This window comes from Cheilinus undulatus, linkage group 2 (assembly GCF_018320785.1).
Source record: "Cheilinus undulatus linkage group 2, ASM1832078v1, whole genome shotgun sequence".
NCBI lineage: Eukaryota > Metazoa > Chordata > Actinopteri > Labriformes > Labridae > Cheilinus > Cheilinus undulatus.
Window position 1 is genome coordinate 26,202,913 of NC_054866.1, and position 72,089 is coordinate 26,275,001.

The 72,089-nt window shown below is 38.6% G+C and overlaps 1 protein-coding gene across 1 annotated transcript; it reads left to right on the forward strand.

Annotated features, from left to right (window-relative positions):
- The first annotated feature begins 14,419 nt into the window (after nt 1–14,419).
- On the forward strand, nt 14,420–42,712 carry si:ch211-136a13.1 (HHIP-like protein 1). Its single transcript, XM_041810829.1, has 14 exons — nt 14,420–14,701; nt 26,159–26,423; nt 28,611–28,890; nt 29,021–29,146; nt 30,463–30,606; nt 33,912–34,024; nt 34,378–34,518; nt 34,932–35,006; nt 37,125–37,251; nt 37,723–37,868; nt 38,561–38,642; nt 38,830–38,912; nt 39,046–39,441; nt 42,018–42,712. The coding sequence occupies exons 1-14, from the start codon at nt 14,420–14,422 to the stop codon at nt 42,710–42,712; spliced, it is 2,955 nt and encodes a 984-aa protein (XP_041666763.1).
- Nucleotides 42,713–72,089: the final 29,377 nt, after the last annotated feature.

Below are 72,089 nucleotides of genomic sequence, written 5' to 3' on the forward strand. Positions count from 1 at the left end.
TTTAGAAAAAAAATGACAAATTTACCACTGTTGAATTCAAATGACTGCAACTGTGAAAGGCATATGGACCTAATCCATTGCTCTCTAGACTTTAAAGCCCTGAATTTAGCATCCTGGCTGTCAACACAGAAATAATTCAGAAGTGACTTTATCTTTACAGGTGAGTGGTTTCATTGCAATCTCTTCATTATGATAGAAACTTGTGGCCCAAACTGATCTGAATAATCTTAAAGACTTGAAACTGGACGTCAGTACCTTCATGGGGAAAACTTCAATCAGACTCGGGTTTGTAAACGGTGTAGGCACCCATGTTGGCCACTAGAGGGAGATCAGGTTTAAGGATGTCGACAATAGTTGCAGAGGCTGTTGTTTGTCCACTTCTGACAAGCAGACTTTAAGGAAGAAGAAAAACTAAGAAGCTGCAAGACGAATATGAACAGCTTTAAGCAACAAGCCTTTACAAAGGTGAAGTTAAAGGTTTTTCCTTTTACTTAAATCTGTAAGCTTGGTAATATAGTCAAATTTTGGATTTGAGATTGGTAATAAATGATGGGACCTATAGTTCCAGTACAGCGTCCCAGTACACTACTGGCTCTTCGTATCAGATTTGGAGCCACAACATGTCTTTTTTTAAGATTCTATTTTGGGCATTTTGCCTTAATGTGACAGGGCGGCTGATGAGAGACAGGAGAGAATAAGGGAAGACATGCACTGAGACAGGGAATCGACCCCACAACCAGTGCATTGAGGACTGTAGCATCTGCTTATGGGTGCCTGTTCTACCCACTGAGCAACACCATAACCCCAGGATATGTCTTTATAGCACCAATAATTTTAGGTGATTACTGATGGGAGTAATTCTTCTAGCTCTGATCAACTGGATCCTGACAGTTCAGTAAAGATCAGACATTTAGTAAACTTGACTTGTAGTTTGATGCAAGGATTTAAGACTCACTGCCAAAAAAAAAAGAGTCAAAAGAAAGCTAGAAAACGTCATGAGCAGTTCACGTACCTTGGCATTGTTATCCATCGATCAGATGACTGTAAGGATGAGATAAACTGCAGACTTGGCCTCACGCATGGGGCGATGGCTTCACTGATCAGAAACTTTCGGTCCTTGTCACTTCTGGCTTACAATACAGTTGAGAAGCGTAAGTGGCTGATGGCCAGAGGCACCAACTGGATTCCTTTGTGACAACTTCTCTTTGGCACATCCTTGGGTATCATTGGTAAGACCGTGCGTCTGATGTTGACGTGCCCTGGTGCCCGTGACCTGGTGTGCTTGTCGGGGTCTGATCCAGCTCATTGCACACAGGGTGTCCAGGACCCAGTGGGCTGGTCCAGACTGAGGATGACCTCGTAGTTATGGAGGGGGCAGCTGGGAGGATACCTGGACAGATGACAGATGGTGTTTGGGCTTGGCGCTGGCCAGGAGGATGGCCATCAGGAGGCCAGAGCAGTACAAGGTTAAGGTTGATGTAGCAAAGTGCTAAACCAGCTTATGCTCCATTACCTGATCTGGCTATGTTTGTATTAAATGTACAGGCAGAGCAAGGTCATGGGTCTGTACAAAGGCATTGGTACAAGTCAAAACCCAAAAACAGACAACCAGATTGCTTATGGAAAACCGAAGGGCAGAAATTTAGATGGAGACTTTCTCTGACAAGGAGTGGTATCAATGAAATTACTTCTTTGGATCAGTCCATACATGTATGAGGATCCCTGACTCATTTACATTTCCTGTTTTCTCTTCATGTCTGCTATTTTTTATGTCCTGTGTGTGTGTTTTCTCCTGGAGTGTAGTGTGTCATCAAACGTTGCCACTGATCAAGCCCTCTACAAACATGGTACAAGTGTCTGTTTACCAAGCGTGGCGATGTGTTCAGACTCATCAACAGTTTTTTAAAAGTGTTTCCACAGTTTCTGAAGACTGTCTGTGCTCCCCACCTGTAATACAATCAGGACTATCTGTGAAAGTTAGAGGACAATGAAATGACAATGAGAAGAGAATCACTGCAGCTGGAATAATGCGAGCTTCACATGTGGATCGCATTACTTTTTCATCTTAATAGAGAACTGGCTTTATTGGTGACACTTCTAGATAGGAGTTTAATGGAGCCATCAACTCTCTCTCCAGTTCCAGTAACTTTAAGAGATAGACTGATGGTATTCATTTGTTTGATTTCTGACTAATCATCATGACAAAGAAGTTCAGTCAGCCCTGTCAGGTCCTTTTAGTAATTTATATCCAAGATTGGACAAAGAGGGTCATTAACCCTGAAAATGAGGTGCAAGCACAGTACCTATATCAGCCTTAGCTAAAGCTAACAAAGCAAACGTGAGCCATGGTTTAACTGAATATAACTAAAACGGGTCTGTTTAATTTAGTCCCAAATTAGATATGTATTAATGAAATGTTTCTTAGTCTGTTTGCAATGTGGTTATTTTAATAATGTAACTGTCAGACTTTGTTTATGATTAAAGTTTGGTTAAAAAATATCCAAAACTGGAAATGCACTGTATTGGCAAATTACAGCTCTTTCTTTCTGAGATATACGGCATCTCCATAAACAGTCTGAGAAGGTGGTCGTCAGAGATGTACAGTCTGACGTAAGCTTACATTCAAACTGAGGGGAAATTACTTAAAAGTTTTCTAAACCAAAAAAAAAAAAAAAAAAAAAAAATCCTCAGAGATTTCAAGTATATCCACAATGAAAATCCTGAAAGTGCTTCATAGACTTTATAGTCTCTTTGACCATTTTTTTTTTTGAAACAGCTCCTTTTCAGTCTCACCCGCTGACTGCCTTAAACTATCATAAACACCTTTCTGTAAGACAAACCTGTAACCTGCCTGACTGCCAACATACATGGCTTCAGAAGTTGTCAATGTAAGCAGTGTTGTCCATTTGAGTTACAGAGCTTTTTATTTTGTGGCTATATGTGAGAAACAGTCTGCATTAACAGTAAAAATACAGCCAAGTTCAGACATTAGTAATGCATATGCCAACAAAATCTTTGATATGGGGCACAAACTCCTACAAGAGAGCCACTGACACTTTCCAGAGAACTAAACAGCTCTTCAAAGCAGGGGTTGGCTCTTTATTCACTCTGCAGCTCACTCTGGACAATAAGAAAACAGGTAAACAAGACAAAGCACTCAGCCTCCCTACAGCTCACCTTGGATTCAATGACCTGTGCAACCTACTCATAATCTAAGGACACCAGCTCCTTCATCATGTGGTTTCTGAGCCTGAAGAACAGAGCATGAACACTTGAGATGGAGATTTACTGCCCAAGCTGAAAACTGTTGAAGTTGTTATCCAAAATTATATCAATGCCTTCTGCTGGTACACATATTAAATGCTAATGATGGTTTATTCTTCAAATCTCAGTTCCACAAATGAGGATTTACACAGTATACGGCCTCCCAGAAAATCACGGATGGCCCACAGAGCAAAGCAGTTGGAAGCTCTCCTCACCATATCTCAAGTGGAATCTTAGTGTCACAACTAAGACATAACCTTAGCTTCACATGTGTATCGTTAATTATTGATGGGCTATTGTCTCTTTATGCCTTTATATTTCATTGTAAATGGAGCCTTTCCATATGTCTCTGGTTCCAATAACTTTAATAGATAGACTGATGGAGTCACCCATTTTATTCTGACGGACTAGATCAAAACACAAAAGAAGTTCACTTCAGTTCACTCTTATTTTATCTAAGACAGGATTCTTTACCGACTCTCAGGGACACAGGATTAAAGAATCACTGACAAAGACCAACAGTTTCATACTGTGTCTGTTTCCGGCACTTACAATGTAGAGAAAGCAATATTTGAACAAAGCATTCACATTTTACTGTGACTATGCTTACAACTTACTGTGCTTCATGCTTTCAAATGAAGCATATAGCAAAGGGGATAGAGTCTTAGTGCTTGTCAAAGGTAGCCTGTAAAGGGATCTGTGGGATACCAGTCACCTTACAAACTATGGTAAGTTGATTGACAATAGATTTGAATAGTTTGCTTTTAAATGCTAAAATTTTGAATTACAAATTGGATAAAAGGTACAACTTTATTATTATCTGCATGACATTTATGATATTAGAGTAGCATAGTTAAGTGGTTGTTGTGACCAAAGGCAGAGAGGCTCCAATGGTCTTCTTATCTTAATAATGACCCTGATAAAAAAAAAAAAAGTAATATTTTCAAAACATAACACAGTCGAGAAAATGATTGTGTTTGGCAACTTTCAAGGTTTTAAAAGCATATTATGGCCTTGTTGGCAGACATCTTATCTAGCATAGAAGCTAGGAAAAGAAAGCATTCAGTCAGTTGATGATAAACAGACAAAGAGAGATGAAGTCTGAAGAACAGGACTGTTAAGCTAAATTAATTGATGACATGTTTAACTCCTTTCTGGGAGCAGGACTGCCTGACCCATCATCTTTATCTGTTACATAAAATGAGGTGTTACTCAGAAGCCCATGGCCACATGGAAGATAGAGATAAAAACTAAAAGCTCTGTTTACCATATGTTCAAACAACAATGGTGAACAGACTTCCAGCTCAACTGTATAAACCTTCAAGCCAAAAGAGAAACAGCCAGAGAGAGAAAGGAATTACAGTTCTCTGAAGGAAGTTGGATCTTAGTATTTTGTAAGCAATTTAAAGCTTCTGTGAAACAGACCCTAAATAATCCTAATACTATTATTTGAGCAATAACAGCAAAAAAGTCACCAGATTAAGATAGTTTATTATTCAATGTATTTCTTTTAATCTTATTTTGAAATTGCTACAGCTGGGTTGTCAGATGAAGTGCTTTACAGATTTGTTTTATTTATTTTATTTTTCAGGTTTGGCTTTAACTACAGGGAAACCAAGTGCACAAAGGCCTAGGGCTCAGTTTCCCAAACATTTTTGCTTGTCTACAGGTTTAACTATAATATTAAAATTTGACAAGCACCTTTCTAGTCTTCCATCTACTAAAGTGCTTTTTGAATCACAGGTAAGACTTATCCATTCACACACTGATGACAGAGGATGCTAAAGTGCCCATAACTCATCAACATGTGACTGCAGGTGCCTTAGATTGAACCACCAACCTTCTGGTAAAGAGACGACCTACTTTACCACTTTTTGTTTAGTATAAGGTGGAAATCCAAAGGTACTTTAGCTTCAACAATCTCAACTGAGTCTGAAAGTGAAATATCACTACTAGAGAACCAAAATTGCTACAATAATGATATTATCAATACGATAATAATTTGCATGTACAAATTAAAGTTGCAGGGTATTTATGTGTTGCACTTCCAAACCGTACAATATATTGAGGCTCATTTGAGGAGGAGAAATGCTCCTCTGGGATCTGTGCCCCACCAAATACCTTTCTTTTGGTTTTTCAGTCACACACTCAGACAGTGTTTTTACTGAGCAAGTGTACCACTCAGGCACCAAGATGTCTATATATGGTGTTTAAAGGGCAGAGAGGAATAATGACATAATCTTGGCCTCCTTCAATCAAAGTTGTTCTTGGCAAAGTTGCAGTTAAGTTTTACCTCTGCACTTCACCTTAACAGTCAAAAAGGAGAAGACTTGAAGAAAAAAAATCAAAGAGATAGGTCAGGAGAGGGGCCTTGAAGGAATACTGGGGACAGAAGGAGAGGGAGAGGGGATGAGAAGTGGGAGGAGGGTGCTGCTTGTGTTCCTACAGGACACAGGGCTAGTAGCAATAATATGACCTGAGGAAGGTGACATGATGTTGCACACTCTTGTACAGGTGCAATATATAAGAAGACAAGAACAAGAAACAAGAGAAGAAGAAGAACACCTTAACAGTACCTCCGTCACTGGTGTAAGAGTCTGAAGGTTTTTTTCAAGATAAGTCAGATTTGACAGAGAGATTTAATAACATACAGTATAAATACTCAGTGTAGTGTAGTCAGTATTTTGTTTGTTTGACTCAGCAGCACACACTAGTTTTAGTTGCCATATCTAACATTTAATTAAACAAACTAACTCAGTGCTTTCAAATGCATAAAGTAATACACTATATGGACAAAAGTCTTTGGCTGCTTTGCCATTGCACAGACAGTGACTACAATTACATTGTATTAAAATACATGTACTTTGTCTCACCCAAACTGTTGCCACAAAGTTGGAAACATAGCATTGTCCAAAATGTCTTTGTATGATGAAGAATTAAAATTGCCGTTCACTGAAGATAAGAGATCTAGCCAAAACCCTGAAAAACAGCCCCACACCATTATCCCTTCTCCACCAAACTTCCCAGTTGGCACAATGCAGTCAGGTAGGCAATGTTCTCCTGGCATCTGTCAGACCCAGAATCACCCATCTGAGTCTAAAGCCCAGTTCAGACCAAAGATTCATGACCAGACGGTTTTAGAATGTCACTGGTGAGAGTTGCAACAGGCCATTGAAGCTAGAAGCCATCTGATGTAGCTGCCAGCAATACAGCAAGTCAAGTCGCAGACAGCTGGATTGGGGGGAGGCACGTCACTTGTGCCATAAGCCAGTCAGGGCTTTGAAGCCCAGAGAGATGAAGATATACTGATTAATTTGTTTGAGGAACAGCCTTGTCTTTATGACACAGGCATTAAAAGTTACTCAAACAAATCAAACAATCAGGCAATTTCCAACATCACAACGCTGCTTGGTGGTTGTGGTATTTATTATTTCTTTTCTCTTTAGTTACTGTTTCTGGCAGTTTTTTTTTTTTTTGACTAGCCAAAGCAAGCAGACCTATTGACATAGCTTCAAAACATGTATCAGCTGGGTTTAGGATTGAATTTCATGTACTACAATGTTATATCCTGACTTGTTGAGATGAAACAGAATAATTACGCCAGTAAGACACAATCGCATGAGTTTTCATTTTTCAGTAATTAACCTTCCCAATGGCCTGATTTTGACTACAGCAGATATATCAGGCTTAATTTGATTAGTTAAATCAAACAAGAGCCTGATAAAATTTTAATGTCACTTGTTAATGACCAACATAGGCCCTACCTTTTTTTTAATATCATTTCATTGCAAAAAAAGAAAAAAGTCCACTCTCTGCAGACACAGTTTAATGGCTGCTGCAGGTTCCTGCCTTCTGGGAGTGCTGGGGAGAAGACCACCTACCAGGAATGGATACTGAAAAGACTCAGTTTCCTTAAGCCTCACATTACAAAGCTGTCGAATATGGATCAACAGGTATAGTGGGTGTTTTATTAAAAGAATTTACAAAAGTGTGATCTGTTTAAAAAAGTTTAATATGTAATTAGCTATAAATATAATTAGTTTGTAAACTAGTAATCAAACTATTAAATATGCTTTTTACCTCCACCAAGGAGGTTATGTGATCGGGTGGTTTTGTTCGTTTGTTCGTTTGTTAGCTACTATTATATCATACATATATATATATATTATACTATACTATTATATAGTTAACTACTATAACTCAAAAAGTTGTGAACGGATTTTCATGAATTTTCAGGAAATGTCAGAAATGGCATAAGGAAGAACTGATTAGATTTTGGGAGGGATCTGGATCACCATCTGGATCCAGGAATTTTTAAAAGGATTCTTTACTATTGGGAGATGGGGCTAATGACAGAGGTCTGCACTGTTACCTCTTTACACCAGGAGATGGCAGACATGAGTAACTTCAATCCCAGCAGCATTTTTTGGTGTGTTTCTATTCAAAGTTTTGGAGTTCAGAGAGTTTGGAAGACGCACGCCTGGTCAAGGAGACAAGTCAGAGCATAACAGAGAGAAAGACAGCGAATTGTAGTGAGAATACTCACAATGCTCGAAGGAAAAGAGGAATATTCACCCTCTGCCATGACTTTCAGTCGTCCAGTGACACCATGGGTGAGACTGTCAGTGTATCTGTTGGCATCAGCAGGCAACGCTTCCACCACGACATTCCACACTTAAAGCTTACCTTTAAGTATTCATCCTTCAGCACACTTTACAATGCACTGCAGTTTTCAGGTTTATTACCGTGACAGTGGAGTGACCAGTATGAAAGAGGTAGGCTAGGCTCTTGAAACTGAACTTATAACTAGAACAGCTAACCATTGTCATCAAACTCAAAAAAATGTATATATCATTCAGATGTGAGAGCCTAATTCAAAATAATTTTGCCAAAATGCAAATGTGTCAATACAATGTTTGATTAATTTGATATCAGTGTTATGTTTTTGGTGGATCTGCCGTTTCACCTTTAATGTATGGAAATGCATCTAAGGCAGACCATGTCATCCAAAGTTTGTGAAATAGGCTAGAATTGGATAAGCAACGTCATGTTTGTAGACCATTGCAAGTAGTTTCAAGTTTCAACTCGTCTTATTGCGAATCTTTGTTCTGAATTTGGCTTAAGACACAGTCCAGTGTCAGTGTGCTGTACAGTTTATGTTCTTACAATACTGCCAGTGGAAGTTTAGAAATTTTCATCTATGGAATAGGCAGAGTGTTGGTGACTTATATGCACTGTACGCCTTAGCAGACATTGACCCTGCTTAGTGATATCACATTGTCTGTTGCTTGGTGGCTGAGTTGCTCCTAAACGCTTCCACTTTCTAATAAAACCACTTACAGTTGACTATGGAACATCAAGCAGGGATGAAATTTCACAAATTTTCGTCTTGCAAAGGTGGTGACCATCAAACTACCACGCAAACTAGTCACAGAGCTTTTTTAGAATGACCCATGTAATATCACAAATGTTTGCAAATGTGGACTTCATGGCTAGGAGCTTGATACTATACACCTGTTGCAATTCAATAGTTAACAAGTGTGGTCAAATATTTTTCTCCATTGTCTATGTAGTGTTTATATATATATATATATATATATATATATATATATATATATAAACAGTGTTTAACAAATTTATTAGACCACCTGTCATATTTGTCTCAGAGACCATCCAGCATCATGAAGTGCTTTAATGCGGACTCTTTCATTTTCAGTGAGCTCTCCATGTTTAACCATTTTGAACAGGAATGAGGGATTTCAAACTGAATTCACCCAAATTTGAGCCGGCTCACTGGGCTTCTCTGAGAAGTCAGAAATTAATCAAGCGTAACATTCAACCACTAAAACTCATTTTTCTGTTCAGGAATGCAAGTAAATAACTAGAATTTGACATATCAATCAAGAAATATTAATGTGCTTTACTATTTTTTCAGTTTTTTAGTAAATCAGTAAATTTGAAAATTCATGGATAACAATAATAATTATATTTTAGCATTAAAAATATCATTTTGGTTAAAGAGCTCCTACATATTGGTGTATTAACCATTGCAGAAACATAAAAAATGATTTTGGTAATTACTAATGGTGTTAATTTAGGGCAGCTGTGGCATAAATCTTACTTTGGTTAGGGTTAGGGTGGTCTAATAAATTTGTTAAGCACTGTATATATCTATAAACTCATCACAAAAATAAAAGAGAAGATTTGTCATGTTTTTCATGGGTGCAAAACAAATACTCAGCTCTGCTGCTCATCCCCCAAATGCATGATCCTTACAAATGTGGCACCATTTAAAAGGGAAATAAACAGGCTTTCCGGCTCCATAGCGCCACTTGCCTTTTATATTGACTGTTGACGGGTCTGATCACATATCCTAAAGGTCTGTTTACTCCCTCTCCCATCCCCACCAAGCTCCTGCTTGAAAGTGAAAGTATATGGAGAAAACAAACCGGACGCACTAAAATGATCAACTGGGACTGTAAATAAATGCCAAATTTAAAAAAAGTCAATCAAGATGCTGTCAAAGACTCTGCAGTCCCTATAGGAGACGGTCTGATGCTAGAGTGAAGCAGTGAATGAGCTCTGTAGAGTACCATAATATAAGCTAAAAAGCATTATTACACTGTGGGTCTCTTTTATTTAGGAAGAAAAAACGATTTGAGATTAAATCTGTAGCTCTTCTATGATCTGAAGAATGAAAAGATGGTTACACCTGAAAAGTTCTCCATTGAGACTTCTTTTACTTTGTGTTTGTTCGTGAGTTTTGAAAAGCAGTTTCAAATTTGTGTATATTGACATCATTTCAGTAAATCTACTGGACTGATGATTTTTTACTGTCAGCATTTATTTAACATTTGGGCATTTTTTAGTTTGAAAATAAAAAGATGATAAATAATAGCAGACATTTTTTAAGTAATTACTTGCTTTTTCTCTTGAGTAGGGCAGATGTGTCCACCTTACTCACCTCTGACCAAATCAGAACAGTGAGACACCATTAGATGTGTCTGTGCCACTGCTGAGCTCTCAGAGGAGACTTGACTTCTTCCAGTGATCTGTAGGGTAATTCTGTAACTGTATTTGTTCTCTTTTGTATCATCCTGTTGTGAGTCCTCTTGATGTAAAGGGATATTTGTGTGAGCCTTTATTTCCCTCATGTGAGGCTGAAATTCTCTGCTTTAGTGTGAAGGATTAGGAATGATCTTTAAGTGATTTAAACTTGACTGACCATGTTCTTTATGTCCATGTGTGATGATGAGTTTGGTTGTTCTGTCAAGCTGCTGAGAACAGAGGAATTACCTTCTAGAAGTTTGAAGTTAGACACTACATTGTGGTATTATTCAAAAATCTTACATCAAGGTCATATCTCCATCTGTTGTCCATGTTGGGCTTGAGTTTACCATGTTATGCTCTCAGCAGATTTTTGGAGCATTCAGTATTTTTGTGCTTAGAGAATTATTTTGGACATTATCTTTTGTTGTTTTAGGTTGTTGACATGAACAAACATTAGCATAAAAAAAGCATTTTTGTCCACTTGTGTTGATAAGGGTATTTAAATTTTGAGAAATGGTACTGTAAGGTACATTTAGAACAGATAAAAAAAAGTGTGATTAATTTGCAATCAATCGCAATTTAACTATGAAATTTGTGAGATTAGTTGGGACAGCGTTAATTCCGTCGACTAAAACCAAGATTAGAAATGTTTGTCAAAAGCCTTTTTTCCATTACAAAAACTAGACTAAAACTAACAAAAATACATCTGTGATTACTAAAACTAAAAGTTAAGTTTTTGTCAAGATGACTTAAACTAGACTAAAATGTAATGTAGTTTTCGTCAGACATTCAAAATCTGTGATATTTCTCCACTGTGGATAAACCTGTCAAAAAACAATGCATCGGCTATAGCTCTTCTGGTAGAAAGCATGGACCCCGGGTTTGGCAGGGTGTGTAGAACACACTACCATAATTTGATACCAGATTTAGGCAAGAAAATAAATGTTTGGACTAAAAGTAAATACTAAAATGTGAGGAATTTTCATAAACTAAAAATAAAAAGGATGGAAATGACTAAAATGTGACTTAAACTAAAATGCATTTCATTTAAAGACTAAAACTAAGACTCAAATTAAAAATAGCTGCCAAAATTAACACTGAATCATGATTGTTTATTTACTTTGCTATACAGCACACAATTAATCACCAAAGATACAAAGACAGGAAAAACTTTCTTTTGACTATTTCAGTGAGAATAAGAATTGAAATACACAGAGACTCATTGTGATTGGTTAACTTGATAGCACAGATCTTTGTGTGTGCTTGCGTGTGTGTTTGTCTGTTGTTTCCCGTAAGGGATGAATCACTGACTCAGATGTTTAGTCATTTTAAAGACTGGCACATTTTACAAGCTGACTTGAAACACTGTCTGCAGAATACGGTCTAAGATGTTACATGTCTGATCATGTCAGCAGATCTGATCTCCTCACTGCTCTCCAGACATTTCCACAGTAAACAACCACACAAAACTGTAGGAATATGTTCTAAAATGCAAAACAACAAATCAGCGTCAGCACTCATCTTGATTGCTTGTGCCAAACTCCTGTCTTGTTAAGACACTTTTATATTTTGATCACAGAAAGTTAGAGCCTAAAATTACAAATGATTAAATTGATTGTTATATACTTGTAAACTGAAGTGGCTTTGCTAGGACTGTAACCACTTACACATGACTCGTGGCTAATTAAACACACGGGATCCATTGTAAAGAAGAAAACTGTTGCTGACTGGACTGGATGTCTGAAGCAAACTATAAATAACATCGTCTCCCTTGGCTTTTCAGATGATAGTTGTAGAGATAGCTTATTTCTAAAAGAATCCACTGTGCCATTAACTATATTAATTTCTTAGAACAGTGGTGTATCATAATGTTGCATAACCTGATAGTGTCCTTCATGTATTTACTCTGTGGAGCTACTGGCTGATTGTTTCTATCTGAGAGCGCAGACTGATAAAATATCTGTCAGTCCATCTGTCAGACAGCCAAATGGGAGTCACTCTGATCTGAGAGGTGTCAGGCCAATAATGAGACACAGATGGTAGTGGTATGTCTACACACACACTATTCACACTACACTTACTACACACTGCCTGTCCATTACCATCCAACACACTTGGACTGTGACTTTAATCAAAGTTAAAAGAAAATAACCAGTTTTATTTAAACCTTCACAGTCACTCATAAACTAAAACAATTCTAACATTTAAAATTGAGTTGAAGCACGAAGACTGCTCAATTATGTCCATACTCATAAAGTTTTTGCTGTCACTTTCTCCTCCTGCTTCTCTGATCAGCTGGTCATGAGTTTTAGTTATTAACCAATGAGATTTCTCCACTACCTCTTTCAACCAATAATCATGCTGCAGTCAGAATTTTAAATGCCCACCTTCCTCTGTCAGGTTGGCATCGCAGTTCCTCCCCCACCCCAGCAACCTCCAGTTATGTCACCAGGTCCAGCTCTTCATTGTCCAGCCTTATTGCATCTTGCACCACCAGTGTTTATGCTCCACAGAGGGATTCCTATGCTGCAGTCAGCCTCAATAATGATCCCAACAAAAGATTTGACATCAGGGCTTGAACACTATAAGCATCTTTTTCAGATATCATTTTTCTTTCTGATCTCTTTTGTTCTCCTCCAAAACACTCAAGGAATTATTCGGTGGTCTCTATATTTTTTCATTATATTTGTCTGCTGTTTGGTGCTATTGCATGGCAAGTGGAGTTTAGATGTTTTCTCTTTGTCATGACAGATAGAGCAGAGAAAAGGCTAATATCAAACCATACAAGAGCATACAAATTCCTCAAAACTAGGCCAAAGACCTGAAATGATAAATGTCGTAGTATTTTCAAGACATGCAATTTTGTTTTTAATCAGCATTAGTGTCATACAGTGTTGTTTAAATCACTGATTCTAGCTACTAAATGAATTACAATGGTCCTGCTCCAAAACTTGTTGCCTTAAAATAAGATTAAGAAATGTTAGCTTGTTCTGAATCTTCAAATAAGATTTGGATTTTTGCCTGGAGAGTCCATTGGTCTCTACTTCCAGCACACGTCCTGATTCATCTGACCACACGCACACCCCCACACACACGTATACATAACATCAGGCAAACACACAGCAGAGAGAGGGAGTGTGTCTGGAAGCGGCAGAGACGGAGAGGAGAGGAGGTCTGGGAATGCTGACGAGCGGAGGGTAAACTGAGGGGGGAGGAGAGGTGGAAAGTTGCAACTTCAGGGCAATATGGACCGCATGCTTTGGGAAAGAATGCATGTGTCTTTGTAGGAGAGTGAAAGAGCAAATGAAAAAGGAGTGGGAGGAAAGAAGTGAGGAGGGAGGGATCTAAGCCGAAGCTGCAGCGTGGCTTTGGGTCTGAATGAAAGAACCTCTCTCTCGCTCCCACCCTGTGCTGCGGTCTGTATGTATGGCTGGTGTCTGCTACAGCAAGTGAGCACATGTCCAGAGCAAACACAGCGTCGTGTTGCCACTGACTTCGAGCTGGAAGTAAATATTTTGCAGAAAAGTCTGACTTTAAATTCTCTAATGTCTTTTGGATTTCATGTGTCTTTCTAAGAATCTGGAATACTCCTCAGAATTGGGACTGCCTTTTTTTAAAGAAAAAGCCTCTGGTGAAAACTGACTTTAAAGAAAATGTCATGTGAAGAATATTAAGTTTTAGCAACTTGAAGGTTGAGAAATTGTGCCTCTTTCAGTGACTTGTCTTAAGGAGTTTTTCTGAGTGACAAGGACTGAACCTCTCCACATCAACAGGACTTTGGGACATTAGTTCAGTCTTTCTGTCACAACGTGGACGGCTGCACTTCAGATCTCCTCATCATCAAGAGATCTTGCTGCTCTGGATCCGTTTGACCTTATTTTACCTCGCGCAGGGTAACTTTGTGAATTCCTGACTGCTCTGTTGTTCTCTGCAGGTAGAAGTGATGCTAGGCAGGTGTGTTTGATACACACTATCACACTTCTACACACTCACATATGGCTGCATAGGGGACAGGGACAAACGAGGGAAGCCAAAACTCCATTTAGATTTTAAATCTGCATTGATTTCCTACTTAAGTAGCACTTAAAGTCAGCATCTTCACACCATGACCCCACTGACCTGCAATATCCTCCCTCACCTCCTTCCCCTCATCTTGCTGTTACTCCTCCAAGCCTGGGGAGGGGGCTGTCACCCCCAGTGTTTGGACTACAAGCCTCCGTTTGAGCCCCGACAGCCGCTTGTCTTCTGTAAAGAATATTCCAAGTTTGGATGCTGTGATATGGAGAAAGATGAAGAGATATCTTTCAGATTTTACAACATCATGGCAAACTTCGACCATTCAGGCTACATGACTTGTGGCAAGTATCTGCGTAGCATCCTCTGCCAGGTAAGGAAAACTGAATTATTCTAATTATCATAACATTTGATTATATTGCATAACCCTTTTCTTCCTGAGCATCCTGACATGGAAGAGCATATTGTGTCAACTGCAGATGTAGTAACCTGTACCAATACAGGAGCTCTGGAAATTACCACCTGCTATATAAGGAAATAAGAGACATACAGTCCTCTTTTCTATTAGTGACTGATGCATTGAGGAAAATTTGAATGTCAGTCATGCATGCTGCAAATATGGCTGAAGGTTTATTTGCACCTTCAGCTCAAGAACATGTTGGATACTATTTTAATGAAAAAAAAGTCTTAAGATTGGCACAGTCTTTATATTTGGGGCATTTTTCACCTTTATGGTTAATAATGATCCAACATATTTCTTATGTCACCAAAGGCTCCTGAAAGACCCTAAATTTCATTTTTCTCTCTCACTTCATACAAACCTGTGGTTTGGTTTGTCAGTGAAAGCTGATCCTTACAAAGTGCACCAACCAACACAACATGTGGTTTAATGGCTACGTGGGGGTGCTGACATCTGTTAGACAGCGTTTACTCATGCTTAGAGAGCTAAACCACAGGCTTACTAGTGGACCTGTGTGATTTGATAAGTTAGCCTCTAATTGGACTTTGTTAAGCTAAACAAGCACAATAATGGGGTGCATGAACTGAAGACTAGAGAACACATTGTAACCATTTCATCACAATTTCAGTGATTTTTAAATATTCAGATTCCTCTATTTTTAGTCATTCATTGAACCTTTATTTAGACAGATAATCTCACTGAGATACAAAGGTTTCATTGTCAATAGTGTCTTGTTTGGGTCAGACATCCAAACTAAGCTTCACAATACATTAAGAACACACTCACACTAGGTAATATGTACCTGTGAACACGTTTGATCCACAAAGTCTAGTTTGTTTGACTAAAGTGGGTGTACTGTGCTGAGCTGAAGCACATTGCACACTTCCTTGGCCCTGGCATAGTTTGAAGAGGTGTGCTTCAGCTTGATGGTTAATCCTGCAGAAGCACCAGCAGCTACGCACAGAGTGAACTTGATGTTTAATCAATTTTGACTTTCTTTGACTTTTTCTTGACAATCATTTCAAACAATGATTAAGTGTAAATGTGCTGTATCTATGGAAGAGGATAAGAGCCAGAAGTGAAGGAAAACAAATGCTGTGCACTTTGAGAAAAAAGTCAACATTTTGGAGAGGCTTCTGTTGCAGACCTCTATGTTGGGCTGTTTTGGGCTCATCTGCTGCAACCCCCTACAATAGGGCAACCTCGACCATTGGACGGGAAGTAACATGCTAAGCCTTGTTGGGGTTTTCCTTAGTTTGCAGTGTTATTTTTAATTTCATGCCCCTTACTCTTCCCCTTAACTTTAGTGTTCAGGTACCTAACTCTAACCCCCCTCAGGTTTTCCTTAGTTTGTGATGTTAAATTCGAATTCAGCCCCCTCAGTAAAGTTTTAGATTTTTATTCATTAAATTCTGCTTTTGTGAAAAACAGCCACTTACAGTAACCTCTGACGGTGAGCGGAAGATATACATCATTCAGGTAATGCAAGTCACTTCCCGCCCCACGGCCAAGGTTGCCTCATTGCAGAGGTCTGTAGCTGAAAGCACCACCATAGAGGTCTGCAACCAGTTTGAAATCTGAGAAAATAATATAAATGTTGAGAATAAAGTATAAATTTTGAGAGTAAAGTTGAAATACAATTTTGAGAAAAAGTATACATTTTGAGACCAGAGCCAAAGCGTATTACTTAAAAAAAGAAGATCTTAGACACAATTTATGAGCTAATAGAGAAGGAACGTCTTTGTGGTTAAATCCACATCCTAAGTTTAGTTTCACATGTTCGTTGATACAAGGCACTATGTAGAGGCAGTTAAGATTAAAGTCTTAAATAGGCTTCTATTCACACAGGATTGGTATTACCTGTTGATTTCAATTTTTAAATTACCCTGTGAAAGCAGTGTTTGGTGTGATGCATTTGCGCAGGATAGTCAATTTAATAAATTTAGGGACATTTCTGAAGGGAAGCATGAAAACACATTGATTTTTTATTTCTAAATTCCATGCAAAAATGCCATGTAGTGCCAATTGTGTTTTGCAAGTGCCATTGTCTACAAGTATCCTACACATTCTGTTAATTTGAATAGATGTGTGCCGAAATTCCTTTTTTTGTTTTTTTATTTTTTTACATTTTATAATTAGCAGCATGTTGTCCATTATCAGTCTCCCCTTGCTCTCACATTACGCATCCCTTCTTGTCACCTGTGTATCGCTACAGTTTCACGATCAGAAAGGAAGAGGAAAAGAAGGATAAGCACTTTTTTGTCCCTCCTGTTAATTTATTAGAGAATGAGAATGAGATGTCTCATGCTGAATAATGGCCTTTTCTGTCATTTCTGCAATTGATAAAATATTGGCATAAAAAGTTAGAAAAATTACACTTTGCCACATTTTGTCAGAATGTGATGGCACCACATCGCATTTTTGTATGGAATTTAGAAAGAAAAAATCACTTTGTTTTTCATTGTTGCATTCATGCAGAACCACCATGTCTGCCTTCAGAAATGCCAGTAAATTTGTTTTCATTGGCTTTTTTATTCCTTGAGCAATGTCAGTGCAGAGAGGGGACAATTATACCTCAGGTTGTATGTGGCAACTGGCCCTTGTGTGAATGCGTTCTTACTGTATATCTTATATTGATGTTTCCACACAAATACAAAAATAGCTTTAAATCTCTCATCACATCACCAGAAAAGTGTGTAGTGTGTTGGAAAACTTAATTTCAAGACAATAAAAAGTTTAAAACTTTTAAGTGATTTCAGAATTTCTATAAAGAATTATGATTAACCTCCTTTTTTGTCACATTTTGGAATTCCACTTTTTTCCATTTAAAACTTGTTTAAATTTTGAGTCTTTTACTGCCTTAAACGATCTATTATTGATTTCCTGTTTGGATACAGTACTGCTTCTATTTTGAAAGAAAACAAGAAACTTTAGGTCAAAGATTATGGCATTAACTTAATCATGGAAAAATGAACTTGTTATGGATTAAAGAATAGATAAGGAAACCGTAAAAAGGGAAATGTGTGATACTGTAAGTCAAGATGCCGTTGACTTCTCACTTTAATTAATTTTTTATTTTTTATTTTTGGGCATTTTTGTGCCTTTATTAGATAGGGGAGGACAGCAGATAGAGTTGGAAACAGGGTCAAGAGTGGGGGAGAGACATGCGGTAAAGGGCCTCAGGCCGGATTCGAAACCGGGCCGCCTGCGTACATGGGGAGTGCCTTTAACCACTAGGCCACCTGCTCCCCTAATGACTTTTTTTTAAGGTGAAATGAGACATTAGGGAGCAGTAGTGACTTAATTTACACCTCTGTTGCTGCAGAGAGGCGTTGCAGTGTCTTAACCAAAGTGTGCTGAAAATGATAAAGCATGCCATTGATGCAATTGAAGACATTAATGCACAAAATAGAAACCTTAATCGCATCACTATTAATGCTTTTTTTGCTGACAGCCCTACTTAATTGATCCAAATCCTGTGGAAATCTACATAACTGTAGAAAAAAGCGTTAGTTGTAAATTTAGTTTAAAAGAAACAATCTTAAGTAAAGTCTGAGAAGAACAATAAAATTAACTTAGTTCTCTATATTTCTTTTTTTCTTTTCTTTTTTTTTTTTTAGCATTTCTTTCCTGTGCTAAGTAGACCTGACAAAACTCACTGAAGTTTAGTTTTGATGGGAAAACTGGTTAATGGTTATTTCCTTGAATGCCTGCTTCTATTTCAGTGTCACTGTTTTTAAGTGTATTTACAGACCTTACTAATCTTAGATTCCAAGCAGAACCAAACTCGTCCACAGGCAGCATGAGGCTTGAGGCCAGGCCCACATACTGATTGCTTAATTAGGTGCTGACTTTGCAGCAAAGACACTCACTTTGTGCAGAGTTTAAGTGAGGCGTTGCACCATTTTGTCCTGGCTCGTATGCTTGAGAAAAAATACTTTACTCTGCCGCAGCCAAAACTAACAGGCTTTAGGCAGTTCAGTCTTTGAACTGCAGAACAATTGAAAGGAGTGACTGTAAGACATCATTTCACTTTAATGTATGACCAATCTTATGACTCTGACGAATGTTCTCACTGGTAAAACATAGGTTTCTATGATGCTGGTAATTATAGCCCACTGTGGTTGATTCTGAGCAGAGCAGTCTGTATCGTGAGAATAATGACAGTGCCGTGGTGCATGTACAATTTACAACAGTTTGGTTTGAGCTGATCTAAAATAATGTAGATATATAATGTTAAGAAAGGGATGTTTCTATAAGATAGCATGGAGATCTGCTTTAACTTTCAGGCTCTTTTAGAAACATAGTTTGGAGGATGCTGTGATTTTACGGGTTAACTGTTTATTCTTTGGGTGTTATGTAAAAGTTACTTTTAAAGTAAACAGAAGTGATATGGTTTTAAGCTGATTCCATTTCATTTTGTTTGTCTTAACCAAAGGGATAACCCAAAGGCTGTTGGCTGTGTGTGCGGCTGTCCTTTCTTTAGTGCTTGTTTTTCTTAAAGCCTTTCTTCTTATTGCTTTGTAATTTTCTTTGGAGCCACAAAAAAAAGAGAAACGCTTTGAGCTTTTCAGCTCCCAGGCTGATGGTTTAGAGGCAAAAGATGCCCTGGAGATGCTCAAGTTACTCCAATCCCAGGGTTCCTATCCTGGATAGACCCTAAACTGAGGCCCCTCTGTTCCAGCTGCACTGACCGAGCTTCCTGGCACAGCTGTTAATGAGACATTGAAAGGAGAGACAGAGAGACAGGCTGATGGAGAGACAGACAGAGAGGAAATTGAGCGTGAATAGATGAGTGTCAGGGAGACAGGAGGGAGACTGTCATCATTCTCCAGCTTAACTGACTAAACAAACAACCATTTCCTCCTCTGGCCTGGGGGTAGAGGATGTATCAAGTTTCTGCAGGAGCGAGACTGAGGAGGAAAATTAAGAAGGGGTGAAAAGGTGATATAAAAAAAGAAGAGAAAATAAAGATGTAATGGTCAGAATATCTAAGAAAAAAGTGCTAAACCTGTAAAAAAAATAGTTAGTTCAACTTTATGGTGCAACCAAATTAGACTTACCTTGAAGTTAGACACAATAGAAATACATTAAAAAAAGTTTTTCAAAGTAGATGTACTGATTGAAACTATATCACTATGACAGATCTCTAAGCATGATGTTAAAGACTGAGCTCTGGGAGTGTAAGAAGAGTAAGGGGGCTCTCTGAGTTCTTCAGGGTGATGATTTATAGGTGAGAAGAGGGATTTTAAAGCCATTTATAGATTTATTAGACCACTCTGAAGGTAGCTAAATGTCTACAGCACTCTGAGACTAAGATGAATTTCCCTAAGGAGACATGGTATGGTAAGTTATCATTAGAAACAGCTGATGTTAACTAACAGCAATGAAAATGTATGTAGAATATGTCAATGCACTAGGACAACATTAAACAAAATTATCCCTCTGCATCTCCCTCTTTCTACTTAAACCCAATACAGCTTCTGCAGATGGCTTTTCAACTTAAGTCTGGTTCTTTTCAAGGGTTCTGGCTGGAAAAACAAAGTGTTTATTTGTCACTGCAACTATGCTAAATGTGTTTAGAACTGTGCTCATGGTGGATAATGTTGATTTATAAAATAGTGTGCAGAATCCAGACTTAAAGTGTACATGCAATGGCTTGCACCAAAAATAAGTCAGATTTATAAAATTGCACCCACCACCAACTTCATGGATTTCTTTCATTATAACAACCAATCCACCTTGAAATGTGTGTATGTAGATCTGCCTCCTGCTCCACCCTTAACATGCCTACATTCACCCTTAAACGGGTAGTGCCAAGCCCCTTATGAATAAAAAAATCTTAACAATGAACTGGGAGATCAAAGGATTTTGCTGATGAACCATGACAGCAATTGGAAGGTGCTCCTCTCACAGTGCAAAAAAAAAAAAAAAAAAAAAAAAATTCCACTTACCATTACACATGACGAGTATCATTGCAATTGTTATTTGTTTACAGGCCAATACTTGTTTCTTCGCGTCAGATGTCTCCTCCACTATATTATTAAAGAGAGTTTTAATTGGTCACTACAGGATATAAATAAATAAAAGTTTGATCGATGTACAAATGTATTTATTTATTTACTCTTTTTTTATCTCAGTTCAGCATGAACTATGACAGGTTATATCATTATCATGTGAGAGCCGTCCAGCCTTCATTTACACACTGCTCAGTTATAATTAAAAACATGCAGCGGATAAAGATGTGCTCAGTAACAAAGGGGCAAAGATGAATCTGTGTGGTGTAGACACCATGTGTCTATTTCATCTGTGCGTCACACAGCAAAGTGAAATTCATTCTTACTAAAAATCATACGGTGAAAAGAAGGAAGATCAGTAGACATGAGCAAAAATGAAACGAAGTCTTCTTATGATGTGGAAAGTGGAATAAAGTTTGCATTTTGTCAAATTAATTGTTTCAGATGCACAAATATACCAGCTGGCCTCTGTTTACCGCCTCACCATGTGTGTCATCAATTTTCCTCTGCTTCTTAAACATTTGTGTGTATGGGTCAAAGTTTACTGACAGGTGCGCACATTTTACAGTCAGGTCTGTTTTTTGTATAAATTGCATTTTGAGTGTAAAGTGTCAAATGCATTTAACCTTAAAAAGCAGATGGATATGCCTGTTTCCTTGTTTCTCACTGGCAAAGCCATCTTGCATGGCTCCCCTCTGAACTGTTTGGGCCAGGTTAGAAAGTCACAGGACCGATCAGCAACGAGGGGCAGTACTTTCGGGTGTGGAACAGTCGTGACGTGAGCAAGCAGCAACAAGAGGCTGGTGCCGCTATGGCGGAAGACATTAGCGTGGATGCTGCTAAAGCGGCAGTTTTATCAGAACTGACAACATTTCTTCGTTAAAAGAAGAACAAAAAAAAACAGTGAGTTGTTTTCTTTTCAAAAACAACAAAAGTCGTGTACTGACATGTCTATAGCTGCCATGGCCCATGTTATGCAGTTCTATGTGGAGTTTATTCCTCAGCAGCTGTGCATGTGCAACTCAGTAGCAGCGATGATGTCACGTGTTTTGTTGCCCTGGTTGGCCTGTAAAGATGTGACAGACAGAACATTCATCCAATCACCCTCCAGGTTGTTTTTTCAAAGGCTCTGCTCTTTCCCAAATGCTGTGTATTGAAGGTTTTCACACATCCATCTGGCGTGTCAGGTTAGCGCACAATGACTTCAGTCCTAGTTTTGTGCATACACAACGTTTATGAAGACCCCGACACCTTTGTTAAGTTGCCTGAGTCTAGAGATAAAATTTGTCATGAATTGAAGCCATACAATAAAAACGGATTGAGAGGGTTTCTAAATAACTTGAAGTTATGTACCCTAATTGCTAACTGTTTTTGGCTAAAATTGTCCCTGCAAATTGCCAGCAAGTTCATTTTCATTTCTAGTGGATGTAATCTATCACAGAAAACACACTGTTGAAACTAAAGCCGCAAAACCCTCACCTCCACTAAGTTATCTGAACTTTCGAACGCTATCGTCACCCTGACCATTGTATTTACATAGAGTGTGAATTCTGTTAGAACTTAAACCCAGACGAAGCAGTTTTGAACCAATGAATGGCTACAACCCATGGGTGATCTTCATATACTTAGGCCTGCTTCTAGGTTGGATAGCTGATTTGTTTCATGTTGCTTTTTTGATGAGGAAGATTATCATCTGCATAACTGTGAAAATTAAAGGAGTGTGTCCTCATGAGATTAACTAATGGTAAAATGTATAACACAAAAAAATATATCCAAGAATGGAACCTTGTGGAACTCCATGGCCAACTTTGCTGTGCGTAAAGATGACTTATTTATTGATGATTGAAAAATTTTTATTTATAGAACCAGGATTGTTCTCACAGACATAGAAATCTCAAGGGAGTCGAAGCCTACGGTCACCACAAAAAGCGTCCTGTCAATAACCAAAGCAAAGCCAATACATCAGACGATAAACAGTATGAAGTATTCAAATGCATGCATACTGTGGTGTAATATATATTAACGTGAAGAAACTGATAATGATCTGCTATGTATTGTAAACTGATAATGATCTGATATGTATTATTCAAGCTTACTTAATGCTGTTTGGTATGCCACTCAACTGCCCTTGTAATAGGATTTGATGTTTAAATATGGGAAAATCCCAAGCTGTTTCAGGCTTCTTCAGAGCTGTTTTAAAGCACTTGTTGGAAAAAAGCTGAAGTTTTGTTAAACACTGTTGCTGTGTATCTGCGTGGTAAAGATTGTTACATCAAAAAAGTCGGGTGGGTGAGTTTGCTCTAACAGCTGCAGAAAGTTAACATTTCCAAATATTGTAATTGTTATTTTACAAACTGACCTTTTTTAAGATCTCCCTTCTAATCTTTTATCCATTTTCCCTCTGGGGTCCAGTCCAGTCTCAGATTCATGCATTCACCTCCCATCTGTTTGCCATGACTCTTCTCTCTTTTAAGTTAAAACAGCATGTGGACCTTATTGTACAGCATAGGGAGTCAGAAGGCACACATCCATGTGAAAAAAAGCTTTCACATCCAGCTGAAGTTTAAATTGTGTTCTATTCTGAACTCTAGAGTGTAAACACCAAATTATAGCAGTTTGAAGTGGCTGCATTGTCAGAGAACAGCTGTTAGTAGTTACGTGCATTTACTCTAACCTATCATAGATGGAGCCAAAATAAGAGCGTCTTAGAATAAAATATGGCTTTTTAGATTAAGTGTGTTAAAGAAGTGCCTGAACAATGACTCACACCACCTTTTTCTTATATTCACCTGAATATGGTGCTTAACTTCTGCTGTACATACAGTGACCCACTGTATTTTAAAAACGAAAAACAAAACTTTTAAGAGCGTTATGAATTATTCAGTGATGTTTCCATCTGCTCTGCATCTCATTTAGCTCTAGGAAGTTCCTGCATTGAACTGAACGCAGCTTTTGTTTTTTAACTTTAAAGATGTTTCACAGGAAAGCTCTGATCTCTGCCCGGCAACAGACTTTTACTTTAATGTCGCTTAACAAAGAGTCACAGTAAGACTTTATTTTTCCAGTGAAGGGGTCCACTGAGGTAAAAGTCTGAAGATGTGGAGGCAAAAATCAAACAAAGCTTGACATGTTAATGCATAACCAATGGGATCAAACAAAGTTATATCAAAACAGTACTGAATTAATTTTTCATGGGCCCATGATAAATATTAAGGGTGTCAGGAGTGCTCTGGACATCTTGTAATAACAAGAAATGGAAGGATCAAGGATTACTTGAAAAATATAAATTTCAAACACTTAAACATATTTTAGGATATCTGCAAGGTAAATTATTTTGCTAAGTCAAATTGTAAGAGATAAGTAAATCCAATACAGTTGTTTAATCTGAGGTAATAAATCTTCAGGTATGCACATGCAATCACAAAAACAAGATTCAAGCTTGAATGCAAATAAGAAAAAATTATAAATCAAACACATAACAGCAGCAATACTCCTTGTCAACGAGATCTTCTATAACTCAATTCCAAGGAAAAATACAATGCTAAACCTTACATATTCCCACAATAGTGTAATACAATGTAACGCTACTATTTCATGTTGTAAAAGGCTTAAGGATATGTGAGTGATGTCAAAAAGATGTGATGTTTCAAGGACTTTGTGTATATGTACTCCAGGAAAGGTTAGTCAGCAGAGGAGTATGTCTGCCATGTGTTTGGTTAAGTCTTTTGTTGACTTTATTAAAAGTCAAAAGACAGTCTCTGCCTCCTGTTAGTTCTACATTACACTACAAGTAACACAATCCTTATTTTAATAAGGAGGATTAGTGCTCTCCTTTCTGCTCTTTAATACAAAAAGGGTGACCAAAAAGTTGTGAAATTCTTGCCAAAACATGTCTTACACATGGAAATCCAAAAATATTTGTAGAAGACATTCATTGATGTCACCTCAGATTCAACCATGTGGTTGTAGTTCAAGTCCAAAACATTTTCTGCATTTTGGTTTGAAGTGGAAAAGGAGTACCCCTGCTAGGCAGCCCTGGCCACACTCCTCCCTTTTGCAACATCTTATCTGTGTGAGATACGCAGGTTATTCTGCTGTTGCCTCAATCAGGACAAAAAAAAAAATAAAAAAAAAAAAAAAAAAAAAACCTTATCAAAGCTGGACATTAAAAAATGAACTGAGAGTGGCTTTCTCACAACTGAACCCAAAAGTCTGGAATATCTGTTGCACCAAATAAGCCCACTGATCTCACTGAAATAACCTAAAGACTAGGAGCTTTAATCTTAAGATGTACATTGATTTTCGAGTTGTTCGTCTTTATTTATTTAAAATGATTGTTGTTATTTGATTGTCACTGACAGTGTGTTTGTCCTATGTTTACACATTTCACATGTCAATATTGATGTTGAGGGGTGGGGGGCCTGAAAAATTTTTTATCTGCCAAAGGGGGGCCTGACAGAAAAGGTTTGGGTACCACTGCTCTAAAGGAACCCAAATTCAAGTACAAGGTTATGGTTTTAACACCCCCTCATACTGTTATTTTAAGCATGGAGCTTCTTTGGGATTTCTATTAGCATATTTTGAAAAAAAAAAAAAAAAAAAAAAAAAAAAAGAAAAAAAAAAAAATGGGGGAAAAAAAATGCAAGTTCCCTCATCCATCCATTCATTGTCCATACTGCTTGTCTTGTGTGAGGTCACTGGGGGCCTGGAGCTGATTCCTGCTGTCACGGGGTGAGAGGCCGGGGTACACCCTGGCCTGATTGTCAGTCAGTGATTGCACTGACATAAGAGACAAACAACAAGGCACACTCACACCTACAGGCAATTTAGTCACCAGTTAACCTGACATTTATGTTTTTGATCTGTGGGAGGAAGCTGGAGGAAGCCCATGCACGCACAGAGACTATTTTGCCTTATTTTTCACATTTTTAGAGAGCTACAAAGAAAACAAGGGCCTGTGATGTTTTTTTCAGAGATTTTATGCCTAAATAATTGATCTTTTCATGCCTTCGTTTCTATTTCCTGGTGATGATCAGTTTGGCTGATCTGGCACAGAGTAAAAGAGCACCAGTCGACCACACGTTGGTTAGGGTGTCGTGTTTTTCTGTTCCTGCAGCTTGTCATACTGGGTGTGGACAGTGTGGTTGTGACTTAATAACTGACTGGACCTTCCTGGGATCCATTTATACCAGGCTGCACTCAGACAGCCTGTATATAACCCAGGCCTGACCAGTCATAGTGAGGCGGTGAGGTGAAATAAGTACACAAATCCTAAACATATCTGATTCATTCACATCCTTCACTCTTCATATCATCCATTTGTTTTTGTTTTTTTTTTTCTTTTTTTTTGCAGGAGTGCTCCCCATATTCGGCCCATCTCTACGATGCTGAAGATGCAAACACACCTATGCGAATGCTGCCTGGACTGTGTTCAGATTACTGCTATGATTACTGGAACCAGTGCCGCTACACGCTTAGTCTTCTCCTGGAGGACTTTGGACAGCCGCAGCAGTTTGCAAACTTGACTGCAACCTTAGAAGAAGACAGCAGGAGGTTCTGTGAATTTCTGGAGCTGAAGGACAAACAGTACTGCTATCCTAATGTACTGACTAATGCAGGTGAGGTGTAGAGAAACACCATACAGTAAAAACGAAATAAACAGAGCAAATGTAATGATAAATTTAAACCTATTTTATTTCATGACAGTGTATAAAAAAACCAACAGGAACACACAGATTGTCAAAGACAGAAAATAGGACACACTTAACTCACACTTAGAAGAAAGTCTAAATATAATTTATGAGCAGACTTCGCCACTCCTTAGTAGTCTGAACAGTTGATTGGCTGTGTGTTGACACCACCATTTTTGGCTGGTTTATTTTGCATTAAAGCCATTTAAAAAACAAATTTAGCCCCTGGTTTATTTCACAGTCACATGTGTGCTAGCGCATGTGAATGACCTTCGCCTGCAGATGCAAAATTCTTATCCTGCTGTGCAGATGCCTGGCAATTCAATGAAATTTTTTGAATCAATTACATTTTTCTTCTAAGTTCAGCAATAATTCAATTTCCTTTGCCAACAGAATAGATGTTTTCTTCACCCTTTTCTTACATATGATGGAGAAGAATAAGGCCTGGGTTTTGCAAATTAATAACTTTCCTGATTAAGTAGTATTAATAGTCGTTTTATTCAATCATGCTAAAAAATACAGAAATTTCCCAGTATATACAGTTTAAACAAAGATAACAGTCATGGATTAAGTTCTATGACAGACCAGGAAAGGGAAGAAGCAAACAGCTTATGAGCATATCCCTGATAGTTAAAACTGTTAAATTCAAAATTAGAATAATGCATTATCAAAGTTTTAAACTGACCAATGGGAACAAGTGTTCACAGTTTTGATGTTTGTTGTAAAATGTTCATGTGAACGCAGCAGAGAAGTGTTTGCTCCTGAAACTTCAAGAATCAGTAAGTTTCTAGATCACGCTGAGTTTTGATTATAAGACTAATTTAATAAGGACTGATGGCATTTTGCCTATTGAGGCTTTATAGATAAATAACGAAATGACTCGACATCAACAGCGTGAATCCTGACACTGACAAAAAGGAGCGCATTTGCTCTTATCTTTGTACCATCATTCACTAGAAGGACTTTAAATGAGCCCTGACTTTTTCTCCCTCCAGGAATTTATGTGTACATACAGATATTTTCTTGACATTTTATCACATTCAAACCTCAAGTACTATTTGAAAGAGAGCTGGTCTATATTGTCCTTGTAGCGCCACATTATGCAATAATGTAATGAATTTTCAATTCATTATGTAATAATGTCGCATTTTGTAAGCCACTAAGCAGTTAGGGTTAGGGTAAGGTAGTAGGGTACACGTTGGAGTCCACCTTAAGTCCTAGAGTTAAGGTTAGGTGTTTGGTCTAGAGCCCTGAAGGAGGGTTAGGTTTAGGCATAAGGCACTAAGCGGTTAGAGTTAGGGCAAGATAGTTGGGTAGGGCATACCTTGGAGCCCACACTAAGTCTTATGGTTAGGGTTATAACATAATGCGGCGTTATAATGTGGCTCCACAGTCCTCTTAAAACATTGGGAAGAACCCTTAATTGCTTCTCGTTTGTTTATTCTTCTTGTCAGGGAAAATACTGCAGGCATCACATAGGGCACTTATTATTCACTCTTTTTGACCTGTTAACTTTCTGCCAGTCGCAGAAAAAGTGGTGACATCAGCATATGAGAGCGGTCAGGATCACACTTGTTGTGTGGCAAGGCAGTGGGTCTGAGATGGGTCTAGATTTAAAAGTCACATATTATGCAAAACACACTTTTTTCGGGCTTTTCTAATAAAAATATGTGCCCCTGGCCTGTCCACAATCCCCCCAAGAATCAGAAAAACCCTGCTGATGGTTTGTTACCTCTGCCAAGGAGGTTATGTGATCGGCAGGGTTTGTTAGTTTGTTAGCAACATAACTCAAAAAGCCGTGGACGGATTTTCATGAAATTTTCAGGAAATATCGGAAATGGCATAAGGAAGAACTGAATAGATTTTGGGAGTGATCTGGATCACTGCCTGGATCCAGGAATTTTTTAAAGGATCCTGTACTTTTGGGAGATAGGGCTAATGGTGGAGGTCTGCGCTTTCCGAGTGCTTTTCTAGTTGTAACTGCATTTCAGTTTTTTACTGCCTATCTTTGGTTAAGTGGATTCATGAGTACTAATCTCTGACACTCATTAATATTTTTATTTGCTTATAATGATGCCTCAATAGTGTGTTTTTTTCTCCTATTCCTGTCCACAGAACTCAATGCCAACCTTGGCTTTGTGCGCGAGGATCCTGCAGGATGCCTGGAGTTATGTTTGCAGGAGGTAGCCAATGGTCTCCGTAACCCTGTGGCCATGATTCACGCAGATGATGGAACTCATCGCTTCTTTGTGGCAGAGCAGCTGGGTTATGTTTGGGTGTATTTGGCTAATGGCTCCAGGATCGACCGGCCTTTCCTCAATCTCACCCGTGCCGTTCTCACATCCCCATGGACTGGAGATGAGAGGGGGTTCCTCTGCATTGCCCTGCACCCGAGGTAACAACTTTCTCATATATAGCAGGTATCTGTCAGGATATGATAAGTCATTCACAGCAACTTTAAACACAATTGTAAGTGTTGAAGGCCACTGTGTTAATTCTACCATATGTTTTGGTTCTTTTCACAGGTTCATCGTGGTCAGAAAGGCTTATGTGTACTACTCTGTGTCTGTGAAAAAAGAAGAAAGGATAAGAATCAGTGAGTTTACATTGCTACCACATGATGACAACCAACTGGACCACTCCTCTGAGAGGTGAGGCAGGAGGACCAAGCAGTGACATTTGACAATGATCCTGATACTATCATTGGCTACCTAATGTTTTCTTTGATAATGAAAAAATCCTTGCCCTCCACTCCCCAAATAGTTACATCATTGATCCAGACTCAACCAAAATGCATAAAACTGTCTGTGTTCGGTAGACATTGATCCTGGTGGCTGTGTAAGTGGAAGCATCTCCACCACGGCAGATATACAAACATACTATATGGATAGAAGTATTCCGCAGCCTGACCATTACACCAAGAAGGACTTTAAGGGCATTCAATTTTGAAGGATTTCCACTGGACTTTGGAGTGTTTTGGAGGGGGGGGTTTGGGCCCATTCATTCTGTAGAGCGTTTAGAGCTGACGTTGGACAAGAAGGCCTGCCTCACAATCTCCATTCTAGTTCATCCCCAAGGTGCTTGATGGGGTTGAGGTCAGGGCTTTGTGTGGGCCAGTCAAGTTTTCCAACACCAAACTCATCAAACTTTGTCATTTTGGAATAGAAATAGGCCTCCCCGATCTGTTGCCCCAAAGTTGGAAGCATAGCATTGTCAAAAAAGTCATTAAAATTACTCTTCACTGGAGATCAGAGGCTTAGCCCAAACCCTGAAAAACAGCACTACACCATTATTCCTCCTCCACCAAACTTCACAGTTGGCACAATGCAGCCAGGCAGGTAACATTCTCCCAGCATCTGCCAAACCCAGACTCGCCCATCTGATAAACAGAGAAGCAGGATTTGTAACTCCAAAGAACATGTTTTCATTGCTCCACAGTCCAGTATTTACACTTCTCCATCTAATGCTTTGCACTGGACTTGGTGATGTGAGGCTTGCATGCAGCTGCTCAGCCATGGGAACCCAGTAAAAGTTCAGGACTCTCAAGCTATGGAACCAGCAGAGTGTTGGCAATTTTTACCTACCATGCACCTTGACAGTTGTTTACCCTGCTCTTTAATTTTATGTGGTCTTCTGCTTCATGGCTGAGTTACTGTTGTTCCTAAATGCTTCCTTTTTAATAATGTATCAGTTGACTGTGGAATATCCAACAGGGATGAAATTTCACAAACCGTCTTATTACAAAGGTGGCATCTATCACAGTACTGAGCTTGAAGTCACTAAGCTCTTTAGAACAACCCATTTTGTATCACAGATGTTTGCAAATAGAGACTGTGTGGCTAGGTGATTGATTTTATACACCTGAAAACTATGAATAATGATCCAAACACCACACCTGAGTCCTCAGGTTCTACATTCACAAGGTTTTGATTTCGTTTAGTCATAAACTTCTTGTCTGTTTTCATAGAACCATTCTTGAAGTGGCTGAGCCGGCATCCAATCATAATGGAGGACAGCTTCTTTTTGGACATGATGGATACCTGTACATCTTCATTGGTGATGGTGGTCGAGCTGGGGACCCATTTGGAAAGTTTGGAAACTCACAGAACAAGTAAGTATGACTCAACATATTTCTGACTTGAAAGATGGGCATAAGTATGCTTTTGATTGTGTTTTTTGAAAGTCAAAACAATTCCCACTGTAGAACGCTGTTATTGTTTTTGCACGTTTCCATACCACAACGCACAACTTGAGAATATACAGCACATCTCTGACGCAAATCTGGGAGTAAAGTGAGTCATAATTGTTTGAAAATTCCCCTGCTCTGCAAATCTTCAGCCTGGTATGTAATTTAAAATAAGTGTTTGATTAAAGAGGTTGTTGAATTGAAATGAAAAATGTGCCTATCATATTAAATTAGACAGGATACCTTGTCTTTGAAATGTAGGCTACATTAACACTAAGCCTAGTTAGAACCTGCTAGTTCTGGCGTAAAATGAGCTCTAGTTAATTAGGTTACAGTTTGATTAATTCAGATAAAAATGAATAAAATTAAGGAGGAGACACAGCTCAAAACCATAAAAATGTCAGTTTTGCTTGATCCCTACTAATAAACTGCAGCTCTTTAGAGATTCACCCTGCCCTGGGAATCTTCTCTTATTATACAAATTATCTTTTAAAGGTACAAATTAGTAATCTGACAGCACAAATTATCATAAATTATTTGTCTTTGAGACCTGTCAGGCCCTGTAGAGCACTTTCTAAAGATTAACTTGCTGTGTTCACTGAGGAGATCTCAGTTAGGTCTACATATTTTGAAATGAGGATTGTTGAACACTATTTGAAGGAGCCGTTTAGTTAAATTAACAGAAATTATGTAAGATTATTGCAGGAGCAGATTAAATGGACTGTCTCTGAATAGGGTGGACAGGAGTTTCCAATAATAGACTATTCATGTATATTTGAAGTAATTGTGCAGAAATGTCACATGCATGCATGTAAAGTATCAAGCAGTGTGCACTCATGTGCTATAGACATGCATCTTTTCCACTTTATAGCTGGATTTAGCCACAGAGGACCTGCTCCTCTCGCTTTGGAGGAATTTCAAATTTAAGAATAAATCTTGTAGTATTAAGTGGGGAGTAATTACATTTAGAAGTTAAGGAGAAGCAGGAGGATGTGATTGTGCCAAGAGCAGTGTATGCAGTTTTTAAAAGTGAGTTTTTATTAGAGGGACTTCAGGGCATTATTTGCCTTTTCACCATGTTAAGGGCATTACTCACCTCTCAAATCACATGACCTACATTATTACTAATATGAGTCATTCCATAGATAGGCCTGATGTTTCTTAAGGCAATGTTTTGTCTACATGAAACCACTCTATGTGCTCAAAGTCTGTGCAAAGCAATTAAAAAATGTGTTGAAAGTTTGTTGTACAAGAAAAGACTGGTATGAGTAACCAGGTAAAACTCAGCAACAAAATCCCTGAGTGTAAAATATTAAGTATCAAAATCATGAAAATTTGAGCAGTAATCTCTGCTCTTAATGCTCTGGGCATGTCTGTTTGATGTGCTGTAACCTTGCCTGCTAGCAGGAAAACTGTACTTGCAGAATGAAGGCACAGTAAGCTAGTCCTTTTATATTGTTGTGGTGCTTGGGGCTGGTGGGATTCTGCTTGAGAACCCAGGTTCATCATTGAACCCCAATTTCATCCTAAGAAATACTGAAACTAAATGGGGTGAACCTTTCAGCTTTTTACAACTCCAGTTCCTGTGTTAAGAGACCAAATTTCTTTTTTTTTCTTCATTAAAGACCTTAATAAGTGTATTTGCCAGTATATGTTTTGTTTTTTACTGTATGGAGGTCAATCAGACAAGGTGCTATAACACTGCAAAACTCCAAACACTGCACATCACCACTAACGTACCATCCCCACTATGAAGCATGGTGGTGGCAGCATCATGCTGTGTAGATGCCTGAAAGTCTTAGAAAAGTAGATGGTAAAATGAGTGTAGCAAATACAGGAAAACCCTGGAGGACAATCTTGTTCAGTCTGCCAGAGAACTAGAGCTTGGAAGATGATTTATTTTCTAGCAAGACAATGACCAGAAGCATACAGTGAAAGCTGCACAGAAATGGTAGAGACAACAAGGTGAATGTTCTGGAGTGGCCGAGTCAAAGCCCAGACTTCAATGCAAAAGAGAATTTTGACTGGACTTGAAAAGGGCTGACACCCAATTCCTGTGACAGAGTTTGAGCAGTCTTGAAAAAAGAATGGAGCAATATTGCAGTGTTCAGATGTGCAAGCCTGACTGAGACCTTTCCACTCAGACTCAGTGCTGTGAGTGCAGCCAAAGGTGCATCTACTAAACACTGAGTTGAAGGGGATGAATATGTGCGCAGTCACTTATTTTTTACTCTGTATATTTTTGTTTCTGAACTTTGTAGAAATCTGTTTTCACTTTGATATTAAAGAGGTTTTTTAAATATGTTTTTCTCAAAAAAGGCAAAATTATGTTAACTATGATTGATTTATAAAATTAATAAAAGACTAAAACAGCCAAGGGGTTGGATACTTTTTATCTGTGCTGTAAATGTTAAATATGGCCAAACATAAAAATGTAATTTATGTCAATACTACACATTATTCTCATTGCACACTCTTTATAACATTCACAGGAGGTCATACACAATATTTATAGTATAAATTTTGGACTTGATAAATATTCAGTATTTGGGAAGAACTTAAATAAATGCCAAACATTGTTTAAATTTAAAAATTGAATTTTAACAAAATGTTCTTTTCTGAATTTCACAGAGCCTAAATAGAAAATGTACTGTCCCTATTGGTCTAGAAAAACAAAGCTGCTGACAACTAGTGTTCAGACAGCATGAGTCTGGCTCTTTAGTTTCCTCTGAGGGGTTTTGTTGACTTGCTGTATTAGCCGTTCTGGGAATGAGGGAGGAAACACCCCGCCAAGTCTAATATTGACAGTACACACAGTGGCCCGCCACACACTGGTATGTGGAGAAGAGAGTGAAAGGTGGGACTGGAAAGAGTGGAGAAGGGGCTTATAATAAAGAGAGAGTAGACTGACGAGAGGGAGGGGAAATTTAAAAAAAGAGAGGGGGAGAATTTAGGAAAGGATGAAGTAGCAGGTAGGAAGGAAAATAGAACAGGATGATAGTACCTAGTAGTAGTATTATAAATAATCTAATATCTGAAAAGAGGTAGGCTGCACCTTAAACCTATCATACCTACTTTTACTTCTACCACTGAGTTGGGAAATTAAAAATACCTTGTGTTGTGAGTGCCGGGCCTGTTCCTTTAAGGAGTTTGGAAAGGCAACACATAAGGTGGAAAACACAAAATGAAAGAAGTAATTGATCTGTCTCTCCTTTTTCCCTGGTGAATAGATCAACGCTGCTTGGCAAGGTGCTACGTATTGATGTTGAAGACAATGATCTTAGTGCCCCGTACAGTATTCCCCCAGACAACCCATTTGTGGAGGAGAAGGACAGCAAACCAGGTAAAATTTTCTATCATTGTCAAACATATGTTTTAGTTTTGTAATATTTATTTATATATATATATATATATATATATATATATATATATATATATATATATATATATATATATATATTATATTTATATCGATATTTAGCATTAATTACACTCTTGTAAGTATTAATGTGGACTACGTTTTACATTTTAAAAAGTAAAACCTCACAAACTACTGCAGTAGGACAATCCTCTATTTCTGCAGAGACTATGCACACAAATGTTGTGCATTGATTCCAGAAATATGGTTTTGGTTTCTGTATACAGTGAAGCACGTGCTCTGTCAGGATGTAATTGTCTTCCCTCCATTCTTTGCAGAGATTTATGCCTATGGAGTTCGCAACATGTGGCGCTGCTCCATTGACCGTGGTGACCCTGTGACAGACCAGGGCCGAGGCAGGATGCTCTGTGGTGACGTAGGCCAGAATAAATACGAAGAAGTAGACATCATATATAAAGGTAGGAGGATTTGAGTTTGACTTACATAATTAATAATTTACTTCTTGGCATGAATTATATATTGTTAAATAATCAAACTGAGATTTTTTTCAAAAATCCAAACAAAGTTGTTTGAAATGAGCTGTTATTGTCGTCTTAGCCTCATGTCATACACAGTAAAGACCACACAGGCACTGAGTCACACACTATGGTTTAATCTCGGTTTTCCCCTTTACAATTAAGTTAAAAGGCATCTGGTTATCCCCAAAAAGACATGAAATAAACATCTAATTAAAGCTGGTGGTGCAAATTCCACGTGTGTGTTTGTTTCCTGAGTATTATTCTGCTGATTCAGTTTGTTTACAGCATTTTCTGTCAATTGTGAATTGTACTACTTTCTCTGAGAAGTTGATTTTTTCTGTTCATGTTTGTAGGCGGTAACTATGGATGGAGAGCCAAAGAAGGCTTCAGCTGCTACGACCGCAAACTATGTCAAAACTCTTCACTAGGTGAGGACACAATCTCTGCAGTTTTTTTTTTTTTTCACTTAAAGTCCATCGGCTTAGTTAAAGTACATTACAGATAAAGACTAGTTAAGCACTCGGAGAGCACAGACCTCCACCATTAGCCCTATCTCCCAATAGTGAAAAATCCTTTAAAAAAATTCCTGAAACCAGACAGTGATCTGGATCACTCCCAAAATCTAATCAGTTCTTCCTGATGCCATTTCTGACATTTCCTGAAAATGTCATCAAAATCCGTCCATAACTTTTTGAGTTATGTTACTAACAAAGAAACAAACTAACAAACCCTGCCAATCACATAACCTCCTTGGCAGAGGTAATAAACATGATAAGATGATATATTTTTCACTTTCCCCACTAAGACCGGCAGTTAGAAGAAGAGTTCAGTAATTCAGTTACTGTTTGCTATGATGAGTGACATGATGGCTCTTCACAGTTGAAGGCAAAGGTTTGGTGCATACCCTACTCATTAACTCACCCTCCTTTATGTTAACAGATTGACCAGGGATCTAACTTTAAAATGAAAATGCACATCATGTCAGTTCTTCTTTAAACATGTTTTTTCAAACTATAGTTAGTCCTCATCATGCTGAACTACACTGCCTACGAAAAGTATTCTTGGATGTTCTACTCTTTATTTTTTGAAAAAACTGACCTCTTTAATGTCAAAGTGAAACAGATATCTTCAAAATAATGTCAATTTAATAAAACTATGTTATGTTAAATGAAAACCACATGAATATTCAACCCCTTCAACTCAGTATTTAGTTGAGTCACCTTTGGCTAAAATCACAGCACTGAGTCTGTATAGATAGGTCTGAATCAGGCTTCTGCAGTTGTACTCCATTCTTCTCTGCAAAACCACTCAGTTTGCGTGGGGATCAATTGTGAACTGCCCTTTTCAATTTAAGCCACAAATTTCTCAATATTTGGGTCTGGGATTTGACGATCCCAATTTCACCAATTGTGAGACTACTAGAACCAGTGGTTGGACCTCTGTTGAATTACATAGTTTTGTTTAATTGACATTACTTTGTAGAAATCTGTTTTCACTTTGACTTTAAAGATTTTTTTGTTGTATTCTTTTGGTCAAAAATGCCAAATTATATTGATCAAGCTTGATTGATAATGTCAATATCAGGGTAAAACAGCCATAGGGGTGAATGCTTTTTGTATAGGAACTGTATCTTTGTTGGCCAACCAAGTTACTAGCACACAGGCGCTGTTCACACACAGTTTTTGGGGTTTTTCCACAAGTTTTTGTGTTGTTGTTCAAAATAAGCCCAGTGTTGTATAAATGTTATGCTATAGAGAAACTACAAAGCGACTAACAGACTTCAATATCACCACTAAGATACTGGCACTCACCTCTAAAAAGTCTTTGTTCTTTGTGTAACCTGATCAAGTTAGTGGTCATGGCTGTGTAAATTGTGAATCTAACATTGTTTTTCTAGCAGATGAGTTTAATGTTTGGCCTGTAATGTACCCAAAAAATTTTACAGTCCTAGTTAGCCACTTGTTAGAAACTGCCTTTTGTAAAACATGAAAATGCTTCAAAGTTCACAAGTGTACTGCTTCTGGATATATTCTGGATTAAAAAATGTTTTTTACAATGGAACCAGAAGTGCTAAAGCCCTAATTTTGGGGTCTTAGTACATTTTAGAAGGGTACTACCGTAATCACATTTGCTGAAACCACAAGTGTTTCTTCAAACTGAACAAGAATCTACAGATGGCAAGTTTTAGTTTGCAGAAGAGGAAGCTATCAATAAGACTTCTGCTCCACATGAGCCATTTCTCAGCACCTATTGCACAAGATATTTTGGTTTCACATTTGTACCATTTGAGGAGGTGGAGACGTGCATCTTTATCTGCAGCCAATGAATAGCTTTAATATAAGTCTATTAGTGGTAAAGGTTGTGAAAGACTTTAACCGATAAATAATTGTTTTTAATATGTATATTTGATTGTTTGTTTTATGGTCAGATCCATGCTTTCATATAAATTTCTTATGCAGCTGTCTTATTCCTCACTCTGTGTCTTTAGAGGACATTATGTCCCCACATCAATGACTTTTGGCTAATGTAATTTCTTATATGTTTAGATGACATCTTGCCCATCTTTGCCTACCCACACAAGCTGGGCAAATCAGTGACAGGAGGATACATATACAGAGGCTGTCAGATGCCCAACCTCAATGGACTCTACATCTTTGGGGATTTTATGAGTGGGTATGTGTTTCTGTTTCAACAAATAATTTAACCAAACTCTTGCCCATCACTGCAGATGTAGGGTCCAGTCTTTGTGATGATTAGAATAATCACATAAAACCCTTCACATAAAGAGTTAGGAGTACAGGCTCAAAAGAAAGTTATGTATAAAGATGAAATTTGTAGGATAGTTTCATGTGTCCTCATTTGGTTTATGCTAGTGTACTTTCTCTTCTGATGGTTGAAAATAAACAAATAGGAAAGGATATGCTATTTTGGTACCATTCCAGGGTTAGATAATTGCTCTACAGTTATTGTGACTGGAGTAAAACTTTAAATGAAGGAATGTGACAAATTACATTGCAGTGTTCATTATAGCTATGAAATAATAATTACAGAACTGTATTATAGTTAGAATGCATGTAAGTGAAAGTATTCCCAGGCATAGATCAATCACGTGAGTGTACTGTATGTGCTGCTGTTTCTGTCCAGGCGTCTAATGTCTCTCAAGGAGAATTTAACCACAGGTGAATGGCAGTACAATGAGATCTGCATGGGAAGAGACCAGACCTGCAGGTTCCCCAAACTCATCAACAGCCACTATAAATATATCATCTCTTTTGCTGAAGATGAAGCAGGTAACAACTTTATATTAATGATATGCTTTTATAGATTTGATTCAAGCAAGAAATAACCATCAGCAAATCCCCCACAAAGGTACTATAGTCTTTAAAGTAAAACATAAGATGAATGGTCAGCATACTTTTGCATGAAATATGATTATTAAAAGTAAAAGTAATTTGGGATAAATGCTCTGTTGATGTGTTTTATTCTTGTGAACTAGTTGGTAGTTTAAAATTACTGTTTAACTGTTTCCATTTCAAAGGAATTTACAGGACTGACGACAGATTTATGTTTGACCATAAATCTGGTCCGAATTAAAGGGACTGCTGATTTAACAGGGAGAGTGTTGCACACATGCTGCTCTGGCCTTAAATAATCTCTTCCATCTCTCTGAAAGTCTCTTGGAGCAGATTTAAGTTGAAAAGTTCAAGTGAATCCTGTCTCTTTATAAACACCTTTTGTAACTTGTTATGTGTGCTCTCTCTCCTTTCCTGTTTTGCTTTATTTCGGCCTCAACTCTGTACTTTTTACCCCCTCTCCCATCCATAGTTTTAAATAATGGCCTCTGACGTCTTTTGTTCCCTCTTTGACTTGGCAAAACTCTTTTCCTCATTTTATCCATGACAATCAGTGTCTTTCTTTGTCTTTACTCTAGAAATACTGCTGCCTGCTTCAATCTCCTTTCTTTTTCTACCCATCTTTATAGGTGAACTTTACTTCTTAGCAACTGGAAACCCAAGTGCCACAGCCAGAGCAGGATTCATCTATAAGATAGTGGACCCTTCAAGGTAACTCACTCAGTCAAGAATATCATGCACATGTCTGACCGATCTTTTTATTTTTTTCTACCAATTCACTCATTCAGCTTTAGTAAGACTAGAATAGATGATACTAGAGGAAAATGTTTTTCAAGATGTTATAGATCCTTGAAAAAGATAATGTATTATGTTCTTTTTAATAATCACAACCATGAAGGCGAGCACCACCAGGAAAGTGCAACATCAAGCCAGCACCTGTCAAAATTAAAGGGAAACTCATTCACTTCTACCCAAAAGAAGGTAAGACAAATCCTAAAGTGATTCTCTCAGTAGGGGGTTTCAGTTATAGCCATCCACTTCTGACCAAATATTCACAGAGCATCCTCTGTTCAGTTTAACAAACTGTCTTATTTCTTCCTTTTCTTTTTTGCAGAATATGTAATCAACAAGAAACCAACAACCACACCTGTACCCAAACCAACCACAACAACAAAAGCGCCAAAGAGAAAATCAACATCCTTTAAAGTTATAAAAGTGCCAATGCCAACAAGAAAAACAACACAAAAAACATCACTGCCACCAACAACAACAGCAGCAGCAACAACAAGAAAACCCCCACCAACATCAGCACCAACAGCAGAAACAAGAAAAACAACAATACAGACAACAAGAAAACCAACAACCAGAAAAACACCACCAGCAACAACAATACCAACTATTAAAGCAACAACAATACAAACAACTTCAGCAACTACAATTAATCCAACAGCTGTACCAACAACTGTCCAGAGGGCCATGGCAACAACCCCCGCCAGAACTACACCCACTGGTAGGCCCACTGGTGCACCTGTTTACCCAGCCAGCACCACCCACTACCAAAACACTCAGTCAACTATGTACATAACCATTATGTCCACTTTTACTCAGTCCATCAAACCCACCAAACCTGGGCGCACTTTTGTGCGGGGAGAAGCCACCAGCATCAAACCTGGTTTCTTCTTCTGCTTTTTATTTTTGCTTTATAGTTTAACATGCTAAAAGTTAGCTTTCAGAACCACTTTGCTTTAAACAAAACAAAAACAAAGAAAAAGAAAATCTAACTAAAGTACCACTGAATTAGTGCAGGTGTCATTCAAGCCTTAAATATCAGATAAACACAGTCTTATTACTCAATATGAACACAGAAATAACACCATAAATAATCAAATAATTTAAATTGTTTGGCAGCTAAATCAATGTGAGTTTTCAGTAAACATGGACATTTGGACTACATGAGGGAGGAACATAAAAGTGGAAACTTTTTAAACTTCTTTCCCCTGTATGTAACTGCAGAAATACCAAGCACTTATGTTTTAACACACTTCTTTTTTGCACAGGGAACATAGTAAGAAATGATTAAAAATTTGAGCTTGTTGTTGAACAGACTTAAATTATCACTGATTCCTCTTTATTAGCTAAAAATCAAACAAGATCACCATAAAGCATAAAAACCAATCATTTCAAATATATAATTGTGTTTAAAATTCTCTGGGGGCAGTGTGAGACAAAGTGGTGGAGCACCAGCATGTTGAAAGATGCTGCTTCCCATGAACTGTGTGATTTAAACCTGGCTCAGGCTACATGAATTCAGCCAGATTGTGGCCCCACTGCATCGCCGTAGCTTATCGTCAAACATCAGGGCTGAGTATGAGCATCAGGAATGACAACACCCTTTTAGTGTGACATAATCAACACTGTGTCCAGGACCATGACTTGACAAAACTAGCATGTCCGAATTTTGCTTGCATCATTGTCTAGTTTGAAACCCTGATCTGAAGTCAGACAGAGTTTATTAATCCCAAGGGAAACTCTGATGTTACATCCACACCTAACTGTCCTAACTGAAGGGTAGATAGTCCATATTGTCCTCCTCTATCTACATCATGATGAGTCCATAATTGGTATCCAAAATCAAATCCATATTTTTTTCCCTTTTGGTTGCTTCCTTCTTTTCTGAGCACTGGAAAAGATGAGTTGACACTCTTTGACCCGCCTCCCTGGCAACCTGTGAACTCACACAAAGTCGCAGAGACAGTGGTGACAACAGCATATGATGAGTGGTCAGGATCACACTTGTTGTCCAGCCAGGCTGTCAGCCAATATGGGACAAGATTTTCGTTGCATAGTTTTACATGATGCCATGTCAAAGACAAAAAATAATCATGTAGTTTGAACTGGCCTTTTAACAGCTGAAAAGACCAAACAGTTAAAAAAAAAAAAAAACTGTCTTTGCACTTTATTTGTAACAGCTCTGCAAAACAAAAGTTAATTTTACAAATTAAAATCACACATAGATTGTACTGTTCCAGTCAACTGTGGTTAAGTTATGAGATATCTTTACTGTAGCCTTTCAGTGTCTCTACTTTAGCTTCTTTGCTGATCACTGATAGAAGGCAAATAAAGAAGGTTACCTGTTAGATTTATGTAAATAATCAAGATGATCTTTTTGCAAAGCTTGAATCAAACTCAGGTACAGTAAGATTGCTGAAGTGTTGTCTATTGAAAAAAAAATGCTGCCTGCATTTGTGTTCTTCTTTGGCTGCTACAGGATTCTATAGCAGGGTAAATGGTGCTTCTTTATGTGGGGTATTTGCACTACTTTGATTTAAATTAGGCACTTTGGTGTTATTTATTTAAATAAATTGTTCTGCATCAGCTCCAGTTTGGACCTTCATCTTTGTGTCTCTGTGTTTATGTCTTTCCTCTGCTTGTTTGTAAGACTATCGAAGCATGTTTGATCTATAGGGAGCAAAATCAGAGTTCTTTAGTGGTTAGAAAACATGTATTAACTACTAGTTCAAGAGCTCTGCCATTTTAGGAAGTGCACAAATTTGCTCTATCTCATTTTTTGAGTGTTGCTACTCTTTAAGCTGTCTCTGACATATCACGCAACAACAATAAGCTAGTTAATATGATTAGAGTATGTTAACACAGTTAGCATAAGCTTAGCATAAAGACTAGCCTGGCACTGTCCACAGAAAAAAATCAAATCCTGTAAGCAGGGAAAAAACACTCATTTGTTTGTTTGTTGTTTTACCAAGGTTGACTAATTTATGGACACTTCAAGACTTTGGCTTTTTAGTGTCTAACTGTATGCTGGTGGGTGGATTTTGTTACTTTTTGAACAACTAAAGCTAGCCTTTTCACCTGTTCACTGTGTTTGTGCTGTGTTAAGCTAACATAGTGCTGATCATACACTAAAGATATAGCAGTGGTATAAATCTTCATCCTGAATGCTAGTCCTGAATGCTTGCTAGTAAAGTGATCGATTTCAACAATTATATCTAAGGAGTAAAATCTATATTTTAGACACATTATGAAGCAACATATATTCAAATAAAGAGGGTGATTCTGTCTCTCCCTCAGGTTATCGCACAACCATCATGACTGCAGCCTTCGCAAAGATTGCTAAAACACAGATCCTCACCACGCCTCCAACGAGGAGACATGGGAACCCCCTACAATACCTTCAAAGTACCACCTCCATACCTTTAACCACACTACAACCCACTCCTCCTGCCACACCACGGCTGCCATACTGGAACCCAAAACCCACAATGTCAAGCCTCAAACCCCAGAGACCACCACTCAACATGACACTGCTTAAGTCTCAGGAGGACAGGCTAAGGCTTGGAGAGAAGCTGAAAGCCACTGGCAAGGATAACCAGGTATTTAAAAGGCCTCGACAGAGAGACAGAGGTCGCGGTTACAGAAGAGGGAGAGGAAGAAAGCTACGAGCTGGCTCTGTGCGACTGGTGAGCGCTGAGGGTTTATCAGATCGAGGCAGAGTCGAGATCTTCATCCGTGGAGAGTGGGGGACAGTCTGTGACGACCTTTTCAACAGCAAAGCTGGTACTGTGGTGTGCAGACAGCTTGGCTTTACGACTGCACTGGCAGTGATGAAGAGGGCTGCTCTGGGGGAGGCTGACAGGAGGGTCAGGATTCTGTTGGACGATGTGGAGTGTGAAGGCGGTGAGGAATCGCTGCTAGATTGCAAGAGGTCAACAGTTGGGAAGCACAACTGCACACATGGGGAGGATGTAGGGGTGATCTGCGGTTAACAAGAGAGGTGAAAAATAGAACTATAGAAAGCAAAGGACAGCAGGATAATTCAAGAAAGGACTAAATGAAAAGAGAGCATAGGAAGACATTTTTGTGGAAGGTTTGGAGGTTATTAAAGAGAATATATTTTTCAAAGCATTATCATTGGTGATGCCAGTTTGCCAAACATCAAGTGTATTTTATCTCATTTTCCTTTTTTACATGTTTCTGTTTTTGGCTCTCCCATTGCTTGTGCTAATGAATGTCCATGTTTAGCAAATACTTTCATATTTAAGTCCCTAGAGAGGGGTCTGGCTGCAGACTGTACATCTCTGACCTACACTCTCACAGACCATTCATCTGAGACTCCATTTATCTCAGAAAGAAAATGCCATAATTTGCTGATACATTGTATTTCCAATTTATTAGAAATATGTTTAGTTTAACAAAGTCTGGCAAAGGCTGAAGTTTCATTCAGGTTTTACTCATCTCATTAGGTGTCTGTTGTCCTGTAGTCAAGGCAAGCCATGACAAGGCACTTTGAATTGCTATGTTGGTGCTGTATAAAATTGCCTTGCCATGGCTTGCCTTGACTATAGGACAACAGACACCAAATGAGATGAGTAAAACCTGAATGAAACTTCAGCCTCTAGTATGAAGCATGCATTGGTTTAATTTGCATGATTGCAACATGGCAACTTCCTGAAAGGACTTGTTAACTAAATGTTATAATTGTTGTGGTTTAAGAAGAAAGTGAATTGAATTGAAAGTGAAAGTGAGTGACTTCAGGAGATGTTCAAGCATCAAAGATTCAAGACAAACCTAAAAAACATTAAAAAAAACTTGTATCTAGATATCCTCAAACTGACGTGGCAGAGGACAAGCTACCTGCTCAGCCAATAGCAAGCTTTATTGCAGCCTTTGCCCCAGTCACTTACATTGGACATGTAACTTGTTTTACAGGAGAAAAGGACTAAAAACTTTATTACTTGCATTTAATTTTTATTAAAGCTGGCTTATAGGCTGTTGCAATCACAGGAAAAGCCTGTGAAGTCATGAAGGAACTGGCAAACTCCTCTGTAAAAGCCTTTGTCTATCAGACAACATAGGAATGTTTCCTTGAAGCTGCTGCACCTTGCAGGAATTTATCACAAGGAAACACGGATCAATGTGCATTGTCTTACTTTTGTTTGACAGAACAAAACGCATTCAGCTGTCTCCATAGTGTGTTCATGCAGCAGTTTAGATAGCAACAGCTGACTGACAGTCAACATGGACTGAGTGAATCTTCTAGAAACTTGTTCTGGCTGTTTTGTTCTACTAATTTCAAGGTCCAAAGAAAAAACATTACCTGTTGAGAAAGACAGTATATATTTCTATTTTTCTATTGCATCATAGGAATATCAGCAGGTTTGCTTTCTAAAGTAGATTTTTTAAGTTGCATTTTAAATTGTTTACTGAATGTCATTTTAAGTTTAAAGACAACCTAATGTTTGAAAAAAAAATGCTGGGCATTCGATACAATGAATGTAAAAAAATATGTTATCAGTGTTACATATGGAGATTTAAGGGCACAGAGTGCTTGCAAAATGTATAAAGCCTCACTGCAAATGACTCCGTTTGTTATTCTTTGTCTTGTCTTTTCTATGTTTGCTGTTGTGATGGAGAGCAAGTAGATTCAAACTCTTTATTCTGAAGCTGAAACAATTCATCACTGGAGATGTCACTGGTTTTACTGCGATTTACAAAATCAGGCAATTTAGATCTTACTTTTCTCATATTGAGACAAAATTTAAACAGGAAATCCTACAACAAGGTGCAAAAGTATGAGCCTACTCAGAATTGCTCATCTAAACAGCACACAAATGGACATAGGAGAGAGAGACTTAAAGGGCAGTATTCAACTCTGTAATTCTCTATTTGGAGAACAAATCTTCTAGGCATTTAAAGTATTCAGCAACAACATGACATGTTAAACTAGATTGGTTTGGGGGTCAATGGGTCAAATTGAACTGTTGTCTAATGATTGTAGTGTTTAGACAAGAGAAAAAAAGACATATATTGTTTAAAGTACTGCAGAGTTACAGTTATTACAGTCCATGGAAGCCATGTGGAAGCCACCCTTGCAATTTGTTAATAATATATCACATGTGATGAAAATGATACACAGAGGACTTTTTGGGCTCAATAAACTTTTGGCCTGCCTCAATTCCTCTAATCCTCTTTATTGTTCCATGTGCAGAATTCAGTCATCATAAAAGTACAGTTGGAAAACATCCACTTCTTAATCTGGATCCAATATTTGTTCAGATGGCTGTGTGGAGAGACACAGAAGAAAAAAAAAAAATCTAAATAATCATCATTCACTCTGGAGGGGATGTTTTAGGTCTGTTTAGATCTGCAGTACATCTTTTTGCACCAAATAAACACAGAATACACAAAACGAGATTTCATACTCGTGGAAAAATGGAAAAATAAATGCAAGCTATGAATGCATTTATCAGACGTGCTGCATAAAAATGACGTGGGTATGCCTTACAGTTCATTACACAACAATAAACCTAACAAGGTGTAACACATTGCTCAGTCAGACTGACATGAATGAATGAACGTCAGGGTTATGCATGTTTGTGTGAACATCATGACTGTAGGTGATTTTGTTAGTATGTTTGAATGCATATCTTTATATACAGTATTTAGTGTGAGAGTTAATCTGATTGAGCTAAATAAATTTAAGGAAGTCAGGGAAAGAATAAGTCGGCACAGTGCTTGTTGTCTTTAATAGCTCCTATAGATTTTCAAGTCAAATATGTCAACATTAAGTTATTGCAGTTAAAATGCAGTATTGTATCCACTGATAAATGTTGCTGTACATAAAGCCTTTATCTGTTTGCATATTTCCTCTGATTTTCATTTTTCAAGAAACACTTTCTACAATTACAAGTGCTGTAGCTTCATGAAAACAAACTTTTGTTCGTTTTCAGTCAGATTGCAGACATTGTACTAATCTCTAGGATTGGTGCAGGACATCAGTGTGATTATTGTATCACATATAAAGAGGATGCTGCCATCTACTGTACAGGATGGTGCAACGTTATTACTCCATGAAGAATTTATAAACTAGATTTCACAGATTTCTATTGATTAAAGGTACCACAAAGAGAAAATGATGGCTGATTAAAACAATGTGTCACACACTGGGATCCCAAAATAATTTGTCAACTTAAATTGACATTTATCATTTAAATACACAAAACACACTTATCAAGAACTTTAATAGGCAATATGGCATTAAATTGTATCTCTAAAGTGACAAGTTTGCATATTTTGTTTGGTTACTGACAGCAGACGTTAGACAACCTGATTGTGCTCACATTTAACTACCTGTTCACAGCTGTTTGCAGTGTTTTGTAATGTGTCAGCACAAACCAGACAGGGAATATTTGCCAAGATGATAACTGTCCAACCTAGCAAGCTGACTGATAACATAGTTCAACATAAGACATGTTGATTTTTAGCATCATATGTACACCCAGACTCACACAACCATGTACAGAGCACAATGCACAGTTTAATATAAATGATATCATTGAAAACGAGGAAAGGCTTGATTCAAAATTTTATCTTTTCATTTAGAACTTACAGCATCTAAAATTTCAACAGAGTTCAAACAATGTACTAAACATATCCTCAGGGTTAAACCTCAGATAAAACTAGACAACATAGCAATGTAATAAACCTCAATTTGTTCACATACATAAATAGAATCCACTATAATACCACCGAGGGGTAGTTTAACATCTTGCATTAAACATACATTTAGGGCCATCGGCTACCGGGTTGATTGTACTTAGTATGTGTGTCTCTGCTATATGGGCAAAAGTACATCTTCAGTGACAACCAATCAGAACAGCAATCAGAATTCACACTTGTCCACCTCTTGTCCAGACAACAGCTCATATATAATTTTCTTCAGGTTGGTGTCTATGTACGCTATGCAGAAAAAGCTGCTGCCAATACAAATGAATGGAGGTCAATTAGCCATAAGCTAGGATGCTAGCAGTGTCTCCTTAACAGCTTTTGTTGCCCATTTTTACATAAAGATGTTTTATAAAGGAAACAATGAATTTAGTTAATAAACCTTGTAGGGTACTAGTAATATTGAGAGGACAACTCAAATCGTCACAAAAATTAAAGAACAGTGTTGTTGTGCTGTTGAACAACAGACACTGAATCCCATTTTTCCAAATCTGACCTTGTTGTATAGACATAAAAAGCAAAATAAATAAATACAAGGGACCAAAGCAAAGCCTTTTGATGCTAAGAGACTTGCTCTGATGACTAAGCTGAGCCAAATGATTAGGGTCTCTAAACAGTCTGAATTGCCATTGCTATGAGCAAAACTGTGCAGATGTACAGTACCATTAAAAAGGATTTGCCCCTATACTGACTTCTTTTTTTTTTTTTTTTTGCATATTTTTCACTTCAGTGTTTCAGATCTACAAAAGATTTTAACATTCGACAAGGACAACCCAAGTCAATACAAAATGAAGTTTTAAAATTGTTATTTTATTTTTAAGGGGAAAACCCATCCAAAGCTACCTGGCCCTATGTAAAATAAGCATATGGGATAACTGGTTATGAATCTTTCACATCACTTTGGAGGAATTTTGGCCCACTCCCCTTTGCAGAATTGTTTTAATTCAGCCACACTGGGAAGTTTTCAAGCATGAAAGACCTGTTTAAGGTCATGGCACAGGTCAAGTCTTGAGGATGATCAAGATGTTTTTTTTGTAGTGTTGTAGTACTTGAGAATGATCTTGGTCTTGAGACCAGTCTCAAGACCACATTTTGAATGCCTTGGTCTTGTCTTGGACTCAAGTATTTTTCTTGGTCTCAGACTGGCTGGACTCAGGATTTTCCAACAAGACCGGTCTGGACCAGCAATGATCTGCTATTCTTTGACTTCATTAGTGTGAAAATAAGGAGAAGCACAAATAGCTACACCCGCAAAAACTTGGACATCAATCCATCTTATTTCTTGTCAGAAATACCTCTGAACACTTACTTTAGGCTTCAGTCCCCTGACAAATCTAGATAACATCTCATTTCCAGATGAATAAAATAATTCCAGACTTGTCAGTGGCTTTAAAATACATACAAGGATTTATTTTTTACAAAAAGTTGAACAACTTTGTTAAGATTTCAGATTTTTGCATGTTGTTCTTTTAAAGAGTTGAAGACCCCTTGTTTCTATCTTCAAATTTATTAAAAAGAAAACTAAAATTAAAGAGAGAATGCTCTTTAACTGTTCAACCTTGTCAACTTGTTGGGCAAGTCTTGGTCTCAGATAGTGTGGTCTTGCGTACAACACTATTTTTTGGCAAGAGCGAGATGAGCCTTTGGGTTCTTTTTAAGAATTACGGCTCTCCTACAGTACCTCTGGGGCCCACCAGTACGCCCCTGTTCATACTTTGAGAAGCACTGATATATCACATTTCATGCACAACTCTATGTGCTTACACAGGGAGAGAGAAAAATGATGTGCTTACACAATTACAGGAATAAAATATTTTTAAAAATGGTAGAAAAACTAAATGAAAGGGGAATACAATAATTAAAACATAATAAGAAGTTGGGAATATCTGTTAGCTACATTAGAAAAATCATTTTGTCACAGAACATCCTGCAGTCCCAAATATAACCACCAGTTAGAGCTATAACCCTGTGAAATTTCTAGCAGCTGCTGCTGACCTGGATTTATGGATGTAACACACGTGTATGTCTGTGTCTGCAATCATGCGCAATCATTTTAACAATTTGGGCATGTTTATGAGAAATCTCAGTATACTGTTAAAGAAATGATCCTCTGGTTATAAATTCGGATGTCCTCAGCTTTGTAATCAAAGTGTTCATGCAGAATCCTATGTTTACAACCATACTGACTGAAATTCAATGCATTTATACAGAAGACACATAATACTCCATGTCAGAGCAAAGAGACAGAAAAGCAGAGATTATGCTGTAAATGACTGTGTGAACTGGCATTACTGACATCTAAAAGATCAACATCTGACTGAGAAAATAAACACCATGAACTGGATCAGAAGAACAGATTTAATTCACTTTACCATTGATCTGTAGAAAACTCCTGCCAAATAAATGCCATGTTATACAGCCCTTACATTTGCTTGATATAATGAATTTGCATGGAAACAAATGTTATTGATAGTGAAAACGTTAACGTGAAACAACAGATTCCCAGACTATGCCAAACAAACTGCAGTTTTCAAATGGAGTTTAATTTTGAATTGGTTAAAAATGTTTGAGGGAGCTCTGAGTTCATTCAATCTCAAGGCAGAAAGAAAAACAAGGGGGAGAAAAGAGTGGGAGGACTGAACCAGATATACTGAATTAAGCAGCCTTTGGTTCCACAATGGTTTTTGTAAAGATGCACGCATACAAAAACATTAGCGTTTACATGGTACACCAACCTAAGCAAGCACACACAATCGCAGAGACACACAAACACTTCCCTCTGGTGTCTTGACTTGTGTTCCTAATTTAGCCCTCCTTCGCTCACTCTGTCTCTTTGTTCCTGTGTTAATCATGGTCTGTTCTTCTCTTTTATCACTGGGCTGGGTTTTTAAAGATGAAGGGAGAAGAGAGAGAGAAGGAAAATACGGAAGGCACCAGAAGAAGAGTGCAGTAAAGGTCTGCCCTGTGTAATGATGCAGCAAACTTTAGGATGAGCAAAAATAAGTATGTTTATGCTGCTTCTCTGCCTTTTTGTGTTAGCGTGCATGTGTTTGAGTGTCTGCATGCTGCCAGAAACGCCTGTGTCAGGATTTCCTCATTATCTGTCTGCCGGCTCTTTCTGTTCTATTTTTCAAACTGTCTGCATCTTTTCTAAGTAGGACATCAAATCACATCACAAAAAACTGAATCCTGCACCATCTCTAATGTATTAACTAGGATTAACTACTGCAATTATTCTGCTGTTTGTTCTGTTGTTCGTTATGCACTCTATCTAAATGAGATATCTTACTTCATACTAATAGGCTGGTCAATAGCATCTTCATGCTAATCCTGTATCATGCAACATGTAGATACTTTGTCATGTTAAAAACATCTTCATATGTGTTTGTTTTTTATTATTAATTTTCCAATAATTACATAATTTACATCATATATGGTTAATCAGTATTCCTGGCTACCATTACACGATGAAGATGAAAGAACACTCCAAGCACCTAAGAGAAAAGATTATATAAAAGTATAAGTTGGGATGGATACAAAAACAAATAAATAAATAAAAAAAATAACCCAAGGCATTGAACATCCACTGGAGTTCAGTTAAATCCATCATCAAGAAATGAAAGGAATATGGCACGTGTAATCTGCCTAGCTCAGGCTGTCCTCACAAACTGAGTGACCGGGGCAAGAATGAGACTAGTTAGAGAGGCTACCAAGACACCTATGACTACTCTGAGGGGAGTTACAAGCTTCAGTGCTCAGTTGCACTTCTTGGCAGCTGACTGGTTCAATAAGACCCTTTGACTCTGCGTTGTGTGTAGAGGGATGGACAGGAGGCTAATTTGTCTTTTAATGCTGCCACTTAATATCTGGACTCAAACAGAGTAAGTAATGGTCAGTCATACAGTTGGCTTGTATTGGTGGCCACATGCAGCACACTACAAAAGGATAGCACGTGAATGTAACACAATGCTAACTCACTGGCTGATATATGTACAGTGTTGTTAAAAGGATACTTTAGCATACAGGAATGAACAGTAAGCCACTCGGGGTGTTTCTCATTAACTTTCCCATAAATTACAGAGTGCATAAACATGAATACAAATGTTAATAGATGCATTTTGAACACAGTGCTGTGCTTTACCATTCACCTCGGGTATGCCTCTCATAAACTGGCAAAGCTTTACGGCTGCCCACTGACTGTATACACTACGCCTGAGTGAGGGCGCCCTAGAGCCATAAGTAACAAAGGAGCTAGAACCTCACAACATGCAAGTGGAATAAGACAAAATAAACTATGTTACACAAGATGGGATGGGAGAATTATTTCTTAGCAAGACGGTGATCTGAAGCATACAGTGAAAGCGTCACAGAAATAGTTTAAAGATAACAATGTAATGTTCTCAAGTGGAAGAGTCAAAGCCCAAACCTCAATTCAAGAGAGAATTGCAGATCAGCTATTCAGTATGGTTGATAAGCAGGTCAAAATAAATAAATAAAATCTATAATATAAATAATAAATAATATCTAAGGTGACAAGGCATCTAATGACAATGGGTTACATGTTAAAACTGTACAATCTCTGATTAACATGGGTGAATTTTTGTAGAAAGACTACAAAAAATGTCAATGCCATTAGTATTTATCTCAGATTCAATAAAGTGACCGTTGAAAATTAACTTCATTCCTATTCGGTTAAATACTAATTGCTTGGAACATTTCAAGAAGTCAACATATCCAACACTTCAACAGTTCATTGGACATAATCTGAAAGTTGGGGGCTGAACCATGAGAATTTCTCACATAAAAAATAAGCTAAAGGTTTATCTGGTGCTAAAGTCAAACAAGATTAAGTCAATAATCCTGGGTACGTGGATATTGTTTTAAAATAGGCTGCAGCCCTTACTTTTTCAAATAGATTTACATAGTGCTCTTTTCATAGGTTACCTGTAGTAAAAATGAGTAAATGAATCATTACAATATGGAGAATCAACTGATCTAAAGCTTCGTATTATCAAAACTTTGACATGAATTCAGTTTCACATTCATCACTAAAGAACCAGACTGATGTTTGCCTTCAGGCTCTGCTTCATGTTCTTGAAATCAGGTCCACGGAAATGTCAGGAAACCTGTTTTGTGGCCACACATAAATATCCACAGTCCAGGAAACAGTATTGATCTCTGTCAAGTTCAAATATCCCTAATTTAAGCTGATATTTGCCTGTTTTTCTCCCAGTTTCACTTACTCATAGGGCAGACAGCTGTATTTTTCAGCCCTGCTGAACAGTCGCGCTGAAAGTGACATCAGCGCAGACCCTTTATTGTGTATGTAGCTGGTGGGACAGTAGGGGTCAGTTATTTGGGCCCCTTTCCAACATGGAAATGCAAATAATTGCATACTGCTCTACCAAACTGAACTGACCAATTCAGTGGAAATAACCTTTGACCAACTACCCTTGTACTGGGATGATTTCCTCACCAAACTTAACCCTCAGGCATCACTTTAATTTATGACCCTTTAAAGCCATTAAGGACAAAATGTCCACTTCCAAAAAACAGCTATAAAAATTTAACAGATTAATATTTCTTCCTGCTTTTTTGCATAAATCTCTTAAACAACTTCAGCTGTGCTCAAAACTACCAAACATTTAACCATTTTGAGGATTTCAACCCTGTAAATGCCAGTTTGATTATTTAAAGTCAATGTGTTTATGAAAAAAAGAGAAAAAATGTGATATCTTCCTCAAACCAAATGCTAGATGGTTGGGGCATTATTTCTAAATTCAGCATGGACATGTCAATGATAACCCAAAATACTGACTTTGATGAATTATATTTCAGGATTTTAACCCTTTAAATGCCAGTTTGATTACAGGATGGTAATAATGGTGGTAATAATTTTTCTAAAAAACAAAACAAAACAAAACAAACAAACAAAAAAACAAAACAAAACACAAAACATTAATTATTTTCCAGATAACTAATGTTGGGGGAGTGAGGGGTATTTTTAAAAATCAGTCCTGGGTATGTCCAACATTAGCCAAAATATTGACTTTGATGCGTTATTAGTTGTTGTGTAGCATCCGATTTAAAATTCATGACCCTTTCCAGTAGTTGTTGGACAAAAACGTGCCATTGACTCCCATTCAAACCACATTTTTTGATCTCATAGCCATCGCATGATATAATCATGCATTCTGTAATGTTATGGTTTCACTATTGAGAAAAATAGTAAAATTGGTCATTTTTAATGTTCATCACTAAAATCAGCCATTTCCCCATTATAGGCCTATACATGAAAACCCTGTCATTTCATCAGTTTTTGTGCTTGTGTTATTGAGCTTATTAGGCTATTCTAAGATAGTATAGTGTTTGTATGTGTGCACATGTGTCTTCATGAGTACTTGTGTTTGTGCATGTGTGTTTGGGTGTGTGTGTGTGTGTGTTCTTTCATGTGTCTTTGAATTAGACAGATCAACAGCTTGACCTCAACCTTACCCAGGTCACACTTGCACTTCAAAGAGTTGACTGTGGAGAAAACCAAAACAATGCTTAGTGAGTTTATGCACCTGCTTGGATTCCCATCAGAAACTATGTGTGGCTTGGCTATCTGGTCATTTCATTCCTTCTACACCAACAAGCAAGATGAAGAGCAGGGTTGCCAGGTCCACAGTTTGTAAAAAGTAGCCCAATACCCATGGAATTGGGCTACTTTTTACATTCTGCCCTAGGTAGATTTTTTTGTCTATGGGTTGAGCGAACCCATTTTTGATAACTTGTGTTATTGTATTTAATATCCAAAGCAGAATTAACTACTTTATTTACCCTCAGACACAACTAAATTGACCAGCAGAGAAGCCAGATAACATAGAATGTGGCACACAACCAAAGATCCACTGTACTACACTGGCACATAGAAATACACCCCACACAAACAAGCAGTACACCTACATGCACACGAGCAACAGATGTGGTGGAACAGAGGTTTATGTTGAATTTGTGTTTTGCTTTTCTGCTCATACAGGGAGCAAAGCCCAAGAAAACAACTACACCTTAGAAACAAGACCCCCAAAAAGTGCAACCCTGGACTGCCAAGAGGCCTTTGAAAGTTATGTTACAAACATTACAAGCCTAACATCACTCAGGATAGGTGAAGTTTGCAACACTGACTGGCCCTTCCTCCCTATAAGATGTGTAGCCTACTTTTGTTATATTTGAGGCCACTGGAAAATGAATAACTGAGAAGTAAATGGTAAAATTATCACTCGTTAGCTGTTTGGTTGTGTCCAACTAATATGCATTTATGTTTGGAGGCACAGCAAAATGTATTTGTAAATTTGATCATCATGCAGACATCCCCCTGCATAGCTAGAGACCAAAATGGGAGCAAAAAGAGAGTCATTGTTGTATCCACAAATAAGTCAACTTGAGAGGTGATAATATGTTAATGTGCAGCTCACAATTCAGCAATAAAAATCAACATTTATACATTTAAGAGAATAGCTTGAGCAGAAAAGCAGATGGCCTTCTGCTATTGCTAACTGGGAAGGATTTTTAGTGAAAAGCATTCAAGCAGACTGGACATAAAGACTTTTAGAGAGATAAGACAGGTGAAGTTCAAACATAACTGCAGTGGCAGTCAGTTAAGCCAGGAAGGATTAGAAAAACAGACATTGAGTCAGCAGTCAAGCAGAATTTCATCCACGGATAACATAAAATAAGGCAGCGATAGGCAGCATGGTAAGATGTTTTCCTCTGTCCCATTTACAGGAGCCTGTGAAATACAAAGTGCCGTTATGTTGACTTGATGTGATGTATTTGACACTGAAGTGCATTTGGCATTCAGCCCCTAAATAGATGAATGATGCAACAGACACCAGAGGGAGAGATTTTACTGTAGGGGACGTGAGACAGATATTCTGTAGGCATCGCCATGACAGTTTATATATCTGTGCAGACTTATCTTCTTGACAGTCAGCATAACATGTAATCTACAAAGGAGGCAACAGTGGGCTTTCAAAAGATGCTACAAGTGACAGTGCAGCTGCCTCTCTAACACCTCCTCTTTATGTGTGAAAAAGAAATCTGTCGAGAACATCTCTAGGAGCTAAGTAAAAAGCAGAATTATGTAACCCCTATTTGTTAAAGTTAAATGGTCATCAGCCCAGCATAATTCCTTACAGAACAACAAATGAAACTATCCAATATACAAGAAAGTAGTCCAGCATGCAGGACAAAGAGACAAAACTCCGATGACTGTAACACATCACCTTTTTTTATAAGCTGATGAATTATTTGTTTCTCGGAATTAATTTATCATGTCCAAACTGATGTTCATCGCACCACAACATCTATGCCTGCAGAAGAAAACTCACAGATTTTGGTACATATCATGACGAACATCCTGTTGACCTGCCACGTTATCCAGTCCATACAAGTTTGTTAAAGGGTAGGGGCTAATACACACACCCCTGCCTCACCCCAGAATCAACTAGGAAGGAAGAGGTCAGAGATTAAGCCACTGCACTTCAGAGGTTACTCACTGAGTCCACCGCCTTTTGAAAGTTATCACAGATGTCTTAAAGAGTTGAACCATCTTCCTATCAAATTGGCAAGATACTGAATTGCTTGTCATCGCCAGTGAATAAAAGGTCCTTGTTTTGGTAGAACATTGAGGATTTTCTATAAAAATCTGTGCTTGATGGGGTCAGCACATAGACTGTAGAAAGAATCGGACAAAGCTCGTGTGACATAAACCGTCTGCTTACAATAGGTGGACTCAAACAGCTCTCGAAGCCAATCCACAGTGGCTTCCATACTAAAATCGCGGTCTCAACCGAACTTTGGATTAACCTAACGCCCGCTCACAAAGCTCGACTTCCTGTCAACTAGCTAGACTTCTGGTTGCCAAAAATGTAGCTTCTGCCTGTTGAGCTATCTGTCAATCAAATGAGATGCACTAATCAGTCCGCAGTGAGGTTTTCCCTAAATATAATCTAAACTACTGTGGTACAAAAAAATTCACCCCCTGTACAGTGAGAGGACATGAAGACATTAGCTAATGAGACATGTTTGCTCTTTTGAACCAGAATGTAAACCAGTTTATTTCTACGGTAAAAACAAGCTTTTTAACAGGTGTTCAAACGGTACTTCTGGTGTTCCTGCAGCCAGCTTCAAGTGGACACTTGCTGTATTGCAATTTTTTGCACTTCGTCATTGGCTTCATTTTTCAGGAGCGGGGGTTTCCGCATAGTTCAGCACAGGAGGAAGAATACACAAATAGCCCATATGTGTCACTTCCTGTGGCCAGTAGGGGGCACTTTCATGTTTTTTGCAAATAGTAATTCTTAGTCTGATGCTGTTGTCTTGCCAGAAACTGTAGAAGAACACAGAAAAATATATACTGGAGTTACAGTATGTTGAACTCATTTGGCACTACAAAAAACCTTATTAAGAATTTGAGATGAAACAGGTGTCGCCATGATGCATATGCATGGCAAAGATCAAAGGTCTAGCTTGAAACTAGAGATGGGAATGAATGTTTTAATGCTATCTGTGACAAAAGAGGAATCAGATACATGAATGTATTAAAGTTGAATTTAGGATCATCCCTGTGATGTCTGGTGATGGCTGACAAAAGTCCAACTTTGGCCCTTGTCATGGCTCTGTCCTATAACAAACACTCACTCTTCACACAACTTTAGGTCTACATCTTGTTTCAAGCTCGGTGCCTGGGGCCCTAATAAAATGAAATAAGACAAAACAAAGTAAAATATAATAAAATGATATAAAATTACGCCTTGTATCATTCCCTCATCTTATCACTTATCCCTAAAATTCATTCTAAACTCCATAACTGCTCTAGTTTTACCAGGAAGTTGACTTAAGTTTAACAGCAGCTGTAATCAAAGCAACAAATAAAAATAAATGACACAGGTTAGCTGCCTATCCAAATGTAGCTTATTCGCAGTAACACCACTAGAGGAATTATTCCTTAAACAATCCCTGGAAATTGCAAAAAAAAAAAAAAAAAAAACACCTTATTTTAAAATTTGTTCTTCCTGATGTGATTCACCATGATTTTAATAGACATATGTGTGACTCGGGAGGCTGAAAATGTGAACAAATGTCACTTATCTGGGTATAAGGCCTTTAATGGGCAGAACTTTTAGCTCAGTTTAGGGAGCACTAGTGAGCCAGTTCCCATCATCCAAGTTGGCCGATGAAATGTTTAATTTTTTCCACCAGGCCTGATGCATGTGCCAGGTTTCAAGGGTCTTCAGATATGTTAAGGCCTTCAAATTTGAAAAATCCTCACAAAACAGAACAATCATAATCCAAAGGATTTTAGTAGAGTGCTCTTTGGTGCATAAACTCCAAAAAACCTTACATGCATTGAGACAAAACTGGCTGGTTAAAAACTGCTGGGCTGTTGTGGGAAATTGGGAGCAAGTGAGGCAAGGTCAATTCACCCGAGCGTAGGGTAAAAATGGTCACTGCAGAGCAGATAAAGGAAGAAAATTCAAAGGACATCTGTTGGACGGATAGATACTGAAAATAAATGCATCAGAACTCTGCAGCCTTGTCCAAGGTCAGCACAGAGTGGGCTGTACCTGTTTGCTACTTTTGTTTCATAAAGGCACAAAAAAAGGTTAAGGCAAGGAAAATCATCACAGCAGTTATCTACTGTTGTACCTGCTGTTGATTTTTGGTTTTATATGGAGTTCATGGGTGGTCCATTTCTGTGTGACCCATTCTTTGTTACATTAACAGTTGATTATTTTCCCACTGAGTCTGAAGTAGAGGCTGAGGTGAGTGTTTGTATGTCTAGGACCAGGTGTGGGTGTTGAAAGCCTTTAGAAAGAGAAGAGGATCTGTGAACAGAGAAGCAGAGTGTGATATTAATCAAAACAGCTGTATGAAAATGCTGGGTTGGATTAGATCAAAGAAGTTCAAAGACATGCTGCTCACGTGCAAATAAAGACTGGATGAGTTTTGGGGATAAGAAGATGCAAAGCAATGCAGACACAGCTCTCATCTGCCTATTCACTTCAATGTCATGAGCAACCACTTGGCAGAATCAATATCTTGTGGCAGCTGAAAGATGCGCCCTGTACTGCATATATTTAAGACAGAATCAATTTTAAATGTGATGGTGTGAAACATCCCATACTGGTAGTTATTTGAATGAATATTGAGTGCAGTCTATTTGTTGAACTTACCACACGGGGTGATGAAAAAGATTTACAGGTTTCATCTTGGACTGTCGGTGTCCTGAGAGGGTTTGCTTTATTGACACTCACAAGTATAGCCTTGGGCCTCTGCCTGCTTTTTATTGATATGACAGTTTTTATTTCTCTGCACCTGTAATGACCATGACCTGAGGCATTATGTGAGTATGTCGGCAGTCTGTCCCCTTTTTGTGAAAGTAATATCTCAGGAACACCTAAGGGAGATTTCTTCAGATTGTCTAGAAATGTCCTCTGGGACTCAAATATGGAGTGATGGGATTTTTGTGGTTTATGGTCAGAGATCAAGGTCACTTTGACTTATCGTTGGTGCATGGATGTGTGGATGCAATATCTTTAAAATAGCTTTAGAATATTTACTTGAATTTGGCTGAATGTTCATTTAGAACAAAAGAATTGTCTGGATTTTTTGAGTTCATAGGTCAAAATTTAAGGTCAAATATCAGCTTTGACAAAGATGAAAGTGGAAGATAATTGTGATCAAGAATTATTCCATTTTGATGAAGATTTATTATCTTTCTGTCTACTTTTACTCCTCCATTTAATATTTCTCTCAAATTTCACTGTAATCACATCACATCAGTGTAGTTTAAAGCTCATGTGTTTAACTTTTTAATTTGGGACTTTGTTCCTTTACATGTTTAAGTAGTGGTTACTGATGACAAATCTTCTTTTAGTAAAATGTCACTCACTGCAAATCTTTGCTGAGGAAAATCTAAATAAAAGCTAATTCTGCTTTGTACTGTAAATCACTTTGTTTGACACCTAACCCCCAGCAGTATTTATTAGAATTAAAAAATGCTGCTGATGGACGTTTTTTGCTTTTGAAGGTCAGATGAGGGCATCATTATTAATTCCAGTCACTTTCATAACAAACTAAAAAAGCCTCCCATGAGCATTAACTTTCATTAAACAATGAAATACACTTTTTTCCTTTCAAATCCTATATACGCAAGTTAATTAAAAGTTGAAAAGGATGGATGTAAACAGAAACTTGACTGGTTCACTGGGGCATTCAACCACAGGGCAGTGGAGTCAGCTATCAGCTGCCACACTAAGTGCTGAGAGACGAAAAGGCAAATAGACAGAAAACCCCTCTCCATACTGTCAGTGTTTGGCCTTTAAAGCTAAAATAGAAGAGATTTCTGCATGATCCTCCACTGAACAGCTGTGCAACCTTAATTAGCCACTAGAGCCCTTTTCAAACATGTACTCCTGGAAATGCCAGGACAGCAGCTCCTGGTGTCGTCCTGAGTTGCTCTTTAGAGCATGGTGTGTGACACATCTCAGAGTCTCTGATTGGAGACTGCAGAGGGTCCAAGACTATAAAAGCTTGCTTGACCCCCTCCTCTGTGGCCACACCACTTCCTGCACAAGAGCAGACCAGCTGTCTTCTTCTATTGCTTTGTGCTCCCAGCTTCAACTAAAAGTCTGGCACAGTCAGTTACCGGCTGTTAAGTACAAAGAGTTGTCTTTACTTCCTTTGACTCCATCTGAACAGGAGAGCTGCAGAAAGCCCACCAGTATCCTTAGGACACATCACTCTTCTCTCACCTCAGAAGAATGATACAAGACCTGCTTGTCCTAAAAGCAGAATCTTGATGCCACTAGTGTTTTAACTTTCCGTGGAAGAAACCTTACTGGACGGTTTCAGTTCATTCCTGGTCATCAGACTCTGATCACACAAATCATGATCATGAATAAGAGTTTTTTTTGGGGCAGAAATAGCTGAAGGAAGTATTTCATGTGCATTTGTTGAAAGCCGCATTTGTTGTCTTATTGTCTCTGCTTACATGTTGTTGATTTACTTTGCTGTGCACATTTATATCCCCAAAACATGTCTGTGAAGTTTGTTGCTGAAAAAACACTCCAGTATTGGATTTTTGCATGACAAAAAATCCCTCTGTTTCAGCCCTTCTCAGAACTTGCCGTTTCTGTGTCTGTTGTTAATGAGCTGTCTGACTCCACCCCTGACCACACCCCTCTCAGGAAATGGATATCACTCCTGATGTCACAGACACTTTTATCCAAAGTTAAGGGCCTGACTAGGATTTGAACAATCAGTCTCCCAGATGAATGTCAGCAGGGGAACCCACTGAGCCATCCAGCATCTCAGCTGGAGGAGGACGAGGAAGATCAGGAGAGGAGGGTAGAACTTTCATCCACACGGGGAGGACCAACCAAACCTGGAGCGGGTGCTAACTCCCCACATGAGGTCATGAGGGGAAAATCTGAGAATGGCTTTTTTTCAGCACACATTTTCTGAAAGGTGGAGAATGAGAAGGTATATGGGAATGGATTTTTCTGGTACTTGAGGGGATTGTGGACAGGCCAGAGGCACATATTTTTGTTAGAAAAGCCTGAAAAAGGGATTTTTGCATAATATGCCCCCTTTAACCTACAGAAATACTAATGACTGCCATCAGAATGAAAGTCTAGCTGCTAGATTTCTGTGTGGTGAGGTTACCATGTGTTTGTAGCTGAGAGCTAAAGTTTCTATTTCCATCTTTTGTTCTTAGGCCACCATCTTTGTAACAACGTGTAGCCATACGTGATCTGGCCATATTGTGGTCTTTGTTCTACTCAGCTATTTTAAGAACACAAGACATCCACTCTCTTTTTTCATTCTCACTCACACATTTGCCACCCTTTGCTTTGTAAATAGATTGTTTGTTGTAGTTTACTTTTATAATAGTTATTTGTCACAGTGTTGTTGATCCTGATAGATGCTGACCAAACTGACTTACCATATGACATGGAAGTATGTCATCAACAACATATCTTGCTGTTACTCTGTTTAGTCATAGTTTACAGATCCTAGAGCTAACAGTGATTTGAAATCAAGCCTTGTATTTTTGGATATTGTATGTATATTTTGAGTTGATCCAACTTGGTCTGCCAAGGAGAGTATGTGGGTCACCAGTGTTTGCAGTGCAGGGCTCTCTGAAAACTACATAGTTAAGTGAAATTATTTATAATTTTTTATTATTTATTTGCTTTCCTTGGTGCTTTGTAAGATTAGAAATACTTGAGCAGTGGGCAAATTTTTCCCTCCTGGTCATAGTATACAACTGTTATATTTTTATTCTCAAAAAAGGGAAAATGATGCTGGTATTTCCAAACAGAAAGCCCAGGGCTTGATAGTCTTCAGCAACTAAATGTGTTCAATGCACTTAATATTGTTTCTCCAATGATGTTAGCATAACCTCACCTAATTGAAAGTCAGTTAAACTTAATTAACTAAATTAAACTTTTCTCTTCATTCAACTTTCCATGAATATGCTTTGATACAGCCTTTAAGAACAGCCTTCCCTTTTAGCAGTGATCGTCTGTGTGATTGTCTTCCGGACATTTTTCAAGTCAGCAGTTTTCCCCATGATTGTTAACCTTGCAAAACAGATGGATACATTCGTTTCCGTTGCAAAGCTCCCCTCTTAACCGTTTGGGCTCGGTTAGACAGTGACAGGAGTGACGTAAGCAAGCAGCAACAAGAGGCCAGGGCAATTATGGTGGAAGACATTAGCGTGGATGCTGCTAAAGTGCCAGTTTTATCTTTACAACATTTCTTCGTTTAAAGAAGAACAAAGAACAGCAGTGAGTTGTTTTCTTTGCAAAAACGACAAAAGTCGAGTACTGTCATGTCTACAGTTGTCATGGTTGACGTTGTGCAGTTCTGTATGGAAATTACTCCTTTGGTAAGGGTGCAGCTTGGTAGCGGCCCATAAAGATGTGACAGACAGAACGTTCATCCAATCACCCTCTGTGTTTCTTGAAATGCTCTGCCCTTTCCCAATCGCTGTCTATGAGGGGTTTTCCAGATGTATGTGTGAAACAAATCCATCTGGTGTGTCAGGTTACATAATTGTGGTTGTGTGGACTGAACCAGAGTGAGAGAATAAAGGCTCAGGAAACCTTTATAAATTAGACTTTTCCACAATATTCTAATACAATTTTGAGATGGTGGACTTTTGTGGGCTGTAAGGTATAATCATCAAAATGAACTTTTAAAAACCTCAAATAATAGCCAGAAAATCCTTAGTTTTTGAAACTGAGATGCTTATTTAACCTTCTACTAAAATCCAAAAAAGTAAAATTGACATAAAATTTTGAATATATGTTTTGTACCACATTTGATACATTAGGCATGTTTTTTGCAACTGATAAGCCACTGGAGAAAATTTGTATAATTTACCTTATTGTATACAAAAAGTTTTCAAGGAAATTACTGATCATGTCGATTAGACAGAGGTCTCATAAAATTGTGTATTAAATATGATACAATAGGCTTTAAAGGGTTAAAAATAAGTCTTGAAATATTTCACTTTGTAATAATGATTCTAGAAGTTCCACTTCTTGAATTAAATTATGGAAAAATTAGAAATTTTTAAGGTCCCTGTAAAGTGAAATCCAAACTTTGTGTTTTAACACACTAGATATGTGGGAATATGGTTGCTGTAAACATGTGAAAATGGGTGATGGGTGATGGGGAATCCCTCCATCCCCCATACTACAATGATATAAAGTTATCGAACAGTTCATCTCAATACAGTCTGTTGTTAGTTGATGTCACTGCCTTCAAATGCAAGTTAACAGCCAGTTACATGCTGTGTTTTTTTTCATTGTGAGGTAAATTTACCGAATCTGTGTCGCATTGGCCCTAAAGTACAATAACTGAGAAATTTGTACCAGAAAACAGTAAATTAATCCCCAACTTCTGTCTCTCTGCCCTACCACACAGCGGGCTGCACTTTGATCAGAAGAATTTTTTAAAATTTGAGAGAATCATATTTCTCTTGAGTGGGTGTGGCTTCAGCTCGTTCAACCAACATGCCCACACCACCCTAAAGCAGATTGTACTGCCTCATTTCTCATGATTTTGAAGGTTAATTTTATAAACATAGAGACGTTTTTCATGACTTATATTTGGACTGGTGGTTCATAACACAGTGACCTGTCAAAAAACCTAAAATAATGGTTTTGAATTATGACTTTACAGGGACTTTAATGATATTCTGCGTTTTTCAGATGCACCGAATGACCTGTCTTCAACCCTTAAATGCTTAAAAATATATGTCAGGATAAAATAAACTGCAATGATAAACTGAGGGTGGTGTTGTGCAGATGATCTGCTATGCCATTGTTCAGTGGAAGTTATTTCTCAGATATTTGCCACTTAACACTACTTTAAGATTACTTAAGATTAATTTATAAAGTTTAGTGTGTATTTTATAGTTATTAAAGTTTTATACTTATTTATTAAGTGACAAATAAATATCAAGCCTACTGTTGATTATTTCCGACAACTGTGGCAGTGGATCATTGCTAACTCAACTGAATAAGTTGTAGCCTCCCTCTTTGCCACGTTTATTAGAAAATTTATTGTGACAATACAGCTTCCTAGTATGAATAGTCCTGCCTCCTTTCCTACAGCTGAGTTAAGTTTTTGATGTAGTACTTTGTTTTATTTAAAAGAACCATAATATCACAAGCTAAAGTAATTGCAGTGTAAATATGCTATATATGACTTTCAGCTCTGCCCACAGTAAAAAACTTAAGAACATAGATAATTTGATATTAGAGGTTATCATGACTGCAGCCTGTTTTGCTCATGCAGTGTTATAGATAGTGGCATGTTCCTGGATTATCTAATGGATTAGGAATCTCCCCATCATAGTTAAGCTTACTAGGGGCCCCCAAACAACTTCTTGCATAGGGACCGGACAAAGCTAGAAAAGACCCTGCCAACAGTGGATGTTACTTCAAGCACAACCAATGAATAAGTTCAGTGAAATCAAACTGGACTAACATAATTCATTTCTCCTCCCAAACAGTCACACTCACATACACAAAACCCACATATTCACACAGACACACACCCTCCCCATCTGGCTGTCAGCACAGATGGTGGCACTGGGTGATGCTAGAGGCCAAAAGGACAGCTCTTACCAGCTACACACTCAAACACACATGATAAAAATACAAACACACAAAGGACTATACAATAGACTTCGAAACAGTTAACACATGTTTGTGCAAATCTTCAATATGTGGTGACTATGCAACCCACTCCTGCTCTGCTTTTCTTTCTCTCTCTGGTCACACAAACATAACAGAGCTGATGTTTCTTTTATCTGTGCAATGACTCGGTCACTGTTTGTCAAACTGAATTTCCATTTCAAATGAGAAGCTTCCTCTTTCTATAGTATGCTCTCAATTCTGTGCGTGTACGTGTGCATGGTGACAACCGTGTGAACATGAACAACATATATTCTCTGTTCAATCTTTCATTGATTTGCAGCAGTGGTCCACCTCTGCAGAAAGGAGAAATAAAACAAGAATTCTGATGCTTTCAGTGTTACTGTGCATGACTGCCATGTGCATGGTGCTCAGGTATGCATGCATAACAAAAACTTTGCTGTAGGTTTGTTTTTCAGCTGAATGTGTTTTTGTTTCTGACAGCCAGATGGAGAAAGAAGGAGATTGTGTATGTGTATGTGTGTGGGTTTTCCACATGTGCTTGAGAAAATATGAATGTAATGCTTGTGTATTATTCATGTGGCAGGGTTATGAATGGTGTTCACATGTCCTGAGAGCTTTTAACACTACATGAGCCAGGCTCCTCTGTTCTGGAAGCTTCTTTTAGGGAGGGAAGGGTGGGATAAAAAAAAAGCAAGCACAGGAGGGAGTAAAAGAGAGAGACAGAGGTAGAGATGTGGTGATGAAAAATGGGGGGAGGCTAAGACAGAGGTTTAGGATGAAATGGAGGGAGAGAGTGGAAGACAGAAGGACAAATATAGAGAGAAGAGGCGATGGAGAGGGAGGGAGGAAAATGAGGGAAACACTAAGGGAGAGACAGAGAGAGGAGGGGGGGAGGAGGGAGGGAAGAGGGATGCTGCATTTTAGTGATAGCACAGACAGAGGCTGCAGGAGCACACAGAGGGATGGAGAAAATGGATAAAGAGGTAGAAATTAGAGAGAGGATTCACAGACAGGTAAAATATCCACACTATAAATATTTTAGAGATATCAGAGACAAGGAGAGGCCTTGTCTTCCATGACAGCTACATCAAAGATTTCCTGGATGTCGACCTATCCTTCCATAAATCCAGGAATATGTCCATCCGTCTCCCACCCTCCATCCGTCCATCCATTCAGCCTCTTTTCATTCCTCTCCTTGATGCGACAAGCTCCTCCTCTCACTTCACTACATATCCATCGCACAATCATCTATCCATTCCACCCACACAGGCTTTTTCCCTCACAACCTCCCCCATCTTCATCCTTCTCCTCCACTCTCCATATCTCCTCTCCTGTCACTTCTACAGATCCTGAGGGCATCTTATTTTTTTATTCATCTCCTCTATGCCTCTCAGAGAGTCTCTCTACTGCCCTTTTATGTTTAAAAGCAGCATTTGTCTGTTTCTTGTCATTTTTTTTACAGGTTGAGACAAATGAGCACTTAAAGAAGCAGTAAAGAGGAGCAGGAACCTTCTACTGCCAGATGAGGAGAGAAGAAACCACCTGTAAAGCAAGAAAGGGAAAGTGTGACTGTTTGGGTCTATCCACAGGTCCTTCATCTGAATGTCTCAGCAGAATGCAGAGGCATCTTTTCGGCACCAGAGATGAAAACAAACACGCTCTGATGTGATGTTAAAGAGTCATAAAACTAGAGGAACGTTAGCAAGCTCCTGGAAGAGAAAAAAGGAGGAGGAGAGAGAGAGTGGTATGACTCAGAGCAGAGCAGCGAGAAGAGTGTCTGTTCTGCATGCAAGAGGAGAGGTAGAGGAACAATGAGAGAGACGAAGGGTGGGGGGAATTGAGAGGATTCAAGAAAAATTCAGAGGGAGGAGAGGAGAAGCAGCAGCCGCACTGAGAGAGGGTTTTGCTCAAGACGATGGAGAGGTTTGCTGTAGGCTGGACAGTGCATGGGAAACAGTGAAGGACATAAGGACAGAGTTAATGAAAAACCACTTGAGGAGCTGCAGGGAAGGAAGTCCTGAGTGACTGTCTCGCCACAGGGATTACATATGAGAAATGGAGCTTTGACAAGCAGAAAATTATAGCAAAAAAAATGGAGGTTAAACAGAGCAGAACTTTGAGGTGAAAAATCAGGAAATATCACAGTGGAGAACCTAAAAAAAGACAGCAGGAGAAAAAAGAACATGTCACCCGACGCACAACGACAGGGACGTGGAAACTTTAACTGTGACAGCAACACAGCAAGACATTCCTGTTAAATATTGATGCTGACAGACCACTCTGGAAAGAGCCCGCTACTTGCAGCACAGAGGGGGGTGGGAGGGACTGAGGCAAGATTTTTTTTTTTTAATTCTAAGGGATTTTTTTTTCTGCAAAGGAAAAGACAAGCTGTCTGATGACAGCAGAGTGTGGTCAAGTTGAAACGTTGCAACAAATTAAGAGGAGACCAACAAATTAGGCGAGACGCTGCCTGCCTCCTGGAGGTTTTGCTCTTTTGAGCCAGCTGTGCGGTTTCTCTGGAAAAGTGAAGTGCAGAGGGAATCTCTGGACATTTTGTGCAGTATGGAGTTTGCTGTCATCACATGAAGACTGATTGTTTTATTCAGAAGACTTGGATGAACAATTCTGATATCTGTTTGAGATTGATTTGTTGCACATGCTTATGTGTTTTAGCCAAATGAAACAAGACACACATCTGTAATCCTGGACTTATTAAGAGTGTTCCAGCTATCTCTAAAAATGGGAGTTTGCCAGTTGGGGATTACTGTCATGGCATGAGGAATCAACGAGAAGGATGCTTCAAATGGGAAGAGGATGTGTACTTCAGCTTTGGTCTCAGTGACCCTTTAATCCACTATGGCTGATTTTCTAACTTAATGCCACCTTCTGCCAGTCTGATTTAAATCATAAATTCTTCCCAACAATACCGCAGGAGGACAGATCGCAACGGGGTCCATTCAGCTGCAGAAAGACCAGCTGCGTGTTTGTGTGTGTGGCAGCATGGGGGTGTGAGGTCTGTCGAGGAGCTCGTCTGCGTTTGCTTGTGTAGCTCTAGAGGTGTCTGAGTGGGTTTGCCAAGCTCTGAGCCCAGCTGTGTCTGAGTGTGTTTTCAAAGCGTCGCCTGCAGCTGCGTGAGCGTCTGTGTGTGTTTGTCTACGTGTGCGTGTTGCCTGGATTCTGCCCACCAGCGACAGAGCTGGACCTGAACAGCAGCGGTGAGAGGGGGGACAGGGAGGGGGAGGAGGAGAAGGAGGAGAAGAGGAGGGAGGTGAAAGGAAGAAGCAGGACAGAGGAGAAGAAGAAAAATCTGACAACATGCTGGGATAAAGAGAAGAAAGACCTGAGCTTCTGGCTGCCCCCCTGGTGCAATGTGTGGTGAGTACACGTTTGTGCATGTGGTTGATCTGTCAGTATGTGCGTAGACTGGATTCAAGCTTCATGTTCCCTCAGGATGTTCTCCAAGATCAGAGGTGAAATGTCAATGAGAGAACTCAGAGTTCAGGAGAATGAAGATAGAGCACATTCTGATGAGAGCTCCAATGGGTCTCATTAAGATTTTACCCACTGATCCTCACTGTGTTATACACGTCACATGGTACAGTGCCCACTGAGTCACATGACTTCCAGCTTGGTACATGTATGCAACTAAATTAAGCCCATAAAATGAGGGATGTTCAGTTAAATGCACACAATTTCCTCTTATACATTGACTTGCGGTGCTTGAAACATTTTGCCCTGCCAATTCGACCAACATGACTACTTTGTGACCTCATAGTGGTACTTATTACTGATGTTGGGCCAAAATCTTGCCTGTCCATTTTAATGTTTTTTTTTTTTTTTTCAAATCAGTGCTATTAGTCACCCTTCACATCTTCCAGTGGGTGGTAATAGATCTTGTCTGCTAGCCTGTCTCACAGTGCAACGTAGGACCAACATTTTAGAGCGACGACCAAGATATTGCCACGATTGGTCATCTTTCACTGGGGACAGCCCAAAATCACACGGTGTATGTCGGACTTCAGACCAAAGACATAAGACCATTAACATTTTTTCCCATTCCATTCAAAGCTGATTGGAGCTTGGCCAAGAAGGTGTATGTGAACCAGGGGGCTAGTGCTCACTGATATTATTTAATAACATCTGAGAAGCCTGTGCTTCCAGAGGCCCAGCCATTTCAGGGCTAGCATCTTACAAAAACCCAGCCTTCTAGCTTGTATAGACCTCTCCGTCTGATCTGTAATGAGATGGTCTTATCTAATCCACATATCCCCATTTCTGTCACTAGCTCCCCCTGCCCTTATAGCAGGTTCAGACTGGGCTCATGAAATGCTCAGCTTGGCCATGACATGACTAATTTTCAATTCATTTCCATGTTAACAAGCCCGGGCTTTCAGACTGCCTGCATTAGTGCAGTGTCTCATGTGCCTGATAGGCGAGAATCTAGAGAATTGAGGTCTCGATCATGTTTTCCATGTGCCATGTGCGGTTAGCGCACAAAATATATGGGAAAATTACAGAGAGCCATATTTACCTTGTAGCAAATATGTGTGTCCACATTGGCAGAATATGTTTGCAGTCTGTTTCTTGAGACCCTGATGAAGGCCATATCTAATAAACTGTTAAATAAAGTTAGTTCAGGAACACGCTTGTCATATAATTAACCATTTTATTGCAAAATGGATATTAAGTTTTACTTAGCGGAGAAGGCTCTGCTCAAAAGATACTCCCTGGGTTAGTCGAGTAGCATGCTTTAACTTTCCAAGGAGCACATAGGTAGAAACCCCAATATGGATGGATACATTTGTGACAATGTGTATTGAAGAAAATAAAATTAAAAGCAATGAATCCATCATAGCATGAATCAGAATATGAGGGTGCAACAAGCTTTATGCTATAAAGGAGGAGGCTGGGGTGGAGGAGATTAAGCTTTGCTAGCAGTAGTGTGGTGCATCGGCATTAATGCAAGCAGAAATTAGTAAGAAGAACGTCATTGTTAAATACACTGCTGTGTGGAGGGAAAGAGCTGTGATTGGCTGTGGTAGCTGGGAGGTGAAAATTGTGATCAGCTGGCTGTCAGCTGACCATGGCTGGGTGTATGATTACCGTGTCCTGCATGAATGATGCCAAGCTTCATTTGTTCTGTAAATGTTTACTATATGTGAAGCTCTCAGTTTCCACATTGGTAAAATATGCCACAAGAACGACAAACACAGTACGAGTACACTTCCAGTTTGTGCTTTTCAAAGTAAAAGCCTGGTTCATCTTTGGAAAAACTTCTTTGTGTGTACAGAATGCTTTCTATTTTGAATAGTTCCTCTATACACTTAATGAAGTCACTTGTAGGGATTTATTAAAGGCAAACTTGTAAAGGTTGACAGGGCTTTTGACAGTATGGAGATGTAGACAACAATAACTCACACCTAATTCATAAGCCGTAGCAGATAGTCACGGCACATGTGCACATCAGAGCACACAGCCTGTCTGAAACAGCCATTAACCTTTCATTTTTTTCATGCCTCCAACTAGTTGGTATAAGTGTGACGAATCTTAAGTATGTCTGGCATCATTTTTCCATATTAGAAGTAATACATCAAATGGGAAAGCCTTTGATGCATCGGTCTCCAAATGCGTACTGGGAAGGAATGCCAGCCCCTGAATTGTAACATAGCTAATGTTTGACTGTAGCGAAAGAGGTCAAGAAAGGTGACATGATAACAGATGAAAGAGAGAAAATACCAGTGAATAAATGGATCAAAACTGCACTTTACACTTCTAAGGGCATCCTTTATTGTTTTTTGGTATTATGGTGTATCACTGCATGATTCTATTACTATATTATCAGCTGTTACAAATTTGCTCCACCATGGTAATATCATTATTGTGGGCCATGTATCCAGTTTTGCATCTTGAGTTATCAAACATGGAAAAACAAACAAAAAAAAAACCCAAATCAAACAACAGGAATATGTGAAGTCCAAAGCTAAAATCAAAGATAGCATATGTGCATTGGGCAAAACACTCATTTCTCCCTCTGCATGATTGAAAAGCAGACTCTTACTTTCTGTGAATTTTTTATCATGCAAGAATTGCTTGGTGGCTGTGGTTTTGTAAGAATCTGGTTTGATACCATGTCAGTGTGTATATGTATTTTGCAAGGATGCAACATTATTTTGCATACATTTTAAAGCACAGCGTCCATGAAATCTTCAAAGACACGTCTCCTTTTATCAGGCACAGACCTACAAACATCTCAAGTTTCACATATATCATCTTTTTTGTTCCTAATGTGTCATTTAAGTGTATTATTCTTGTAAGAGCCAACTATATCTTTGCAAACAGACGTACTGCTTCTCACACATTCTCCATCTCACTGATGCACTGACTCTCCTCTCCTGCTGTCATGTATACAGCACATATATGGAGCCACTCTGCCTTACAGTAAAGCACCCTCATTCTCTCTCTTTCCCTCTCTGGCTCATCCTCGAGCTCAGGCACACATACACACACCATAAAAACACACATGCACAGGCGTGGAGGAAGCGAGGCTGTGGCTGAGAAGATGTGACAGTCGCTTCATGGCCGCTGGCCTCGTATTCTAGCAGCGCTGGCCAGCCGTGCTCATAATGAGGATGTGGAAAGTTCTAGTGTCATACAGATCTGGTTCCCACACCATTACTGTGCGAATCAGCTGTGGATATGTGTGCGTCTGTGTTTGTGTGTTTCCAAGAGTGTGCAAGACAGTGAGAAAGCTAGAAAAATGTTAATGCACATAAGGAATGTACCTTTTCTTATTTTAATCCTGCTTTATTGCTAACTAAGCAAAGAGGTATCTTTTGGAAACACACTGTGGATCTTTACTGCTCAATTGTGGCCTGAAACAAAAGCTCTTTGTGTGCTTGTAATTGATCTCTGCAAACACTGAACTGAGTATCCGTAACAGAAAAGCTGTAAGATCATTGATTGAGACTTTGTAAGGAGTCAATAACACCAGCAGTCAATAGCTTCAATCAATGCCTGCAATTCTTCCTTTCCCTGGTCATTACTGTTGGAGCAGCTGATAGGCACAGTCCAGTACAAAGTACAAAGCTCAGTGTTAACACTGTACTTGACTTTATGGGTATTTTAGCCTGCATTCCAATCATTAAACAACTTGGCACATTATTAGGGTTAAAGAGGTTGTGTGCTCTCATCATGTAACGTCAATGTTATGAATTAATTTGTTCATTAGAATTGTTTGAAAACAAGACATCCAGCTACAATCAACCATTAATGACCAGCAAGAATTACAATCAAACATTGATGACATTTATTACTTTTATGTATAAGCATATGGGGGTTGAACATTAGACAAATGTCTTCAAATAGACTCAGACCTGCATGGAAAAGTGAGACTACATTGTTAGCACCTTAAACCTGGTATATACTGTGCAATTTTGGGCTGTCCCAGACCAAAGATGACCAGTCGTTCCTTGGCCATAGCTCTGAAACAGTGGTCCTACGTCACACTGTGAGAAAGCGTTGATAGACGGTTGATGTCATGGTCTTGCAACCAGGTAGCCTGGGATAAAATTCTGACAGTGTCAGGAATTTATGATCACTATGTCACAGTGTGACTGCTACAGCCTACGTTGACTAACCAACCAATAGGAACATAGCAAGAAATGTCATAACGATAAACATGACACTGGCACCAAAAAACAAAGAAATTAGTATTAGAGTGGAGAGGATGCCAAATAGCGGAAGTTTGTGGGATTTCAACAAGGAGGAAAATCTCAGATGTTTTTCTAAGCATATGAATTTTACAATAACAATGGCATTGTTGTTGCTTTGCTTCATTATTTACCACGGCACTGATGGCGTAGATAGATGATACACACTGATGTAGCGTACACTAATGATTATTTCTTGCAAATCCTGTACGTCAAAGCCTGTGATTCAGCAGCAGTTAGTGGGAGTTGTCATCGTATGCACACATCAAACTTCATGTATGAGATTCATGTCGCACAGTGTAGCATACCAGAAACTTGTAAGATTGTTAAAAAAACATTGGGTCTCAGAAGCAGGGTTAACAATTCATAGCTGTCAGTCACATAACTGACAGAGTAGGGATGTTCCTAGGTGTCTATTTCGTAATTTGGCTAAATGCCCATCTAAACTGCATTTAACTGATCAGTCTAAAGAGATGAAAATCCATAGAAAACAGCCAAATTCATCACAGGGTCATCGTCTCAGTGGTTGTGATGTGAACCTGATATACTCTCTACAGCGTGGCTAACATTAGCAGCTAGCTGTTGTTGTGCTTTGATATGAAGCCTCTTTTCACTTCAGATGAGAAGTTATACATACCACTTTTTTTCCATTTATTACTTAAAAAAACTGCCATACAATGCTGTTCCTACCGCATGCTAACAGC

What these genes read in the sequence shown, in the direction of transcription:
- si:ch211-136a13.1 (XM_041810829.1), top strand. Translation starts at nt 14,420, where the DNA reads ATGACCCCACTGACCTGCAATATCCTCCCTCACCTCCTTCCCCTCATC. An exon ending in GGAGAAGGACAGCAAACCAG is followed by an intron (nt 34,025 to 34,377) that starts GTAAAATTTTCT and finishes CATTCTTTGCAG; the next exon opens with AGATTTATGCCTATGGAGTT. An exon ending in ATGTCAAAACTCTTCACTAG is followed by an intron (nt 35,007 to 37,124) that starts GTGAGGACACAA and finishes TTATATGTTTAG; the next exon opens with ATGACATCTTGCCCATCTTT.